Source organism: Arvicanthis niloticus, chromosome 18 (genome assembly GCF_011762505.2).
Source record: "Arvicanthis niloticus isolate mArvNil1 chromosome 18, mArvNil1.pat.X, whole genome shotgun sequence".
NCBI classification, from domain to species: domain Eukaryota; kingdom Metazoa; phylum Chordata; class Mammalia; order Rodentia; family Muridae; genus Arvicanthis; species Arvicanthis niloticus.
In genome coordinates, this window is record NC_047675.1 from 3,346,433 (window position 1) to 3,417,450 (window position 71,018).

The 71,018-nt window shown below is 47.0% G+C and overlaps 2 protein-coding genes across 2 annotated transcripts in view; both read left to right on the top strand.

Moving 5' to 3' along the window:
• Hmox1 (heme oxygenase 1) overlaps positions 1–358 on the top strand; it is a 6,601-nt gene extending 6,243 nt beyond the window's left edge. The window contains exon 5 of the mRNA XM_034522346.2: positions 52–358. Coding sequence (XP_034378237.1) covers positions 52–185 — 134 coding nt within the window. The 3' untranslated portion in view covers positions 186–358. The remainder of the gene's footprint in view (positions 1–51) is intronic.
• Positions 359–8,610: 8,252 nt separating this feature from the next.
• Positions 8,611–29,318, top strand: Mcm5 (minichromosome maintenance complex component 5). Its single transcript, XM_034522347.2, has 17 exons — positions 8,611–8,719; positions 8,824–8,998; positions 9,209–9,335; positions 9,416–9,544; positions 14,182–14,354; positions 15,800–15,955; positions 17,533–17,699; positions 19,143–19,314; positions 20,541–20,652; positions 22,060–22,203; positions 22,517–22,582; positions 22,846–23,022; positions 23,678–23,790; positions 24,825–24,953; positions 26,068–26,210; positions 27,459–27,586; positions 28,408–29,318. Exons 2-17 carry the CDS (start codon positions 8,832–8,834, stop codon positions 28,507–28,509), a joined length of 2,205 nt encoding a protein of 734 aa, XP_034378238.1. The 5' UTR covers positions 8,611–8,719; positions 8,824–8,831; the 3' UTR covers positions 28,510–29,318.
• Positions 29,319–71,018: the final 41,700 nt, after the last annotated feature.

Below are 71,018 nucleotides of genomic sequence, written 5' to 3' on the forward strand. Positions count from 1 at the left end.
AGTCATCCACCTCAGACTGTGAGTCTGACCTTGTCTTTCTTTCTCCTTCAGATACTGCCCCTGCAGAGACACCCCGAGGGAAACCCCAGATCAGCACTGGCTCATCTCAGACCCCGCTCCTCCGATGGATCCTCACTCTCAGCTTCCTGTTGGCAACAGTGGCAGTGGGCATCTATGCCATGTGAACACAATGCTGGCCCCCAAGAACTGTGAACGCTGTCCAGTGTGGCCTTCTCTCTGTAGGGGAGAATCTTGCCTGGCTTTCTTCTCTTGGGCCTCTAAGAAAGCTTTTGGGGTTCCTAGCCCCCTCCCTCTGTTTCCTTTCTCTCTCTGGAGTAGAGGGAGATGCCTGTTACGTTTTCCTCACCAAAAACACATCCAGCCAGTGGCCTGAACTTTGAAACCAGCAGCCCCAAATCCTGCAGCAGAGCCCCAAAACTAGCCTGTAGAGGCAGCTGTTCTGAGCCCAGTGCCCTTGTTTGTTGGCATCCATGTTGACTGACCACGACTGCTTTCCCCCAGTATCATGGCCACTTTGATATCAGTGTGCAGACATTGTCTGTCTTGTTTTTGTTATTTTTCCAGTTGTACCAGAGTTGTATTTTGTTGTACTGTTTTTGTTTTTTTTTTCTAACAAAGTGGGGCTGTCTTTTGAGGGGTGGGTGGGAAAGAGGTATTTAATAGTTGTAACCTTGGTCTCTAATTTCTGTGTGAAATAATAAATGGTATTATCTAATAGTTACTAGAAGTGCATCTATGTCTCCGCTTCCCATGAGCAGGGCCCTGCTCCTGCTGTCTCTTCAGCGTCTGGCAGGAAGAGGGCAGGTGATAGTGGCATTGGTAATGGTGGCATTGGTGGCTGCAATGGTTGGCTGGGCCTGAAATTTGGAAGTGAGCTTTAAGCAGTTGGGCAGATCTTACTGACTGTAAGGTGTGAGGTATGTGTTTGTGTGTACACAGATGCTTGTGTGTGTGTGTGTGTGTGTGTCTGTGTGTGTCTGTGTGTGTCTGTGTGTGTCTGTGTGTGTGTATGTGGAGGCCGGAGAGCAACCTCATGCTCAGGTTGACGTCAGCAACATCATTGTATTGTCTGTCACAGGTGGTGAAACTGAGTCCCTGAGGGGTTAAGTGACCAACTCCAAAGTGGAGTAGCAGATGGTTCAGCAGGTAAAGTGCTTACTGCCCAGGCCTAAGCTCAACCTCCGATAGTGGAACCTTATAAAAATGGAAGGAGAGAACTGTCTCCCCACACTGAGCCCTGTAGCTGTGCATACCAATATATTACACTCACAGTAAGTGAGAAGCAAGTTAAATCCCAAGGCCTTCCATCATCCTAGCTAGCTTATGCACAGAAGGCCAGTGTCTTCTGATCTTTGTACTGGAGGAGTCACCTGTAATGCTTGTGTAAATCCTCACGGCCAGTCTGCCCAGTGTCAGCAAGGGTTTCAGCCAGGTCTGCTGAGCTCTGACCGAGGTAATGAAAGCCACCCAAACAGACATATAGCTCCCACTCTGGGAAGGTAAAAACTTCACTGGAGGCAGAACAGGTATGAAATACCTACTATGTCCCACCAGTACCAGAGGGCTGGGAGTCAGGAGATCTTTGTCCTCCATACTGGTGCTATTACCAGGTCTTGGGCACAATGCTTCAAATCTCATTTTGCTCACTGGAAAAATGAGGAATACATCTGTCTCTCACAGTGATGACAAAAATACAGTGATGTCAAATACTAGTCTGTGCACAGAAACTCCAGAACTGTATGGAGGCACATAGCTAAGAGCTCAGGGTGGTGACCCAGAGTCACCATACAAGACTCATATACGTATAGCCAAGTCCAGAAGTCATTCTTTTTGGTTGTTTTGCTTTTTTCAACACAGGGTTTCTCTGAAGTCCTGGCTGTAGAACTTGTTTTATAGACCAGGCTGGCCTCAAATTCACAGAGATATGCTTACCTTTACATGGTGTGCCATTATCACCTGCCAGAAGCCATTCTTTATGAAATTAAGGATAAGGAAAAATGAAATCAAGAATAGGGTATAGATACATGCAAAGCATAGATGTCAGATAGCAAGGATAGCTCTCCTACTCTGAACTCAGTTTCCTCATCTGTGAAACTATGTATTGTGATAGAGTAAGAAAAGTTGGGGGAGGGGTGCTAAAGAGATGGCTCAGTGCTTAAAAGCACTGCCTGCTCTCCCAGAAGATGCTGGTTTGATTCCCAGCACCAACATGGTGGCTTATTACAGTTTATAACCTCTCATTTCAGGGGGTCTAATGACTTTTTCTGTCCTCTTTGGCACCAGGCACACATGCAATGCACTCACATATGTGCAGGCAAAACATCTATACATATGAAATTAAATAAACAAGAAGGCTATGGATATAGCTCAGTGGTCGAATGCTTGCCTAGCATCTGAGATGCCCTGGGTTCACACACCAGTACCTAAAGGGTGGGCAAGCAAAGGGAAGAAAAGGGAGAAAAGAGAAATGAAAGAATAGACCTTCTTGTCCCTTGTGAAGAGATGGGCAAGGCCAGAGACTAGTTAAAACTAGACAGACTTACAAACAGGAATAGCTATATCAATAGGAAAAAAAAATCCAATATGAACTGACTTTCTGTCCCTTCTTTCTTTTCAGTGCTAGGAATCAAATCCAGGGCTTTGTTCGAATTAGGCAAGGCTCTCCCACTGAACTACACCCTCACCATCTACTTGTACAATGGTGAATGAGAATTTTACTTTTCAACACATGTGGTGCTGTGGATTAAATCCAGGACCCTTACACATGCCAATTCTATGCTCTTCTACTAAGCCACAACTGTAGCCTGCCCTGGGGCCTTTTAGACAATCTTACAGACTAGGCAACAGGTTCTGTCCTCAGGGCTGGCTGGAGCAAACAGGGACCGAGATTTTGTAACCTTTAGTTTTCTCTGGCTAGAGATAGGGCCTTGAGCCTTTCCAAATATTAGTGTTTATTCAAGTGTTTATAGATAGAGGCAAAGCTGGGATAGGCAGGAAAAGAGCCCAGCCACCCTCACCTGTCTACATCTGGCTCATGTCGCTAGTTAATTGGCCAAGAGTTTCAACAAAGAGGGATGAAGAGATTATGGCTCAGTTCTTGAGTTTAGTTCTGAGTACTCACATGATGACTTACAAGTATCCATTCCAAGGGCTCTCACACCTTCTGATGTTCGAACAATCATGCAGGTAAAACACTATCATGCACATAAAATTAAATTAAATTTAAAAAGTTTCAACACATGTGACTGGAGACTGACACCATCCACAGAAACTATGTCTACCTAAAAATATCACAATCAAGTTTATTAAGAACACTAGTGAGCCATGCCTAAGGTCATCACATGTCACAACTCTTGCGTGTGCACACATGCATAGGTGCACGTGTGTGCAATGGTGTGCACAAATCTGTGCAGGCCACCGGTCAATGTTGAGGGTCTTCCCCAGTCACTCTCCACTTTGTTTTTTAATTATTTTATTTTTGGTAATGAGAAGTGAACTCAGGGCCTCCCACATGCTGGGAAGGCACTCTACCACAGAGCTATGTTTCCCACCCTGTGCTAATTTTTGGAACAAGCTCTCTCACTGAATTTAGAACTTATCAACTGATTAGACTGGCTGGTCAGCAAGCCTTGGAAATTAACCCTGTCTCCACTTTTCCAGACTGGGATTATAGGTAAATGATGTATCCATCTTTTCTAAGTGGGCACGGAGAAACCAAAATCAGGTTTTCATGTTTGCACAGCAAGCATTTTATTGAATGAGTCATCTCCCTGATCTCTTCGCTGTGTGATCTATGTATGGCAAAATTATTTTGATTTAAAAAAAAAATGGACCTGCACGGTGACAATGCATGCCTTTACTCCCAGCACTTGGGAGGCAGAGGCAGATGGATCTCTGAGTTCAAGGGCAGCTTGGTCTACAGAGTGAGTTCCAGGACAACCAGGGCTACACAGAAAAAAGCCTGCAAATAGATACATGTATATACTTTTTAAATTTTTTTATTGATTCTTTGTGAGTTTCACATTGTGTACCCCAATCCCACTCATCTCCCCATACCTTCCTATCCGACCTATGCTCTTGAAGAAAAAGTAAAAAATGAAAAACCCAAAAAGCATCTTACCATGGAAACTGCAGTGTGTCACTGAGTGTTCCACAGTGTGCCTTTTTGTCCACATTTCTTTACTTGCAAATGTTCATTGCAATGAGTCTGGTTTGAGGGCTCTGGCTTCTGCTGCACCATCAATACTGGGTCTTCACTGGGACTACTTTCAGATATCCTGTTGCTTTCCTGTGTCACAGAGATCCTGCAGCTTTGGTTTTGCAGGATAGACCCCTTCAAGAGCTCCAGCAGTTCATAGATGTTGGTACAGGCCAACTCAAAGGCCCTGGATTTGGACTTGGGTTGCACCTGAGCCAGCAGAGCCAGCTCATCTCCTTTGCCCAGGCAAAGGGTAGGACCAGCTTTCCTCTGCTCAAGCCATTTGGGCCTCCAACATGCTCATAACCACACCACTGGGACCAGCACTGCTCTGGTTAGCTCACTCAAGTGCTACAGCCTGTAGGCATACATCATTCATTTGCAACCTACTTTTTTTTAATGTATATGAGTACACTGTCACTGTCCTCAGACACACCAGAAGAGGGCATTAGATCCCATTACAGATGGTTAGATCACGTGGTTGCTGGGAATTGAACTCAGGACCTCTGGAAGAGCAATCAGTGCTCTTAACCCCTGAGCCATCTCTCCAGTCCCTACAACCTACTTTTTTTGTTGTTGTTGTTGTTTTGAGACAGGGTTTCTCTGTGTAGCCCTGGCTGTCCTGGAGCTCACTCTGTTGACCAGGCTGGCCTCGAACTCAGAAATCCGCCTGCCTCTGCCTCCCAAGTGTTGGGATTAAAGGCGTGCAACATCACCGCCCGGCTCCTACAACCTACTTTTAATAAGGGTTCAACCTCTCCTCCAGTCTACCATTCAGCAGAGGTAGTAGAAGAGAAAAGTTATTAGCATATGGACCTGTTCAGAAATAGTTCTTTTGGGCAAGCTTGATCTTATTGGATAGCAGTTCAGTCCTGTAGCAAACACCAAATATGATTCAGCAGCTGCAGACCAGTCCTCTAGGCAGGCAGACACCAGGTACACATCAGGAATGAACCAGCAGCTACCGTCCAGTCCTTTCAGCAAGCAGACATCAGGTAGGAACCAGCAACTGTAGCTCAATCCTGAAGAAACTGCTGGGCTCACAACTAGCCTGAGGCAAGGCCTCAGAAGGGGCAAACTGTTGCAGGAACCTCACAAGAAGCAGTTCTCGGATGAGTTTCTCTCAATGGCAGCATTACCACAAGTTGAGCTCAGCTTGTGTAAGGTGAAAGACATATGTGTGTCTTTAGCAAGAATAGCAAGGCGGAGCTAGTGAAACCAAGGCTCAGTGCTTGTTCCCACTGTCTGTGGGCTCACGTTTATACTCCTTCATCAACTGTCCTTTCACATGTCTGCTATAGCCAAACATCCTTTCACCAGCGTCGGCTTCAGGAAAACAGTCTTTCACTTGTTTGCTTAGGCAAGACATCCTTTCACCTGTATGTCCCAGCAAAACATCATTTGATAAAACTAACTTTCCAAAGAACTAGAAGTTTCCACTTCAACAGCTGGCAAGGGGTTGGGCCAGCTCTCACATCCTTGGGGCCAACTCTATTCTTTCTTCTCAGGTGAGGGCCAGGGCCAGGTATGCCCCTGACATTAACATGGTCCCAGGAGGCAGTCCAGACCAGGAATATCTGCACGGCCTTCGGTGTTAACATGGGCCATGGACACTAACACAGACCCCTGTTGCTGCATGGCTATGGATGCAGGCATGGCCCTTAGCAGCAGGACAGGCTGGGACTTCACCATGGCCTCAGATGGCAGTGCAGGCTACTCACATCTGCCTGTTCCTCGTCGCTCTGGCACCTGCAGTTCTCTCTCCTCACAGCAGTTCTCTCTTCTTTCTGCTTCTCTTTCGCTCCCATCTCTCTACCACATACTTGCACATTGTACTGGTGCCCATGGTATGCCATGTGGCAGGCAGGCCTCTGAGTATCTTATTTAAAAAAAAAAAAAAAAATCGTTCCAGCCAGGCTTGATATCAAACGCCTTTGATCCTAGAGGCAGAGACAGATGGACCTCTATGGGTTCAAGACTATCCTGATCTGCAGAGAAAGCTCCAGATCAGCCAAAGCCACGGTGAAACCCTGCATGCCTTTAATCCCAGCACTTGGGAGGCAGAGGCAGGCGGATTTCTGAGTTTGAGGCCAGCCTGGTCTACAGAGTGAGTTCCAGGACAGCCAGGACTACACAGAGAAACCCTGTCTTGAAAAACAAAACAAAACAAAACAAAACAAAACAAAAAACAAACAAACAAAAAACATCAAACAAACAAACTCTTTCTGAATCTGTACCTTCTTCCCATCCCCTTTCTCTGTGTGTGTGGCAGCCAAGTGTCTGTGTTCTCTGAGCTACCTCACCTGCCTCCTTGAACCAAATGTTTGTCTTCCTCACAAATCACCTTATGAGCTCATTTATAAAATCTCTTTCCGCAGTCTAACAAGGCCCCCTCTGCAATGTTAAGAAACAAGTAGACCAACACATTCCTCTCCCCTCCCACCAGGTCAGCGTAGGTTCATTCAACTCCGAAGACCCCAAGTTGCCGGGGTCTGAAGCACTTATGCCTTCATTTGTCTCTCCTTAAGTGTATCTGTTAAGATTTATTATTTTTTATTTTTTTCTTTTTCTTTTTCCAGATAGGGTTTCTTTGTGTTTCTAGCTTTCCTGGAACTCCTCAAACTCAGAGAGACCCGCCAGCCTCTGCCTCCTGAGTGCTGGGATCAAAGGCATGTGCCACTACATCTGGCGACTTATTTATTTTTAAAGATATATTTATGTGTTTTGCCTGCATCTATCCATGTTGACTACATGCATACCTGTGCCTGTAGAAGCCAGAAGAGGGCATCAGATTTCCTGGAACTGGAGTTACAGATGGTTGTGAGCCACCATATGTATCCTGAGAACTGATTTTCTACAGCACTCTTAATTGTTGAGCCATGTCTCCAGGACTCTGTCTTTTGACCAGGGAATTTGCTGACTCTGCTTCACTCTGACTCTTCCTGAAATTCTGTTCAGTGCAGTAAGTCCAGTATTCCATCTGCACCTGAGGGGAGGCCCCAGCCAACAGTGTGGAATGACATCCCTGCTGTTGGTGACAATTGTCGAGAACAGCCTAGATTCTGGTCAAGAAGAGAATAAAGCAATCTAAAATAGAATGTGTTAAACCTGTCTTGGCACACGGGGATAACCATGAAATGTTGAGAAAACCAAGTCTTAGATTCACTTGATATTTTTTATAAATTGCAAAAATGCTCATACTTTATTCTCTGTAAATACATGTTTGAATGGCTGTGGCAGGCAATAGGTTTCCACTTGTTTGTGTGGATGGTAGGAACTCAACGAAGGGAAATTTACACTACTGTTGCTGTGTCAAATCTGTCTCTCTCTTTTTTTTTTTTCCTTCAAGATTTCATTTGAATTCCAAATTCAAATTCATTTGGAATTTGGTCATGAATTTTCCATGCTTTAAGCATTGCCAAGGAATTAAAGTTCTACGGTCATCATAATTATTTGTCTGAATCTGAATGAAAGGGAACATTCCTGGCTTCCTGGGCTTTGGTACTATCTGTCGGAGGTGAGCTGTATGAACCCACCGGCCCAAACGCTGCAGTACTCTGGCCCCTCCTGCTGGGCTGGAGCAACAGGACACTTCTCAGGCATACTATTTTCTCACAGCAGCTCTGAAAGGGGTAATTTTCTCATATACTATTAATATTATTTTAAAGGCAGGGTTTCTTCAGCCTCTCTAGTGCTAGAACAAGTCACCATACCCAGAGGGCATGAAGGAGGGATGATAAGTCTACCTTTTATTTATGTGTCTGTATCCAATTGCTCTTTACACCGCTCAGCCATTGCTCCAGTCCGTTTCTTTTTACTTAAAAAGTATATGTATGTATGTATAGATACATATTTACATCTTTCTTTCTCTACATGTATAATGTATGTGTGCCCACAGAGGCCAGAAGAGGACGTTGGGTCCCCTGAGGCAGGAGTTACGGGCAGTTCTGACCCCGACTAGGGTACTGAGAACAGAGACTGGGTCTTCTAAAAGTACAGCAAGCGCTATTGACCACCGATCCATCTCTCAAGTTCCCTAAGTCACCAAGGCTGGTCTCGAACTTGCGACCCTCCCTCCTAGACTTTACAAGTAGCGGGGCTGACAGCTCTCCACCACCGGGCTAGGTGGTGGAGAAAACCTAAGACTTAAGAAATGCGGACAAAACTCCCGAGCTTCCCCGCCATCTTTGCTCTGCTGGCGCCAGGGGTCACAGCTTTCTTATAGCTCAGAAGTTTCGCGCCAAAACGTCCCGCTTCACAAAATGGAGACCGGAAAAAGTTGGTCCATGACGTCACCAAAGACGCTACAGCCAATCATCTTGGGAATCCGGCCTTGGAGGCGGGACTCGACTGGAGCAGAGCGGTCCAATAGCTGCCCGCGGTGTTGGACGAACCAATAGGAGCGCAGAGGCCGCGGCAGACAAACGCCGAGGCTGGTTTTTCCCGCGAAAGTCGGCTTCCTCTAGCAGGGCGGAGGTTCGTGCGGCGCGCCACTGCGAGGTGAGGGGATTGCGGGACTGTGTAGGGGAGCCTGGGCTGAGACCCGTGTGACGGAGCATCCCCGCCGCCCCAGGCTGCTCAGCTCTCTGTCTCACTTGGCCCAGATACAGTCATGTCCGGCTTCGACGATCCCGGCATTTTCTACAGCGACAGCTTCGGTGGCGACCCCGGTGCTGAAGAGGGCCAGGCCCGCAAGTCGCAACTGCAGAGGCGCTTCAAGGAGTTCCTTCGACAGTACCGAGTGGGCACCGATCGCACGGGCTTCACCTTCAAGTACAGGTGGGACGGTGTCCGAGAATCAGCCTTAAGGGGGACGCCTTTTCTAGACAGGCAGGCCTAAAGTATAGCACGGTCTGCAATTAGGTGTGTTTTGAGAGAGGTGGGGGCATTAATGCCTGTGGGGACCGATGCCGGGGTGCATGTGAACTGCTGCAGACGGTTCCTCAATGCACCCTCCCTGCCTCCCTGCCCCCCTGTCGACCACTAAAGGGATGAACTCAAACGGCATTACAACCTGGGTGAATACTGGATTGAGGTGGAGATGGAGGACCTGGCCAGCTTTGACGAGGAACTGGCAGATTACTTGTATAAACAGCCAGCCGAGCACCTGCAGCTGGTGAGTAGCACCCAGATCAGAGCCTCCTCAAGCCTGGCCCTGTCCCATCACCAGCAGCTTATGCCTTTCCTCTTCTTCAGCTTGAGGAAGCTGCCAAGGAGGTGGCTGATGAGGTGACCCGGCCCCGGCCTGCTGGAGATGAGCTGCTCCAGGACATCCAGGTCATGCTCAAGTCAGATGCCAGCCCATCCAGCATTCGGATTCTGAAGGTAGGAGTTTATTGATTGGGTAGTCAGGGTGGCATGGCTGCTGTATGATGCAGAAGACTTCTGAGACAGGTAGCCTGGAGCACCAGATGTGTGACCCTCACCAAGACATTTGACTTAACTTAGCCTGTATCTTGTGTAAAATTACCTCAGTGGGTTGATGTCCAAAAGGGAAGGCAGAGTTCAGTCTTGCAGAACAACAGTAAGTTCTAATCCATTGGGGAGACTGAAAAAATAGTAAATGCCATCTGTAACTGGGAGGCAGAGGTAAAGGCCTGGTATACATGAGACCCTGTCTCAAAACAAAACAAAACAAAAAAAACCCCAGAAGACCAAAAGAAAGTAGGAACAACATGGCTATCGCTGAGAGGGGTGGAGAGCTGACAAAGAACACTTTCTCGAGGAAGCGTTATTGGAGCTGAAATTGAATGATGTGTCAAAACCTGGAAGAGTTAGTTCAAAACCTGGAAGAGCATTCCACCAGACTCAAGGAACAGGAAGTGCAGAGGCACTGGGGTGACAGTGGTGGCCTGTTTGGAGGAATGGAAAGAAATCAGTGTCTGGAACCCCCCTGAGCAGAGGATGGTGTGGGAGTCACTTGTCTTCTTCCACTGTGTGGAGTTCCTGGGATTGAACTCACATATTCAAGGTTGAGGCAAGCAGGTGTCTTTACTTGTTGAGCTATTCCACTGGTCCTGGTTCCATTCTCCTTTTATGAGTGAGGATGGGGGTCAAGTTTAGGGCCTTCTGTGTCAGGTCCTTTTATGAGGATGGGGGTCAAGTTTAGGGCCTTCTGTGTCAGGCAAAGCACTCTAACTCCTGCCGTAGACTCAGATGCATGAATTTGGAAGTCATTCTTGTGGCTGGTATGTAGAAGACTAGTTATAAAGTGAGAAGACATGGAAGCAGGACCGAGGACATGAAGATGATTGTTGTTTTATCTTAGGATTGTTGAGAAAAGAACAGTACATGTGGCCATGCTTTGTGAGTAGTGTGACATCCAGTTGTTACCCATTCACTCGGTGTCACCACCCAGTGTGTATTGTACACAGTGAAGGCTGTGTTTTAATTTTGTTTGGAGCCCCTGTCAAGTTACTCTTGGTTAGCAGGATAGCAGATCTTCCAGAAACAGCTCTGAGTCCTCCATGCAGGTTCTTCTGTTGCTTGTGTGAGTCCTACCCACATCCTAGAACTGAGCTGCACTTTAGGTTCTGCCAGTGTGATGGTGGCATTGGATTTGAGTTGGGGCTGCTGTTTCTTTGGAAAGACAAGCTTGTCCCTCTTTTAGGGACAAAGCACTCTGGGGGATGTACTGCAAAATTTACAACCCCATTGTGGGGTTTAAATTATGATTCCCAGCAGAAACAAATTACAGTTATAAAGTAGCAACGAAAATAATTTTATGGTTGGGGGTCAATACAACCTGGACAACTGTATTAAAAGTATGTTATAAGCTGGGCAGTGGTGGCACACGCCTTTAATCCCAGCACTTGGGAGGCAGAGGCAGGCGGATTTCTGAGATTCTGGTCTACAGAGTGAGTTCCAGGGCTACACAGAGAAACCCTGTCTCGGAAAACAAAAGTGTGTCAGAGCATTAGGAAGGTGGAGAACCACTGTTCTAGAGGGATTCCCCTGTTAGGGTGGCTGAGACCTCAGGCTTCTTTTCCTTTGTGGTATCGGAGGTCTGGGATACCTGGGCCCTTATAGGTAATTTTTCAAAGAATTTTGTTTTGTGGATTGTTCAAAGATTGTAATGTCTGGGCAGGTCCTTGTGCCTCCCTTATTTCACAGGGATGGTCATCCCTCCTTGTTTCTCCTCCAGATTCAAGGTTTTATAGGTCCTAGTGTGAATGCTTAGTTCCTTTGTCCAAGAAAAGCTTAGAATAGGAAGATGGGGAGGAGAAACTTTGCTTGTTAATTGTTTTAGATTTATTTTTTATATATGGGTGTTTTATATATGTATGCTTGTGTGTATCTACTTGTACAATACATGTGTGCACGCGCCTGATACCTGTGCTGTCAGAAAGACAAAATTGGATCCCCTGGAACTTGAATTATGGATGGATGTTGTGGGTTACCATGTGAGTGCTGGAAACCAAACTTGGGACTTCTAGAAGGGTAGCCAGTGCTCTTAACTGCTGAGCCATCTCTCTAGCCAGCTCCCTCATTATGAAAAACTTACCACACATGGAAGTATATAGAGAAAACTGTAATGAGCCCCTATATTGTTACTGTATTGAGCATTAGTATTTTGTCTACTTTCCTGCTTTTTTTCGGTTCTATTTCTGAAGAATTTTAAGCTGATTGTTGTACATGCTTTTAACAGGCCTAAGGTGGAATTACAAATACTATGCCTCCCTAGGCTGTATAGTAAGACCTTGACTTATGAAACAACCCCAAATAAACTTAGAAAACCCAAAGTGGATTTTACTACACATGGCATTTTATCTTTAAATACTTAAATACGTAATTTTTACTACATTTACTTCTGTGTAGGGCAATTTGGTGGTAAAAGGACAGCATGAGGGAATTTGTTCTCATCTCCCATGAGGGTTCTGGGGACTGATCACCCTGTGGGGTGGTCAGGCTTGGTGGCAAATAACCTGTTGATTTATCTTACTAGCCTCCCAGTATGCAATTGGGGGTTGGGGGGGGGGAGACAGGGTCTCTCTGTGTAATAGCCCTAGCTGTCCTGAAACTCAGTTTGTAGACAAGGCTGGCCTCAAACTCAGAGAGTTGCTTGCCTCTGCCTCCTGAGTACTGGGATTAAAGGCATGTGTTTTAGGAAGAATCAAATGTTGTATTAGGTCTTAAGTTTCTTATTCCAAGCTGGGCGGTGGTGGCGCACGCCTTTAATCCCAGCACTTGGGAGGCAGAGGCAGGCGGATTTCTGAGTTCGAGGCTAGCCTGGTCTACAGAGTGAGTTCCAGGACAGCCAGGGCTACACAGAGAAACCCTGTCTCGAAAAACCAAAAAAAAAAAAAAAAAAAGTTTCTTATTCCAGAAGAACTTTCCTTAGTCTCTGAATGTAATTCCTTTCTCAGTTACTAGCTTGTAGTAGAGGAAGGGCTGGTTTGTCCTGTAGGAGTGTGTGGCCTGCTTGGATGAACTGAAGCACACCTGTATTATTTGGAACCTGGAGGTTAGTTCAAAGTTCCAGTCTGACATACTGAGCAGGAATGTTCATGGGTGATGTTAGTGCTTTATGCTCTGTTCTTATCACTGGCATTTCTGTAGCCCTTTCATAGTTTAATAGACCCAGTCTTATGCATGTATTTGTTCTCCAATCTAGCCCAAGAGTCCCTGAGTTGGAGAAATGACAGGGAGATTGTTCTAGTCCTGTAGACTGGTGAGGCTGGCACAAGAAGCAATGGAATGTGTGAGCATGCCTCAACTGTCTATAGTGAAGATAGTAGACTCTAAAATGAGGACTTGTCATCCAACTTAATGATTAGTAACAGGCAGTCATTCTGTCTGTGGAAGGCCCTGGAGCTCTTGAAACAAGTCTGATTATCTATCCTCTCATTTCATCTGACTCCTAGCAGTGTATACTCCTGAAAGGTGAGGATTTTATTTTATTTTGAAACAGGGTTTCATTATATAGCAGCTCTGGCTTTCCTAGAACTTACTATTTAGACTGGTCTGGCTTTGAACTCAGATCCACCTGCCTCTTCTCTAAAGTGATGGTATCAAAGGTGTGCACCACCATGCCTGGCTCAAGGAATCATTTTTACAGCATGACTATTAATGGCCTAGCAGAAATGAATACATTCTAAAGAGACCCTTTAGCTATCAGACTACTAAAACAATGGATCCCCAAGATATTGGAATTTCCTAAGAAATCTCATACTGGGAAAAGAAAAGCCTGAACCATTAGTGGAAACTCTTTTCTCTAGAAATGGGGTTTATATTATAGAGACAGTGATGGGTTGGTGATGGATGGGACCACATATCTTGATCAAGCTGCCCCTGGCTCTGTTTAAACTTCGATCTCACTTCAGGATGCCTGAGGATGGGCCCAGGGGATGGGGGTGAGGGGTCCACTCTATCTCTTTGCTCTTCTTCCCAGGGTGGTCCTATTGAACATGTCTCCCCTTTCTGCTTTTTACTGTGAATATGGCTATTTTAATTGGCTACTTGAGGATGAGTAACTACTCTGGCTTCTTGGTATATAGGTGTGACCCTAAGTTTAGTAACATCACAATTAACAATTAGTGTTACTATCCAGTGAGACTTAAGATGGGGAACCTGAGGCTGACAGAATGTTCATAGCAGTTAGTGACAGAATTGAGCTAGAACCAGGGCCTCTGTCTCATGTCAGTTCTCTGGAACAGCACAGGAAGTGACTGTTAGAGCTGGAGTTTGGGTTTTCTGGTTTTGTCATAAAATATGTTTCATGTTTCCTTTGTCTCCCAGTCCCTTGGCATGTTTTGCAAGGCCCTTGAATGGGAGGGCTTGTTTATGAGGCTCCTGAACTTGGCCAGGTAGCCTCACATTAGGTGGGTGCTCTGGAAAGTCTGAGCTAAACTGTGAGCCATGGCTTTGTCACCTCCTCCAGATCTTGCTCATGTTACTCCTCAGCCCTTCCTATATCTCCCCATTCTCCTTAATCATCAAGCCTCCCTGTGGCTTTGTTACAGTCAGACATGATGTCACACCTGGTGAAGATCCCTGGTATCATCATCTCAGCCTCTGCAGTCCGTGCCAAGGCTACCCGTATCTCCATTCAGTGCCGCAGCTGCCACAACACCCTCACCAATATTGCCATGCGCCCAGGCCTAGAGGGCTATGCCCTTCCCAGGAAGTGCAATATGTGAGTATATAGCCAGAAGGACTCTGGGGAAAATGACCTGAAGTATCAAAAAAGCTGGCAACCCTGCCAAGTGCTGCCTGTACTACTTGTTCGAGACCTTAAGGCAAAGACTGGGTAGCACTATATCCTTGAGTTAGGCAGGAACATTAAACCCAGCCCAGGGTCCTTTCATGTGGTTGTACTTTTGCCCCACCTGGATAATCCACATGGCCTATGTGTGGAATCCAAGGTTGGGGAGGAAACAGTCCAGGGGAGACATGGCTATCTTGGAGCTCACTCTTGTAGACCAGGCTGGCCTTGAACTCAGAAATCTGCCTGCCTCTGCCTCCCGAGTGTTGGGTGGCATGTGCCATCGCCACCTGGCTTATAGAATCTTCTAAAGCAAACTAGATTGCTGGGCTAGACTCAGTGTGCCCACTGTACTGCCTAAGAACACGGCTATACTACCTGGTATTGAGCATATTGTTAAACTACAGTGGCAGAATGCATGGACTTCCAGTTAGTAGGACTTAAAAAAATTTACTGTATGGTTCTTAACAAACAGAAAACATTTGCAGACTTTGACCTAAGAAACTACTTGCATCTTGGCTGCTTTTGGCTTTCTCTTTTAGTTTCTTCTCAGCTTCCACAGTGCCTGAGGCAGACTGGCATTGTCCTAGGCTGTTGCCTACCCTCACCTGCTGCCACAGAATAACTCATTCCTATCCCCTTGTCCACCTTCACTGGTCCTTAGTCATTCCCTGTACAGGAGCAGGGTGGCTTGGCTCTTCCACAGGCTTTCTTGGTCTGGTGCCCTTGCCTTCTCTTCTCCCTAAGTAGTCTTCCCTCAGGTTGCCACAGTGTCCCTACCACTTCAGTCTCCTTACATGTCCTCGTCACCAAAGGTGCCTTCCCTATCCTATGTTTGCATTTGGTACACACACGTCTGCACACTCTCATCTGCCTATTTTTACTGTGTGCCTTTACACTATGCAGATGGCTTTCAATCCTGATGGGAACTTAGCTTCATAGATCAGGGACTTTAGGTTTACTGCTATGTGTCCTTACCTATATTTGCTGAATAGACTTGCTCTATAGGCCTCAGAGTCTGCACCCTCAGAATGGTCTAGGGGTGGTAAAAATCTCACTGGAAAAGATACTAGGCTAAGAATAGGGTTTAGTAAGGGATTTGATGATATAGCTCCTCTTTCACATATGAGGACAAGAGGCCTCATGAGGGAACTATGAGTGACTACCACCTAAGTGTGACATGGAGAAACCAAGATACCTGAAGATCTGACTTTAGATCTAGCACCCTACCATCATGGAAACTGTCAGTCCTTTCCTAGACATGTCCCAGCTCTACCTTAGAATGCTGCTGTCTCTTAGGGCTGACTTGTTGAATGGGTGAGTTCTGCCTTTGGGTTCTCAGGGTAGCTCTAGTGACCACTTCTTCCCCTATCCAGGGATCAGGCTGGGCGCCCAAAGTGCCCACTGGACCCATACTTCATCATGCCTGACAAGTGCAAGTGTGTGGACTTCCAGACTCTAAAACTGCAGGAGCTGCCTGATGCAGTCCCTCATGGTGAGATGCCCAGGCACATGCAGCTTTATTGTGACAGGTAAGTGTGCAGGGGCTGAGGGTTGGTGTCTATGCCACTCCGGTAGAGCATAGAGATCATCTGGTGCACAGTGTGTAGGCTGGAGCTCTTGCCGTGTCTGGTGCTTCTCATTGACTTTGTCATTTTTTGTCTCCCGTAGTCTGCAAAGCATGTCCACATCCTATTTTACATGGGTACTGTAAACTGGGGGAAGTCAGATGACTTTGAGTGGTCCTAAGGCCTGTGCATCTTCTAGGAGACTTTCCAGCCCTCTCAGCACAGAGCTGGATAACCTGCAGCAGTGCCAGCTCCTACATAGCCTGCTGCCATACCAGGCTTCCTGCTAAGACTGGGTTTTGTTTAATAGTTAAAAATGACCTAGATGAAGGCTTACAGATGCCTGAGTTCTTACCCTGGGCTCATATACCTGATGATGAGCACTGATGTAAAGCCTTCTGGGGGAGTGGATCCACAGTTGTCAGCTTTATCATTGGCAAGAATATGCAGACTCAGGGTTTTGGGAAAGCTATATTCTAAGTCCCAATTTTTTAATTTAATTTATTTTTTTTATCAGTAAAATGGCCTGGACTATTTCAGAGTGCCTGAAAAGGCATATCAAGAGTTTAACACAATTCCTTAGCACAGTTGAGTGTATTGTACTAGAGTATTCTCTAAGTATCCAAAGAGCTTGAGAATTACATCATGGAATGAGTAGAAAGTTAACAGGACAGTGTAGGTGGCAGAAAGAGTTCTCAGTGAAACTGATTATATAGTATATAGAGCACCTTTGAGTGTGTTAACTTGCTTGGTTCCCAACATCTGAGACAAGTCAAAGTCATCAATCCAAGCTCAGAGAGGCACAGTGACTTCTCTGAATTCACACAGCTACTTGATGGTCCTTTAAGCAACACTGATTCCAGGGAAACATGGAGACTTTGATCGCTTAATTTTGTTTGTTTGTTTGTTTTTGTTTTGTTTTTTTAAAGATTTATTTATTTCATGTATGTGAGTACACTGTAGCGGTCTTCAGTGTACACCCTAAGAGGGGATCAGATTCCATTATAGATGGTTGTGGGCTACCATGTGGGTGCTGGGAATTGAACTCAGGACCTCTGGAAGAGCAGTCAGTGCTCTTAACCATCGAGCCATCTCTCCAGCCCTGCTTAACATCTTTTAACATTTGTTAAAAGAGATGACTAAAAACCTAGAGGTAAATTGACTTGGCTGAGCTCAGGCAGTGTGGCAGAGGCAGAAATTGAGAGTGGCACTAGCAAGTAGTCCTGAAGAGGTTGAGGAGAAAGTTTTTCCTAAGGAGCTTGGTCATAGCTAAAGAAGGCTGGGCAATAGCACTGTGCCTCACCTCTGCCAGTACAGCACCTGACCGCTTGAGTTCAGTGAGAGTCAGGCCAGTATCACGACACTGCACTATCCAGACTGACATGTGTGGGTAGCAAGAGTGGGGAAAGGTTCCCTTACTCTAGACCATGCAAGGGTTGAGCTGACTTGATGGCGATACTGAGAGTAGAAATACTGAGCTGACCACACTGTCACCTTGGACCTCACCTGCTTTTCCTTATCTTCCCTGCACTTTACTTTAGGTACCTGTGTGATAAAGTTGTTCCTGGGAACAGAGTCACCATTATGGGCATTTATTCCATCAAGAAGTTTGGCTTGAACCCCAGCAAGGGCCGGGACAGAGTGGGTGTGGGCATCCGGAGCTCCTACATCCGGGTGCTGGGCATTCAGGTGGACACAGATGGCTCTGGTGAGTTGCTTTGAATTTCTACATTTCTCTTAACAAGCTGCTCATGTGATAACCTAGGCATTCTTGAATTGTTCAAACCATTAGGATGTGCTTTACTTGTGTGTGTTTGTGTCTGTGTGTATGTGTATGGTGGGCATACTCGGCAAATATTCTACCACTTAGCTATACCTGTATTCCCTATCCTAGGGTGTTTGTTTTTACAGCAAGCAAAAATTTGTTGCCCTAAAATAAAATGTCTATTGGTATAGTTGTAGCTTCTGCCCTGAGGTTGTTGCCTAAATGCATAATTGAGTCGCATGACTCAGTGCTATAGATGGGATGTAGTGTGTCCTTAAGTACATCCTAGTAAGTGGAGAGGAAAAAGTGCATGAGGGTTGAGCAGACAGGATCTAGTTGGAAACAAGAGCCCCTAAGGAACAAGTATCTGACACTGAACTGCTTCCATTGAAGTGTTGAAAAGGAGCTAGAGCATTGTGGGAAAACTTCATCTATCAGGAGTGTCAGCAGTGGCTTTGAAGGGTGGAGATTTGAAGATGGGTCTTTTCGAGTATAAAGGAGAGCTGGTGGGAACTAAAGGCTTGTGGGGTTGGGGGTGTGACAGGATCTCTAGTAGGGGTGGATTGAGTGGTGGGGCCACAGTTCTCAGATGGAATTGAGAGCTCATGCTTACATCCAGGGGCAGTGGGAGCCACCTTGAGGATTGGTCCCAAGAATGATAGAGTTCTGAATACTGTGTCCATATTCCATGTTGTTAGAAACTCCCTTGGCTAAAACAAAAAGCCACATGTTCATCTGGCCATATTCCAGACTTTAACTGTCCTTGACTTGCCATATCAATGTATTTCCATCTTCTGAAACCGGCTCTTCCTTAGCCTTCCTTTCCCTTCCCTTGCAAACCCTTCAGATCTTCCCCCCCCCCCCCCACCTTAGTAAGCATGCTGTTTGGCTGCTCTACTTCATGTCCAGGGCTGGCCACTCCTTACCTCCCTGCTCTGAGTCCCACTCTTCCTCCTGGGTTGTTTTTCAAGACCCTCTGCCACTGAGCCATTTTGTTTTGATCAAGCAGTTGCATTGACTCTCTACTTTATCTGCATTATGAGAGACTCTACAGTAGTTCCCAGGGGCTCTGTGATCTGGGGTGATTGGAACCCTTTTTTCCTCTCTGGACCCCTGAGATTTGAAAGACTGGTATAGCCCTGTGCCCTAACTTTCCTGAGTGAGATTGTGTCTTCTTGGTGCTGAGAGCTATTGGTGTATATATTTTGACAGGGGTGTGTGTGTGTGTGTGTGTGTGTGTGTGTGTGTGTGTGTGTGTGAGAGAGAGAGAGAGAGAGAGAGAGAGAGAGAGAGAGAGAGAGAGAGAGAGATCCTGACCTAGGGCTAGGCCCAGCAATAGGCTGGAGGAGATGCCTCTTGCTCACTTATGCTCCTGTTCTGTCATAGGCCGCAGCTTTGCTGGGTCTGTCAGCCCACAGGAAGAGGAGGAATTTCGTCGCCTGGCTGCCCTCCCAAACATATATGAGCTTGTCTCCAAGAGCATTTCCCCCTCCATCTTTGGGGGCATGGATATGAAGAAGGCCATTGCCTGCCTGCTTTTTGGGGGTTCCCGGAAGAGGTGAGAGGTCTGGGAGATGGGTGCTGATGACAAGGCTGCTGCAGGAGGACATCTGTATGATGAGGACCAGGTGTTCTTCCATGTCTCCTAGGTGCCTCAGCCTGCTGGCACTGGGGAGCACAGAGAGAAACCATTGGCCTAGGCTCTGTAGTCTAGTGTGAAAGACACCACCTTGAAAGTTTCTATGAATGAGACATGTGAAATACCTGACACTTAGAAAGTGTCATGTGTCCCCTCTCTCTCTCTCTCTCTCTCTCTCTCTCTCTCTCTCTCTCTCTCTCTCTCTCTCTCTTTTCTTCCCTCCCTCCCTCCCTCCCTCCCTCCCTCCCTCCCTCCCTCCCCTCCCTCCTTCCCTCCTTTCCTTTCTTTCTTTTCTTTATTTTTAAGATTTATTTTATGTACATAAGTTCACTGTTGCTCTCTTCAGACACACCAGAAGAGGACATCAGATAACATTATGATTGGTTGTGAGCCACCATGTGGTTGATGGGAATTGAGCGAGGGACCTCTGGAAGAGCAGTCTTAACCACTAAGCCATCTTCAGCCCTCTTTCTTTCCTTCTTTTTTTATTTTGGCTTTTCTTTTTAAACAGGTCTTATTATGTAATCAAGCTGTCCTTCAAACTCCTGATCCTTCTGCTTCAGTCTTCCAGATTTTAAGATTACAGGTGTTGGTCACCATTCCTGACTTCCTTTGTCTTTTTGAAACTTTAAAATAATTGAGCTCAGACATTAGCAGCAATGACAGTATGTACTAGTGGCTACTGTTAAATATGCTTTTTGTATGTTCAGAGCATTCTGGTAAGTGCTTAATCTGTCCTGAACCCAGCTGGTCCTCTCAGCAGTCTGTATGGACATTACTGTTGTATTCATTTCATAGTTGAGGAAACTGAGGCACAGAGAACGAAAGGACATGCTTCAGGAAAGAGGTTGGGCTGGATTCTGCCCTGTGGCTACTCTGCAGTGTGCACAGCCCTTGGTGCCATTTCTGTTACTTCCCTACCTGAGAAATACCTTACCCTCCATTGTTAGGCTAGGAACCAGAGAACTGGGTGTGAGCTTACTTCTGGCCCAGACGCTGTCATTTCCACCTGTTCTGAGACTCTTAGGGGAGGGTGACCAACCCACATAAAGCCAAGAGACTGAGATGGGACGGTCGTGAGTTAGTTTAGAGGATAGCCCTCAAGTAGACTCTTACTTTGTCTTCTAACTACCTGTCATCTCTAGGCTCCCAGATGGACTCACTCGCCGAGGTGATATCAACTTGCTGATGTTGGGGGATCCTGGTACAGCCAAGTCTCAGCTTCTGAAGTTTGTGGAGAAGTGCTCTCCTATTGGGGTACGTGGCTGGGGACAACTTTCGTGGCTTAGGTGTTCCAGCAGGAAGGAAGGCTACAGAGTAGATTTACCTAGTTCCTGGGCATGCATGGGGTCTGGCTTAACCAGATCCTCTTCCTCATTCATCTTGGCTGTGGTGAGGATGGCAGAGGGGGTTTGAGAAGGAAGATGTATGTGTGTAGGGGTGGATGATAAGAACATTGGACTAAGTCAGGCCTGGTTTGCTTCTCAGCCTGGCAGTAGCTGCCTGAGGACCTGGAAGAGGTAGCCTAGATTCCCTGAGCATCAGCTCACCCATTTGCTAAGTAATGACACTGCTTATGATAATAGCTGGAATAAAGAAGGGCCAGATGCCTTTAATCCCAGCACCTGGGAGGCAGAAGCAGACAGATTTATGAGTTTGAGGCCAGCCTGGTCCACAGAGTGAGTTCCAGGATGGCCAGGTCTATACAGAGAAACCCTGTCTCAAAAAAAGAAAAAAACAAAAAAAGAGCCAGATGCTTGCTAAAGTACCTGCCAGGTTTTTACTCATTTAACTGTCTTGTCCTCATGTGCTACTCCTCATGTTAGGCACTGGATGTAGGGGCGGAGCAGTAAGGTGTCTTGCTCAAGATCCCACTGCTGGGGAACTTTAGAACAAGGTTCAAGCCAGTGTGTCTAGTGACCTAGGTGCCCCAGGTCTGAGAGGATCAGGGAAAGGGTGGATGTGACAACTGACTGGTCTGTGCAGTGGGGGAAGTGGTGGTTTTGGATGAAGGGGAGGTGTGCTAAGTTAACACATTGGCAGTGTCCCAAAGAAATACCAAGGCCTGAAAATATAAGTTGTGTCATGTTAAATCTTATAGTAGCCACATTTAGAAAGTAAGAATAGGTGGAATTTGTATAATCTGTTTATACTGTAGTTCAATATAAGCTTTTTTTTTTAAAGTGTAGATAAACCCCAAATCTTATGCATGTTAGGCAAATATTTTACCACTGAAGTACATCCCAGTCCTATTACATGCAAGTATTGAATGGTTGGCATTCATGTTAGCACAGTGTGATCTGAGTATCTCTCACTTACATGTACCTCAGGTAGGACTTACTATATTTCAAGGGGTCTGGCAGTATGTAGCATGCAGGTCTTCACAGATGATGGACTCAGGGTAGAGGTATCCTAAAAGACAAGAGTCCCCAGCCCTGAGTCCAGCTTTAAATATGTCCTTTTCTGGGATCAATACTTAAGTCACAGGGATGTGCTGTAGCTCAGGTGAGCCTTACAAAGAGGAAGGAAAGGCTGAGGCCCAGTTAGGTTTTGAGTTCTGTACTATTCAACCAGCTTTACAGTGTGATATGGGTAAGTCACAGCCCTCTGAGCTCTTGCCCTTTGGGGCTAGCACTAAGTACTGATACCTCTTGTCTCTTCCAGGTATACACATCTGGGAAAGGCAGCAGTGCTGCTGGCTTGACTGCCTCAGTGATGCGGGACCCCTCATCTCGAAACTTCATCATGGAAGGTGGAGCCATGGTTCTGGCCGATGGTGGGGTTGTCTGTATTGATGAGTTTGACAAAGTGAGTCTAAGTCTTCTAGACACAGGACTGGGGTTTGTGGCCTAAGGTGTGGTAGCAGATACCACTTCTGAGAGACTTATCTGTAGTTCTTGTGCCCATCACTCTGGGCGTACTTGGGATAGGTTGCTTTGCCTCCCCTATCCTGAGGGAGATGCTGTGTGATTTTTTTTTTTTTTCTGGGAGAGTGAAAGCCAAGCCAATCTGCTATTGGCTGGCCTAAAGCCTACTACACAGTGGTAGCAGTTCCTAGTTATTTTTCTGCCACTCTCCCCTTCTTGGGTGAGGATTCTGATAGACAAACTCTTCAATGCAGATGCGGGAAGATGACCGTGTAGCAATCCATGAGGCTATGGAGCAGCAGACCATCTCCATTGCCAAGGTGAGTAGCAACCACCCTTCAGCAATCCTAAATCCTCCTAAGGTTGCTCTGATGGGTGTAACCAAGTTCTTTTTGCCCAATACTGTGCTAGTAGCAGCAGGCCTGGAACTGGGGGTAGGGGAGCAAGAGCACACACATGTAAGCATATACCCACTTATATGTGTGCATGTAATGTATGAGTTCATATGTTCACATATGGTGGAGAGGCGTGTCCCAGGATATTTGGTGATTTTTTTTTCTGTTTACTTCCCTTTCTAATTCAGGCTGGGATCACTACCACCTTGAACTCTCGCTGCTCTGTTCTGGCTGCAGCTAACTCAGTGTTTGGCCGATGGGATGAGACAAAAGGGGAGGACAATATTGACTTCATGCCTACCATCTTGTCCCGATTCGACATGATCTTCATTGTCAAAGATGAGCACAATGAGGAGAGGGACATGGTGTGTCTCGGGCGAGGCTGGTGACAACAGATAGGTTCATGGTCTTGGGTGAATAAGAGATGTAACCACAGAAATGCTAGTGGTCAGATAGTCTGGGAGGAAGCATATCAATGACTTGTTAGTGGCTTGTGGAGTGTTGGAAGGAGGAACCTAGAGTCCTGAGACCTAGTCCTATGTATGCCCCGAGGGAGAAGCTGTGTGATTATTATTATTATTATTATTATTATTATTATTATTATTATTATTATTATTAAAGCAAGAAGTCTAAAATCTGAGCTCTGCCCCTCACCCTTGTTAGTAAATTCCTGAAAGAAAATAGCTTATGGAATTTGGTAAGGCCATAGGTATAGTGCCCATGAGGATCTAGGTTGTTGGACCAGCTGTCTGTTTCTGCTTCCCTTTTGGAGGCTTTATTCTTAGACAGTCCTGAAACTGTCCTTAAACTGTCCTTAAACTGTCCTGAAAGGAAGAGGAAGAAGAAACCTTTTCTAGTAGTTTTGATAGAAGTGCCAGAATGGCTTGGATATTGTCCACTGTCCATGCTTAAGTAGACACTTGCCACAGGCCAAAGGGGCTGGAACACAAGCGCTTGCCATTTTATTTCATCTTCCCTGTTAAACCTATGAGCTGACCCAGTGTTCCCTGTGCTCCTTAGATGCTGGCCAAGCACGTCATCACTCTGCATGTGAGTGCACTGACACAGACACAGGCTGTGGAGGGTGAGATCGACCTGGCTAAGATGAAGAAGTTCATTGCTTACTGCCGAGCGTGAGTGCTGGGGGATAACATGGGCTTTTTGCATGGAGGGGGAGCCCAGTCCTGTTCTGCTCCTTACCCAGGATTACCTGGTAACCCTGTTTTGAACTTTGTTCTGTTTTTACCTGTCACTGTGACTCTCTCCATGAGTTTACATTTATGGCTTTGAACAGATTGCTCAAGCATTCTGAGCCTCAGTTTCTCGAAGGTTATGTTTAAATTCTTGGTATATCACTGCACCAGGCCTATACTTAGTAGAGTTCAGCTGTAACTGTTATTGGGACACATGGTGTTTCTTCTGTTCTAGACATGATTCTATTTTTTGTATATAAATGACCTATAAGTCTGTTCTAGAAAGCTAAGGTGCAAGGTTAGATTACTTATCCAAGGCCGTATACGGAAAGTAGTGTGGACAGTTCCCAGAGGCTGTGCTCTTAACCTTCTTATTCAGATTCTCAGGGTTTATCTTTGAAAGGGCGAAGCACCAAAGATTGGGTACTCATCAGTTGTAGCAGTTGAGTGGTCCCCTAATGCATGTACCACTTCTGCCACAGTGAGTAGGCGTTAACAGTTCCTGTGAACTTTGTTGTGGTTTTGAACTTTGGGAAGCCTTCAGGGAGATCTTATCTTTGGGCCTCAGTTTTCTCATCCTCTTAAGTCGGGGAAATGGAGTGGAGGAGCTGGAGACTGCTGGGAAGCCTGTTCCCTGGTGGGCCTCCTGCTCCTGCGTGGCCCTCAGTGACTGGTGGAGCAGTGTACACCTGGTGGCCAGACAGCATACTGCAGCCAGCAACAAGAATAGTTTTCTGCACATAAGTTCAAGCTTCCCGCCTTCTCAGAGAGGTGCCATGTAGATCTCTGACACCTGCTGATAGCCAGGTCCAGTTTTTCTTAAATCTCTTTCAAATGACTTGACAGCTATATTATGAGCAGGAAGCTGTGTTTGGGAACATTCATCTTTGCGCACCAATAGAGGCCTGGGAACAGGGTGGGGACAACCTTGGATTTCATTCTGGACTTACTCTAGTTCACTCTGCAATCTGCAGGAGGTGTGGACCTCGGCTATCAGCAGAGGCAGCAGAGAAGCTGAAGAACCGCTACATCATCATGCGGAGTGGGGCTCGTCAGCATGAGAGGGACAGCGACCGTCGGTCTAGCATCCCCATCACTGTGCGGTGAGCAAGTGGGCTTACCTCAGAGAGCAGGGCCAGTTGGCACTGCCATTCTCATAATGCAGGCCCAGGGTGGGCTGGGCAAGAGGGTCGTCTGAGACTATGTGCTGTGGCTTCCTAATTATCTATTTTATTGTGTGTATTTGAGGCTGGGGATGCCTGGGTAGTTCTTACTTCTGTATTTTGCCTGGCTTCCCTCTTTGAGAGGCGGCCTGAGGAAAGGGGAGGACTCTGTCCTAGCCCCTGACTGGTTATGTAACTACGGGAAAATTCTACAGATCTTCACTGGGTCTCAATTCTTCTTATTTCCACCACTAGGGTTGTCATTTATAGATAACATAGTTAGTAACAGCTGAGTTAAACCTCTAGTAGCAGAGAAGCACTTGCCATATTTTTCAATATTAATCAATATTGGTTACAAGTAAATCTGATTGTGTATAAAGAAACCCAAAGAGAGTAGCTTAAGTGGAAGTTTAGTTTCATTATTAAACTTTGGGAAGTAGGCAGTAGTTTCTGTTTTTTTTTTTTTTTTTTGAGCTGTCAGCCTGGGCTCCATTACATTCACCTTGGCCAGCCTTTTAGCCCCGTATGGTTTTAGAAGTTACAGCCATCATTTCCACATTGTGAGCACCAAGAGAGACAGTGGGGGGAAGACATGGTTTTTATGGACACTTCTGACATTTTCATATGATGCATGGATTTAGAACTTAGGGGCCACACCTGGACCAAAAAGGCAGGAAATAATTCTTTAGCAGGCAGCATGTGCTGGAATAAAAATTGGGTTCTAGGGTGGGAGAGATAGCTCAGTGGTTAAGAGCACTGACTGCTCTTCCAGAGGTCTTGAGTTCATTTCCCAGCATCTACATGGTGGCTCACAGCTGTTTGTGATGGGGGATCCGATGTCCTCTTCTGGTGTGTCTGAAGACAGCAACAGCACAGCTACATACATGAAATAAATAAACCTTTTAAAAAGATTGGGTTCCAGTAGTAAGAATAAAGGGTAATAGATAGCCAGCAAACTTCCCTGTAGTCCTAACTACCTTGGCCATGGTCCTTGCTGAAGGATCAGAAGAAGGAACGTGGGCTGAGCCCTTTGGGTACTTTGTTGTCCCAGCAGGCAGCTGGAGGCTATTGTGCGCATTGCTGAGGCCCTCAGTAAGATGAAACTGCAGCCCTTTGCTACTGAGGCTGATGTAGAGGAGGCGTTGAGGCTGTTCCAGGTGTCCACACTGGATGCTGCTTTGTCTGGCAACCTGTCTGGTGAGTAAGTGCTGGACTGTGGTCTTGGACTCTAGGATAAAGATTTAGTTAGCTGGTGGCCTGTAGGGTGCTGCCTGGATGTGCTTTTGATAATAGCCTTTCCCCTGCTTCTCTCCTGGATGTCTTAACTATTGTAGGAGGAAGGCACTTCCTTCTCCATAGATCTCTTGAGTCAGTTCATTAAAAGTAATTGTAGGCCTATCACTGGTAAAGAGTGGCTGTCAGCCCTCCCTCCTGTTAAACTCAGAACTAGAGCTTCCCAATTTGTGGCCCCTTTTTTTTGACAGCCATGTCTGGTACACTAGGCACATCGCCCTGTCATGGAGATGAGACTGACAGCTTCTGTGGTGTCATGGTCACCAGTCTTGGTGGAATACAGGCCTGTTGGCCCCTGAGCCTTAATGTTTGCTGCCTGCTTTCAGCCAGTCTTCTGAGATTGGTGATATGCCAGCCTCTTTAGAGTTATATCCACCCTAATCTGGCAGTAAATCTGACTTAGCATTTGCCAATCTCTACCTGACCTATCCATTCCACAGGCTTTCTAACCTTTCTTGGTGGGATAGGTGAGGGAGGAGGTTGTTATAGGTAGTGAGTGAAAGGAAGTAAGAGGGGTGGTGGCAGCTGGGCCAGGTGTGTTGGAGAAGGATTGGTTCTTATCTGGTAAGATTATACACCACCTGCTTACCCAGGGCTTCTCATGGATGGTACCTCTCAAAGATTTGTGCTCTAGAGGGCTCTGCCTTCCCTCCCTTCTTGCTCTCTTTAACTCAGAACATATACTTTCACTGGGCATGATGGTTCAGAAGCAGGAGAATCTCTTGGGTTTGAGGTTTGAAGCCAGCCAGGGCTACACAATGACACTGTTCCTCAAATGTAATGAAGTAATAACCCCAACGAAATAAAAACTGCTTCCTTCATAGTCTATACTGCGGCTGTTCCTGTTGTTTTGGTATGTGTAGCCCACAGAGTCTTGTGGCACCTGACACTCAGTTACCATGGTGTCTCTGCTACCTAGCTCTGTGCCTGTTGCATGGCCTCTGTTACCTTTCCCTCTGCCTAGAGCACTCTTCCCCATATTACTTGATTCTCACTTCCCTGGTGAGGCCTCCACTGTCACATGGTGTTCTGTCTTAAGTTTTCTCTGGAGCTGGGTTCAGGCCACTCTAGTTAGAAGCTGTTATCTCTGGCCCTCCCAGTATGAATGAAATGGGGTTTCTAGCACCCAGTTTCCCTATTGCACTCTCACAGGAGTGGAGGGCTTCACTACCCAGGAGGACCAGGAGATGCTGAGCCGCATTGAGAAGCAACTCAAGCGACGTTTTGCCATAGGCTCCCAGGTGTCTGAACACAGCATTGTCCAGGACTTCACCAAACAGGTGAGCCTTCCTAACCCTGGGTCTGCAAGCCAGGCCCAGGATACAGAGGGTATCCTCTTAGTCTGGTTCCCACTCAGCCATCACATACAGTGTTCTGTTTTCAGCAGAGGGGTGCTGGGATGGGGGTGTTTGAGCCAACTGCTGCAGTCTACAGTTGGGGTTGGTTATTTATAGGAAAGGAGGAAGCAGGTCTGGAGAAACTAACACCTAATTTCCCCATCTCTTAGATTTTCCCATGTTTGGATCCTTACAGGGCAGGGAAGACTTGAACCAGATGAGTGAACCTTGCAGCTTATTGAGGAGAGGGCTACTGATTTCCAGCACAGGAGATACTGTTTTGGGGTGCCAGGAGGAGCCTATGCCCTTTAAAATCATGAGGATGTCCCTGTTTTCTGTTTTTCATTCCCTTTCCCGTGTATCTTCTCAGTTTGCTCCTGGAAGTAAATTATATAGTGTTGGGTACTGGCCCTCTTTAAGTGAAGAGACTAGTGTTGACTGAGGCTGGGGCTGGAGAAAGCTTGATTTCTAGAGCCACAGCGACTTAAGTCCTATCTTATTTAATTGCTATAGGACCCAAACAAATGACTGTCTGTTTCTTTCTCTGTAAAATGAGATTATTTCTAATACTAAGTCCATAAAGTCGATATAGGACTCTACTTGCCTAGTACACAGGAGGCATCATGTATGAGGCTTTCTGAAGTCAAGGGAGAATGGAGGTGGATATTTTTGTCTGTTTAAAATTGTCTATGATCTGGGGTGTGCATCAGCTCCCTTGGGTCATAATGATATACCTCTGCACCTGTCTTGTGCTTTTCCTACAGAAATATCCAGAGCATGCCATCCGAAAGGTGCTGCAGCTCATGCTACGCAGGGGTGAGATCCAACACCGCATGCAGCGCAAGGTGCTCTATCGCCTCAAATGAGCCCGCTGCCCGTCAACCCTCAAACCTGCAATGTGCAAATCACCCCACCTCCCACTCAGTGCTCTTGCACTGCTCCAAACCTTTTTCCCTGCCTCTCCGCCACAGACTGCTGTCTGCAACACATCTACAGCCCCTGGAAATGTGCTTTGGTCTATTGGCCTCATGTACTGTGTTTGGGTGTCTGAGGGGGCTCTCTGCTCTGGGTGCCTAGCCCCTGTCATGCCTCCTCAACAAGATGAATCTGAAGCAGGAACAGGCCCTGGTTGTAGACGGGTCTGTATATTGGCTCCCAGGCCACTGACTGCTAAGGTTCTTCGTGTGTACAGAAGAAATGTCCCTGGCTGCTAAGGACAGTGGAGCCAGTGTGACAGTAGTACTGTGTGGGGTACAAGGTTGACTCAGATCATTTCAGCAGCACCTGATGTGAGAACTGGATTATTCAGTGAGCTGTCTATACTTCAATTTCCTAATCTGTAAACAAATTTGACGAAGCTGAGCTCAGTGAGTGAATGGCTGTCAGTGAAATCCCAAGCAGGCTGTAATGTAGAAAGTCTCCAGGGCTTTATTTACAGCAAGTGGGCCTCAGTGGTATGTGTATCACTGGGGGAGGAACCTGACTTCAGGGTTTTATCAGTAAAGGAGCTGTGAGGACCTGGCCCACCTTCAGCGTGGTAGGTGGTATTAGTGACATTGTTAAAGGAAGACACCCCAACACCTTTTATTACCAAAATGCTGAAAACTGCTTTTAGAAATCTAGAATTTACAAAATTAAGGAAAAGTCAGTGAAATAAAGTTTGTTATTTAAAGTACATTTATAAATGGGAAGCATTGAATTAACTGAGCGTACTATTGCTAAAAACAACCTTGGTCACCAACAGTAAAGCAACTGTAAGAGGACGGCTTCAGAGAACAGGAAATACATACACAGGCCTTCTTTCTCATAGTTGACTTCCTGTGCTGAAATCACTTGCTTGAGGTGTGTGCTTCTCACTCCTTCCTGGAAATGTACTTGCTCCCGATGAATGACCATAGCCATTTCTTTATGACTGCTCTGCACACTTGGAACGGAGTGCCTTACCTGGAAGGCAGGCTTGGTAAGAACATTTCATCCTACTTGAGGCCTTGAGGATGTGTGGATATTGCCAGCCTGCAGGAGTGGTTAGTTGAGTGGAAGATGCCGGTAGGATACCTGTTTCCTGGTAGACCATGGCTGCCAGGCACGGTGCTGAGGGAGATGACAAGCTTGGCTTGCAGGAGGAAGAGTGCCCAGGAAAATACTAGGAATGGAGCATTGGTTGGTTTCAGAGTCTGAACTGGATCCTAACCTTTAATTCTACAAGACACTGAGCTGCTGTGGCTATGTTACTGTAGCCCTGCCAGTATGGCCAAGGTAGGCTGGCACACACATACTTCCCTCCTCTTCCCTCCCTTCCTCACGTTCATGAATGTCTGACACAAGTAGGATTTGAGGCAGTGCTCTGAGGACTCAGTCAAGGAGATCATCTGTCCTGTGCCTTGCTGTGCTAAAAGGAGCTGGCTTTCATTGCTTCCCTTGACAGCAGCTTGATTTTCATTGTTTTTGCCTTGGCATGCTTGGGCCTCCTGGTGACTTCTGGTCCCTAACCCAAGGTGTAGACATTTCACGTCCCCTGGTTGGTCTTTCAGCTTAAATATTTGTCCTTAGTCATACACTCGTGTCATGCAGTGACAAGATTGATATACGTACAGATGGGCTGCCATGGCCTGTTAACAGCTCCCGAGCTCCGCTGCATCTGCTGTCACGTGTTGTCTGACCCAGACTGCATGTGGGAGAGAGCTACTGTAATGTATACCTTGTGGAGGATTTCTGGCAGAATTCTAAGCAGCTGTTAATGACTTGCTGTTGGGAATCACAGACTCTGGTCACTGTAGCCACCATAGAAGTTACACGTACAGTGAAGATTACAGGCCAGATATGGAAGTTAGCATTCTTGTAATTCTAGTATTTAGGAGGTGGAAGCAGGAACATCAGGAGTTCAAGATTGTCCTCAGTTTCAAAGTGTGCAAGGCTACAAATTGGGATACAGGAGGTTGGTCCTGTTTCAAAAACTATCTACATAAGAATGTTAGTGAAAATACTGTTTTAGAGGAACATTTACAAGTATCAGAATAAGACCAATTTTTTTATTTTTAAATTATTTTTTGTTTTATGTCATTGGTGTTTTGTGTGTATGTATGAAGGTGTTAGATCTTTGATTTGCAGATAGTTGTTAACTGCTGTGTAGGTGCTGAGAATTGAGCCTGGGTCCTCAGGAAGAAAAGCCAGTGCTTTTCAATGCTAAGCCATCTCCACCCTGACACTAAAAGACTCAACAAAAACAAAGAATTTCAGAAATGCAAGATTAGTTTTCTCAGCATCAGACTGGGTGGAAGTGGCAGAAGATGCATATGTCACAGGGTAATTTTGTGGTTTTAGATTTTTCATTTATATTAAGTATGTTATGGTTTTAGATGTAAATCTTTCATTTATATTGTGTATACAGGGGTGTCTATGTGTTGGTCCTGAATAGCATGTCACATGGGTAGAGCTCAGGGGGCAACTGCATGGAGCCTGTTCTCTCCTTGCATGTTTACAAGGGCCCTTGGGAAAACTCAGGTCATCAGATGTGTGTGACAAGCACGTTTACCTGCTGAGCCATACAGAGCCTTGTGTTTAAACATGAACGGTGGTAGGTTGGTATTTATGAGCCAAGGATTGAAGGTCAGTGGTTGACAGCTTGCCTGGCATGTATGAGGCCAGGTTTTCTTTCAATCCTAGCACCACAAAAACATGGTTCAAAAGGATATTAATGTTGTTTTCAGTTAAATCAGCGTGGGTCTTTTACTTGAAATATGAGGCAGTAAGGTACAGTTCTGGTCTAAGTACATGGACTCAGACCCAGTTGACCTGGGTTCAGATGTTGGTGCACACCTTAAACACCAGCACTAGGGAGGCAGGCAGGTGGATCTCTTGAATTTGAGGCTATAGTGCAAGTTCCAGGACAAGGGCTCACAGAAACCTTATCTTGAATAAAAAGAAAAAGGAAAAAAAAAGAGATGTGAGCATCATTTTAAGGATGAGGCAGGCAGGCTCTGCTGGGAACTGAGCTGCCCTGACAGCAGCAAATTTTGGAGTTATTAGGATACTAAGTTCCAGGCAATAGACAGGCAGTTTAGGGTCCTTTTGATTGTTTCCCCATTCTCAGAGTTCAGGCTGAGGTTAAGAGAACAGCCCTGAGGATATAAGTTGGTACTAGCACCTCCACAGTCCAGCAAAGGGTGGAATAGATTAAGGTGGACAGTTGCATCCATGGTTTGCCAGGTCAAATGTGCACTCATAGTAGCTGTAAGTCCAAGGTATGGTTGGCAGGGTTGGAATCTGAAATCTGGCCTGCAGTATGTCTTATATCCTCAGTTCTGGTTGTGTGTGTTCACACACGTGCGCATGTGTACACGTGCAGGTTATAATAATGGAAGGGTACCAATCAGGCTAGATTAGGGCCCACTTTAACAAACCACAGGGCTCTACCTCTAATGGAATTAAAGACTAAAGTGCTACCACACCTGTTCCATAACTACCTTACAGCTTTGTACTCAGGTCTGAGGTGCTGGTGTCTAGGGCTTTTTGGACATGATTTGGGGTGTGTGTGTTTGTGGAACAGGGCTTCTTGCTAGGACAAGAGGAATGGGATGGGGCTGGGGTGCAAGCCCCTCTTGCCAACAGGAGAAATTGTCAGACACCATAAAAAGAAAAAGGCATTATATGGAGAGCAAAGTAGTTCAGGAGTCAAGAACCTCTGGCCATATTGAACCAAGTTTATACTGTGGTGTTGGGACAGGATTTGGAGAAGGATTCTGGGAAATCATTTCATGGAGGGTCTAGGGCTTTTTGGAGCCTTCTGCCAAGATGTTTTGGAATCCATGTACAGGTGGTGGGCTTTCTCAATACCTGCTTATGAGTGGTGAGTTCTGCACTAACTGTGTGCCAAGCACTACAGTAGACACCCACATTCTACAGTGGCTCCTACCCCACAATCCTGAGTAGCAGGCGCCTCTCACCCTTTGTATATCAGGGCAGTGAATTGATAGCAAGACTGTGGCCTCTGTGAAGACAGAGTCTCAGGCTTCTGAAGCTTGTGCAGAGGTCCATACAGACCTGCCATGGCACTCAGCCATATTCTGGGAACATGGATGGGTGGAGGCCTCTAGGCCTGGGAAGATCAGCAGCTTACTGGAAGCTTCACTTCTTCCCTGGAAGTGCCAGAGCCTCTGTGAGGCTGTCACTGAAAGGAGGGAGTGTGTGACACAGACCTGGGGGTAGCAACGGTTGGGAACAGACAGGTCCTGTTGATAGAGCCCAGTATTCCCTGTGTGGAGAATGGACAGGGAGACTCTTGATTTCCCTGAGCCTCCATTCCTAGAGAGACATCCAGAGATCCCCAATATCCTGGGTTAGAAGCTCCAGAGTAGCTTCTTGTCCCTAACATCTAGCCTTGCACCTCCCACCCCTGACTTTAGTTTTCTTTTTTAGTTTAATTTTTTTTCAGCAGCTTCTAACCTAGACCTTCCTGTCCTGGTACTCTTGGTAGACCTAAATCTAGAGACCTATCTGTCTCTTTCTGAGTGCTAGGATTACTAACATGTACCCTAGTCCCTTTTCAAACAAGACATTTTGTTGAAAGTGGGTTCACTTGACTGTCAGGTGTTAGGAGGATGGTGTCCATGAGGGGGCGATAGAGCATCAGGTACAGCCCATTTTGTCCTTTTCCAAGGCTCTTGTGTAAGCCTCCTCAGGGGGCCTCAGCAACCCAGTGGGCCCAGGAACTCACCACCGGTATGTGATCACAGGCTTTACCACACACTGGGGTTTACCTGAAATTGCTATTTTTTCCCCACTGTATACCTAAGAAAATAAGTATCTCCATCATAGAACAGGAAACTGAGGCACAGTGAGGTTAGAGTTTATAGCACTGAGTGAAGCTGGCATTCAAAGGGCACCTGATCTCCAAGTCTGCTGACTACTTAGAGACATCTTAGCAATTTTTGTTAAAAATCCAACAACATAGATGAACAGAACACTTGATTTATATGCATGCACATGTGAATGGGGGCGTGGGGTAAAGGCATGCCACACTTCTTTCCAGACATACCCAGATCCCTAGTTTCCCTCTTGAGGTGATGCAGTTTCTTGGATCTCTTGACATGGACTTATGGAATCTTAGAACTGGGCACAGCTTCTAAAGCATGGGCACCTGGCTCCAAATGGATATAGAGCCTAGCCCTTGGGTTCCAGCAGCACTATGAACAAGACCTGTGTGATCATTAGCTCTCTTGGCCCTTTAATTATCTACTCAGGGCATGGAAGGGTGACATCCTCTCTAGCAGCTGGAGACTGAGCTATGTGTGGTTCCCTTTTATTCCTCCTTCCTCTGGGGAGCCCTCATCTTAGGCACAGCTGATCCCGGAAGATCCACTTTTTTGCCTTAGAAGAGGAGAATTAAGTATTCAAAGAGCTATGGGTTGCTGTAGGCAGACTCTTCTCCATGAGGTTGCCCTGGAAGGGAGGGTTTTTAATTGATGAGAAGATTGTACCTCTGGGTGTGGTTTCTGTCTTGGTAGCTCCTCTCTGAGGCCATCATAATGTAAGCCGGTTGCCCTCTGTCAGGACCCAGCTGTAGTTTGCTCCTGTTCTTTCTGCATCTGAATGGAGCATTGGTTATCGGGAAGGTTTTGCTAAGTATCCTGTGTCTCTGAGCTCAGCACAGGACAAGCCCTGAATCTCACCTTTCCCCCAAATTCACAGTCCCTTCATCTGGACCTACTGAAGATTATATGTTTAGTGATCCAGTGACTAGCTCTGGCCAATAGCTAGTTCACAGCCTGTAATAATTAATGTACCATTTCTCTAGCTTTTCCTCAGCAAGCGGAATCATTCCAGGTAAGTTCCTAGGAAGGACGACATGAATGGAAATCTGTCTTCACCCCTACAAATAAGCCTTAGTTTTATGTCACTGAGATAGTGGGTTGTTACTTATTTAATCTTATTTATCCTAACTGATCTGGATTAGAAATTGTGATTTTGACAATATTTTTGGACTTCCTCCCTAGCCTGTTAGAATAGTTAAAAGGCATGTTTTTGATGCAACAGTTTATTCCTTGTTGCCTGCCCTTAAACATCTTGGTATCCTACCCAAGGGTGGGTTTTTATTTCACCTGGTACAGTCCCTTTCCAGGGAGAGAATATGGTATCTGTCCACCTGATTGTTTATTCATGCTTGCCTGCACCCAACTACTCATCAGTCTACATCATGGGGCTAATACTACCTATACTGTGAAAGTTTAGGATTAAATGTGTCAGTGCTGGGCCCAGGGCATTTTCTCTAAGGTCTCAGTATTACTGATGCTTTTAGTTCATTCATCTGTATTTGCCTGGCTGCCATGTGTGTCCTGGATACTGAAGACAGAGAACAAAGCAAGAGGAAAAGATCCAGAGAGAATGTCAGCATTGCCACCAAGAGCCTTGTGAGTCCAAGGCAATGAAACTCCATGAATGCTCTGGGTGTGGGTTCCTAGTGGCCCTGTGCTTTGAGATGCCGCCAAAGGGCTGGCAGGGAGTGGGGGAAGCAGGCTGCATTATATAAGCCTGCAGCCTGGGAGCCAGGGTACTGTTTTGACAGTTCTGTTCACAGCCCCCACATGGACATGCTCCTTAGCTGCAGAGCTAGGCGGGGAAGGGAGCATCATGGGAGTCTGGAAGCATCTTATCCTAGGCTCCAGTACTAAACCTGGCAGTTCTCTAACCTGGAACTGCTCAGTCCCTTGCTCAAGCCCAGCCTGTCTGGCCTCTTTTTATCTGACTCAGGGAGGGTCTAAAGAGTAGAGGAAGGGCTGGCAGGGCTTCCTGAAGAGAGGATAGCAAGGTGGGGTTAGGCATAGGGAATCAAACAGGGAGGGAGAAGGAAGGACTGCTGGGGGCTGTGCCTCTGGTGATGGTCAATGCTCTTACTTATGAGAAAGGGCCCTCTGAAGGTGCCATTTTATGGATACTGGAGACATGCTCTTGGCATTGTAAAGATAACCTTGGTCCTGTAGCATCAGATTGTTTTCCTGGGTTGCAAATAGACTAGTAGCTTGAAGCAGCAGATACTCATTGCCCTTGGTTCCTGGGAGTTGGCTCAGCACTGCCTAGCTGGGACTTTTATCTCTGCTGTTATCAGGCTGCAGTCTCTAGGAAAGCTGGATTGAAAGAGAACTATTTCCCATCTCCCTCATGTGACTGCCTAGAGAGGGTGTGCCTTTTAATCAGACATAGAATCCCCAGGACCAGAAAATGAATGAAAGCCTTTAGGCATTTTGAGTGATACCACATTGCCTTTTGGGACCCTCATTTTAGGGTGAGACCCCTGCATCATTTACTCTGCCTCTGTCTTACCTTTCCATGGGGTGAACTTGCAGGGAATGGAATAGTAGCCAAAGGAGGCTTCCTGTGAGCTTTCCCACCAGCATTGGCAGGCCGGGGCACATTTGGTGCAAAGGAACTGAGGGTATTGTTTTCTTTGGCCCACTCCATCCCTTTTGTCTGTCCCTTTCTCTGAAACACTTGGCCTACAACTATAGACTGCGATGCCTTTTCTTGACTCTGGTCTAGATAGTTGCTAAACTGGCCATAGAAGTCCTTCCTCCTGGTCACTATACTTTGTTGTAAGTAAGCCACTGTTTAGTGACTAGAATTTGGCAGTGGGAGGGGACAGAGGGATGGGAAAGAGATAAGATATCTTGAGAGCTGGCACCAAGGCCCTGCTACCTCTCTGCATCTCAAACTTGCCTCTTCTGTATAGCAGTGAGATTCGAGGCTCAGCAGCTGTGTGAGGGAGATGAGAAATAGTCCTCATTCAATCCAGCTTAACTAGGAGACTGCAGCTTAATAAAAGAGAAAAAGATCCCAGCTAGGCTGAGCTAACCCCAGGAACCAAGGCCTCTGTGTGCAGGCAGCATAGCCACACCCCTTACTTCAAGTGTCTGCCTGGAAAACTTTTTACTACTTTTCTGAGATTCCTCTGCATCCTGGATAGCATCTAAGTCATGCAATCAGATGCTCGCACACAGGCTAAACTCTAAATCTGCTGAGATTAGCAGGGAGAGAAATTCAGGGAACAGAGCATTGTGTGGTCAGTGGTGGGGGACAGGAATGATCCTGGAGGTAACTTCCCAGTGCTACAACTTTGCCGTGGCAGCTGGAGCCACTCAGCTTTGGCAGTCCAGGTCTGCTGTGGGCTAGGGGCCATTGATACCAGAAGCATAGGACTTAGCATCTTGCTCGGCTAGCCAGCATGGATTTAGTTGATTCATGAATGCTGACTGAAGTGTGCTCTCCATAAAGTAGAGAACAAAATCACTGCAAATCTCAAGTGCATGAACCCCAGCGGAGAAAAAGAGGTGCTTTATTCAGTATCATCTGTCAATATCTGACTCTGATTGGGTCATTCATTTCTCTTAGACATAGTCACAGCTTCTAGAGAGACGATCCACAACAATGGACTGGTTAAGCCTACATCACTTAAAATTATTGTGTCCAGACAGGGCAGGGCTCATCTCCAGAAGTGTAATGAGAAATCCTGGGGCACATGTAAGGCATTATTAACTAACAGTCTCTGACATCATCATCCCACAGGAATGACTAATAGACACCACGGGCTTCATTGCTGTAACTGAACCTGAGGACAGGAGCTGGTGTCCCTGCCTACTTGCTAGCATCCCTGATTGCCAAGATGCACTCAGGCAGGAAGAGCTGCTTATCTCCACCTCAACCATGTTTTGGGTGGAGAAAGGAAACAGGCTTAGAAGGAATGAGGAACTTGAGATGGATGGAGAAAAGACAGGAGCTTGATCTAGGCCTCCAAACAATTGTTGGGACCTGAATTCCAGCAGCACTGGGCTGTGTGACCCAGCCAGGGCTTCTGTCTCAGAACCTCAGTGTTTGGACCTGTAGGCTGTGGATGATGAGGGTGACCTCAGAAGACCCCAGTGGTCTTCAGTACAGTGGATGTGAACTTCCTATGCTTGTGCCTAACCTGGGCAGGCTCCTGGAGACAGAAGGGTGATTCCTAGGGAAGGGAAGAAGGCTGCCAGTGGTGAGTTTTTCAGATTATGCAGAACTTTACTGTTGCCATGGTGACCAAACACTTTGTGAGTAGGGCTTATTTTGGAACTTGGTCTACACAGCCATGGCTTTGTCCCTGGTCTTGTCTCTGGCACCCCTGCTGTAGCTTTTATCCTGTGAGCCTGTCCCCTGATGGCCAGGCACAGCAGTATGGGCCACATGTAGACCTGGCTGACAGCAGGCCTCTTGACTCCTACTGTCCTCCCAAACTTGGCCCCTCTCCTGGGCCGGTGTGATGGTATGCCTGCAGTCTTTTCCCATTCCCATCAGGCCTGCTGGGCCACCTTTTTAGCTTTTCTTCTTGAGAGTAGGCAAAGGGTTGGGCTGCTCCCTTCTCTCTATGTGTCCATCAGAAAGCAGTGTTTGAATCAGATGAAAGGGAGGAATGGGCTGGCCAGTTTTATGCCATTTTGATACAAGCTAGAGTTATAGGGTGTAGAGGGAGCCTCAATTGAGAAAATAAGTCCATAACATCTGGCTGTAGAACATTTTCTTAATTAGTGATTGATGGTGGAGGGCCTAGCCCATTGTCGGGGTGCCATGCGTGTAAGAAAGCAGGCTGAGCAGTCAGGATAAGCAAGCCTCTGCATCAGCTCCTGCCTCCAGGTTCCTGCCCTGACTGCTTTCGTTGAAGTGTTTATATAGAATTGTGATAGAAATAAATCCTTTCCCAGGTTGCTTTTGGTCATGATGTTTCGTTACAGCAATAGTAACCCTGACTAAGACAAAAGGAGAAAAGTGTCTGGTTACCTTCCCATGCTGTGACAAAATACCAGGCAAAAAGCCACTTAATGAAGGAAGGCTTTGTTTTGACTCACTGTTCCGTGGCACCATTTCTCATGCTGGGGCAGCCATGACAGCAGAAACTTGAGGCAGCTGCTCATACTACACCTGTAGTCAGGAAGTAGAGAGAGTTGAACATGGTATGGGATCTCCATTTTTGTGGGGGTGGAGGGGGAAAGGGTTTATTTGGCTTACACTTTCACAATGTTGTCCATAATTGAAGGAAGCCAGAGAAAGAACTCAAATGGTAGGATCCTGGAGGAAGGAGCTCATGCAGAACCCATGGAGGGGTGCTGTTTACTGGCTTGCTCCCCATGGCTTGCTCAGCCTGCCTGCCTGCCTGCCTGCTTTCCTTCCTTCCTTTCTTCCTTCCTTCCTTCCTTCCTTCCTTCCTTCCTTCCTTCCTTCCTTCCTTCCTTCCTTCCTTTTTAAATAGATGTTTTTATTTTTTCTCCAATAAATTTTTAAAATTCACTTTGCATCTCAATCACAGCCCTCCTCCCACCTCTCTTCCTAGCCCCACCCTTACAAATCCCCCCCCCCCATTGCCCCTTCCCCATCTCCTCAGAGAATGGGGAGCCTCCCTTGGGTATAAACCCTAACCTGGGACATCTAGTCTCACCAGGACTAGGCACATTCTCTTCCACTGGGGCCCAACCAGGCAGTCCAGGTAAGGGTAAGGGGTCCCAATGGCAGGGAACAGAGACCAAGACAGCCCCCACTCCATTTATTAGGGGACACACATGAAGACTAAGCTGCACATTTGTTGCAAATGTCCAGCTCCTGCATGCTCTCTGGTTGGTGGCCCAGGCTCTGTGAAGCCCCATGGTCCCAGGTTATTTGACTCTGTCTTTTTGTGGTGTCTTTGACCCCTCTGACTTGCTCACTTCTATCCCCTACTCTTCCTCAGACTCTCCAGGCTCCACCTGATGTTTGGTTGTGGGTCTCTGTATCTGTTTCCGGGTAAAGCCTCTCAGGATATGCGAGTTATGCAAGGCTCCTGTCTGCAAGCATAGCACAGTATCATTAATAGTATCAGGGGTTGGTGCTTTCACATAGGATGGGTCTCAAGTTGGGCCAGTCATTGGCCATTTCCTCAGTCTCTGCTCCATCTTTATCCCTGCACATCTTGTAGGCAGGACAAATTTTGGGTTGAGGGTTTTGTGGGTGGATTGATAGACCTCCTCATCTGGAATTCTTGCCTGGATACAGAGGTGGCCACTTCAGTCTCTATATCCCCCTCTGGTAAGAATCTCAGCTAGAGTCACTCCAATAGACTCCCCATATTCTCCCCCATCCCAGACCTCCAACTAGTCCCAGAGATACTTCCAGTGATTTCCATTCTTACTGCCATCCCTTTCCCACCTCCCCTCTCCCCACACCTGATTCCCATTGCCATTCCCCTTCTCACCCCCTTTCCCACCTAGTTCCCTCTCTTTATCCACCTCTGATGACTATTTAGTTTCCCTTCAGAATGAGATTAGAGATTCCTCCCTTGGGACCTCTTTATTACCCAGTTTCTTTGGATCCATGGACTGTAGCATGGTTATCCTGCACTTTATGGCTAATGTCCATTTCTTTTGTTTTGTTTTTAGAGACAGGGTTTTTCTGTGTAGCCCTGCCTGTCCTGGAACTCACTCTGTAGACCAGGCTGGCCTCGAACTCAGAAATCCGCCTGCCTCTGCCTCCCAAGTGCTGGGATTAAAGGCGTGCGCCACCACCGCCTGGCCTAATGTCCATTTCTAAGTGAGCACATACCCTATATGTATTTCTGGCTCTGGGTTACCTAACTCAGGATGATGTTCTCAAGTCCCATCCATTTGCCTGCAAAATTCATGGTGTCTTTGTTTTTAATAGCTAAATAGTATTCCTTTTGTAGTTGTACAATATTTTCTTTTCTTTTTTCTTTTCTTTTTTTTTTTTGGGGGGGGTTTTTCGAGACAGGGTTTTTCTGTGTAGTCCTGGCTATCCTGGAACTCACTCTGTAGACCAGGCTGGCCTTAAACTCAGAAATCCGCCTGCCTCTGCTTCCCAAGTGCTGGGATTAAAGGCGTGCGCCACCACCGCCTGGCCAATATTTTCTTTTTTTTTTTTTTTTTTTTTTTTTTTGGTTTTTTGAGACAGCAATATTTTCTTTATACATTTTTCAGTTGAGAGGCATCTAGGTTGTTTCCAGTTTCTGGTTATTACTAATAAAACTGCAATAAACATAGTTAAACAAGTGTCCCTATGGTATGGTGGAGCATCTTTTGGGTATATGCCCAAGAGTGGGTCTTGAGGCACAACTATTCCCAGTTTCCTTTCCTTTCCTTTCCTTTCCTTTCCTTCTTTCCTTCCTTTTTTTTTTTCTTTGAGATTTATTTTATATATGTGAGTACACTGGTGCTGTCCTCAGACACACCAAAAGAGGGCATTGGATCCCATTACAGATGATTGTGAGTCACCATGTGGTTGCTGGAAATTGAATTCATTATCTCTGAAAGAGCAACCAGTGCTCTTAACTGCTGAGCCATCTCTCCAGCCTCTCCCTCACTCCCAGTTTTCTAAGAAACTGCCCAATTGATTTCCAAAGTGGTTATAGAAGTTTGCACTACCACCAGCAATGGAGGTATGATCCTCTTAGTCCATATCTTTGCCAGCATGTGCTGTCACTTGAGTTTTTTGAACTTAGTCATTCTAATTGGTATGAGGTGAAATCTCAGGGTCATTGCCATTTGCATTTCCCTGATGACTAAGGACATTGAACATTTCTTTAAGTGATTCTCAGACATTCAGGATTCCTCTGTTGAGAATTCTGTTTAGCTCTGTACCCCATTTTTAAACTTCGGTTATTTGGTTTTTTTGTTATCTAACTTCTTGAATTCTTTATATATTTTGGATATTAACCCTCTGTCAGATGTAGAGTTGGTGAAGATCCTTTTCCAATCTGTAGGCTGCCATTTTGTTCTGTTGACGGTGTCCTTTGCCTTTAGAAGCTTTTCAGTTTCATGAGGTCCCATTTGTCAATTGTTGCTCGAACAGCCCGAGCCATTGGTGTTCTGTTCAGGAAGTTGTCTCCTGTACAGGCTCTTTCTACATTTTATTAAACTCTGGTCTCTGGTCAATGCAGTGATGCAACCTACACTAGGGTGCATATTTCCACCTCCACTATCCCAGACTAGAAACTCCCTCACAGACACACCTAGAGACTTGTCTCTTAGTTGAAATTTTAGTTATGCCGGATCCTGTCATGTGGACAATATCAACCATCACGAAAGGGAGGCTCACCTGGAACTGCCTGTTGTTAGGTGCCACTGGCAGGTTTTCACAGTTGTTCCCAGTCTTAATACCCACAGATAGCATTTCTGAAATGTTGATAATACAGTGTGGAATGGGGCCTGGCATGTCCCTGAGCTTCACTCATGTCATGTCAGAGCCCTTAAATTGGTGGTAATGGTACCTGCAGAAACTCTCAGGAGCAGTAGGGCCTTAGCTTGGAGACAGAGGCTTGAGACAGTGCAGGGGCCTCAGGGCTGGGTAGTTGACCGAGGCCTTTTGGGGAAACATGCAGAAGGGGGCTGCATGCCAGCAAGATGCTCTTCCAGATCCTAGCTTCTACCTGATTCTCAGTGAGCTTCAGTGGCTGTAGCCTGGGACTGACTGATTATTTCATACATGCTGTAGTCACAGGGGCTGAGGGAAGATGGAACTGTTTTCCCATGGCACTGGACATGGCCAGACATGCTGTATGATTCTTTACAGTTTACTCAGGGTCATGTGGGTGGCCTACTTCAAGCACAGAATACTCTTAGAGTCTAGAAGCTCATGCCTCAGTGGAGACAGCCATACTGTCTTGTTTGTGGGTATCCCTTCGTTGTCTAGTTATCCCCAGAACCTGGCATTGAGCAAGAGAGAGAGGCAGTGGCACAGGAGCCTGTGTCCAAAGGGCCCTGCACAGGAGAGCAAAGAGACAGGGCTTGTGTAGAGGATGGCAGTGCCTGCAAAGAGGCGAGAAGAGGAATCACACTGCTCAGCTTGCAGGTAGGATAGCTCAGAGGACAAAGTCACCACTTTGAAATATCCACAGGGCAGCAGGTGGAAGTTCTGTGGCCTAGAGGCAGGCTGGAGCCAGTGAGAGGAGCAGCCAGAGTTGGCTCAGCTGAAGAAGGCTAGCCCCCAACAATAGACCATGATGCCTTACTGGCTGTCCACAGTGTCTGTGGCACTGGGTTGGGGCTGCTCATGTGGCAGGAGGGAGCCAGGCCACATGCTTGAACCCTACTCTAACAGCACAGAAGCAGCAATCTTGGCAAGTTACTAAGCCTCTTAGTATCTCAAGTGCCACATCTGTGAAATGGGGACAGAGATGTGCCTGGCAAGCAGTAGGGGTACTGTCCCATTTGTGCTGGCATTAGTGCTGTGGGATAAAACTGGTTAGAGCTAGGGGTCAGACGGGATAGGAAGTAAGAGAGGTGGAGAGAAAGGAGAGGAGGCTGGCAAATGGAAAGGTGATAGAGAAGGGGTGTGAGGCCGGGACCCAGGGCTTCTAGGCATGTGACTGGAAGGCTTAGAGACAGAAGTCATGTTTTGTTTTATGTAGCAGGACTCAGCTGATGGAGACGTAAGCCTGGAGCTCCAAAGGGCAAAGCACCTGCTGTGATCCAGAGCCTGCTATTAGGGCGACATAATTCTGTGTCCAGTGCATTTGACCATGCTTGAAAAATGTTTAGGATTAGGCATGGTAGACCTCACTGAAGAACTCCAAGCCCTGAACCAGAGGTGGGCTTGGGAAGTTCCTCCTGAGGGCCTGAGTGCATGTAGGTGGGCAGGCATGGGGGGTTGCCAGGCTGGCATGGGGCAGGCAGTGTGCTAGACAGGCAGGTATGGGCCTTCAAAGTAACAGCAACTATCACCAATACCAAGTGTAAGGAGAAACAGCTGTTATCAGCCATCGGGACCTTTCCTGCTTCCTTTAGCTTGGGCATGTCTGGGACAATCCAGGGAACAGTCTTCCTCCCTGTCTCCTTTGCCCATATGACCACCTTTGCTAATGAGAAGGAAGTAGGGGCTCAGTAGGTAGACTACCTTAATACTAGGGAGTGGATTGTCTGGGTAAGAGCCTTGACCCAGGGGTCACGCTGTCCTGGCCCTGGCCCCCAGGACTGCCACTTTTTGGTACTGTGACCTTCCTGAGTCTCAGCTGGCCTTTCAGTGAGGCAGGAATAAATGTGACCTTGTAAGGGGGCACATCTAGTATCAGCTGCTTCTACTATGGCCCCTGGTGTGTTCCACAGCCCTTTTGGACTTTTGGAGGCACTAGAAAGGGTCATAACACTATGAGAGACATGTTTGGAAACCTGTAGTGAGCACTCAGAATGCCACTCAGCTACACTACATTTCAACAGCCAAAAAGGACGCAGCCCCGATCTGATCTGCAGTTCTTTATCAATAAGGCTGTCTTTGTTTTTTTTTTTCTGTGTATCTCTATTTTTTCTGCATGCTTCCACTTTCAGGCTGACCCAGCCAACAAAATTGAAGGGTCCACTCAGCAAATACTTGGTCATGCCTGGCTCTTCAAGCTATAATCAAAAACCAATCAAGAGGCTGAAGAATGGCTCAAAAGCTAAGAATACTAGTTTCTCTTGCAGAGGACCCAGTTCGGATCCCCAGAGGACCAAGGTTAGGTTCCTAGCACTCCCATGGTGGCTCACAACCATCCATAATTCCAGTTTCAGAAGAAAGATGCCTTTTGATTTTGTCGACACCAGGCACTTGGTGCATATACACACATGCAGCCAAAACACTCAAACACATAAAATAAAATAAATACACCTAAAAGATTAAAAGGTAGCCAGGCAGTGGTGGTGCACGCCTTTAATCACTCCACTTAGGAGGCAGAGGCAGGTGGATCTCTGAGTTCAAAGCCAGCGTGGTCTACAAAGGGAGTTCCAGGACAGCCAGGATTATTCAGAAAAACCCTGTGACCCACAGAAAAATCCTGGGGACCCACATGGTGAATGTAGAGAACTGACTTGGAGGGGCTGGAGAGATGGCTCAGCAGTTAAGAGCACTGACTGCCCTTCCAGAGGTCCTGAGTTCAATTATCAGCAATCACATTGTGGCTCACAACCATCTGCAGTGGTTGTGAGATCTGATGCCCTCTTCTGGTGTGTCTGAAGAGAGCAATAGTGTACTCATATACATAAAATAAATAAATCTTTGAAATAGGAAGCTGAAAGCAAGAGTGGGTTAGAGAGTTATCATGAGAACACCAGGGTTGCCCCAGTCTGAGCTGCAGTCTGCCCCTCGTAGGCTGTCTGACCTGTGTTAAACTCCAGTTCTCTGCAAGAGTCATACGATTTCTCAACCACAGAACCATCTTTCTAGACCCTTAAGTGTGTTTTTGGAGACAGGGATTCCCTTTGAGCCTAGGTTGGCCGTGAATTCACTATGCAGTTCAGATTAGCTTAGAAATGTGGCAATCCTCCTTCCTGAATGTCCCTTGTGTTTACAGGGATTACAGGGATGTGCCATTAAGCCTGATGTTAAAAATACTTCTTGTGGAAGACTTCAAACATAAGGAAAAGTAGAAAGACAGGATGGAACTCTGTGTGTCATCATCAGTTTGGCCATCCCTCTGTGTTCGTCCTCTGTTCCCATATATCTAGGCATTTCAGGTACAATGGGCCTTGAGTGCTCTCTGAGCAGGCTCTGAGTGTAGGAAGAGATCTGGATGAAGAATGAGGCTCGGGGTGCTGTGTAGATGGAAGGACCAGCAGCAGGGCGATGTAAGAGACAGAGGAGTGGAAATACAGTCATCAGTGTGGACTCTGCAGCCTGGGCTGTTCTGACTGCTGGGAACAAAGCTTGGGTTTGGGTCTCAGGCTGCAAGACCTTTGGTGACTTTGTGCTTTGGGTGAGTCTGTGTGCTTTCTATTGCTGCATGCTTCCAGGAGCTGAGTGCTCCCAGCTGAGGTATGTGCCCCCCATAGCTGTGTGCTCCTTGTAGCTGCATGCTCCTAAAACTTGTGTGTTCCTTGTTGCTGTGGGCTCACCATAGCTGCATGCTTTTAGGTGAGGAGCATGCTCTCTGTAGCTGCATGCTCTCAGGAGCTGAGTGCTCCTAGGTGAGCTGTGTGCTTCCCATAGCCGAGTGTTCTCTTTAGCTGCTGTGTGCTCCCAGGTGAGCTGCACGCTCCCAGTAGCTTTATGCTCCCAGTAGCTATCAAGAATCAGGTTTGTTTCCCTCATCAGCAGAATAAAGATAATGCAGTCCGCCTCCTGGGATGCTGGCAGAATTAAATGAGGAAATTTAAGGAGAACCAGCCCACGGGTGGATTCCCAGCAGCAGTGTACTTTTGGGTGACCTTACTCAACCTCCCTGAACCTCTAATCTGCAAAATAGGGGTAGGAAGTTCTGGTGAAGTTCAGAGAGCTGAGAGGTTAGCCCCTGGATCCTGGATTTTTTTGTACCTTATAAATCTGGGGAAGACAGGACTTTTCTTCCAAGCTTGCTGCTTGTCCATCCTCTGCTCAGTTACCCTTGGTGCCTTCCCACGTCTCACCCTGAGGATCAGCCTTTTCACCTCATGGGAGAATTAATTAGGCCTGGAATGGAAGACCCTGTCTCAGTGTTAGAAACTTAGACCATTGGCCTAGCCATCTCCTTGGAACTTCAAATATCTTCAGATACAACTGTGTTCCTAGATTCTGTTTTCAAATGAGTTCAGATGAGAACCTGGCCTGTCTGAGTCCAAAGCCAGCATCCCTCTTCCTCTAGGTAGAGGTGCTGCATATGTGGCAGGGGGGTCATAGTCTCCCCATCCATTTGACCCTCAGGTAAAAAGAAAGGGTGCTTGGCTAGCTGAGTTTTGACAAGTGAATAAATGAATGAGGGAGAGAATAAATGAAGATATTTGGCAAGTCATTATCTTTTCTTCTCTGAAATGCCCCTCTTACCCTCACCCTATGTCCTAGAAGTTCATCTGGTCCCATTATTGCCCATTTTGGGCCAACAATAGACAGATCTACCCTATCCCTCACCTGAAGCCCACCTGCACCCCCAGAGTACTATAAGGGGGCCTTGACAACCAAAAGCTTTCAACTGAAGCAAAAGTACCCATCATTGTTTGAGATGGAGAATGATGGCAAGAACCAGTTGAGAAGGTTGCAAGAGCAACAGAAATATTTAAGTCAAACTTTGTGGTCTCAGTGTGGGGACAGGATCTGGGATGGTTTGAATGAAAATGGTCCCCGTAGGCTTATAGTGAATGGCAGAGTTAGGAGGTGTGGCCTTGTTGGAGGAAGTGAGACACTGCACATGAGCTTTGAGGTTTGGAATGCTCAAGCCACGCTCAGTGCTGCTTTCTCTTCTGGCTGCCTGCTGATTAAAGTGTAGAACTCTCAGCTACTTCTCCAGCATCATTTGTGCCTGCATGTCACCATGCTTCCCGCCATGATGACAATGGACTAAAACTCTGAACCTGTAAGCTAGCCCCAATTAAAATATCTTCCTTTAAAAGAGTCAAAGTTGGGGCTAGAGAGATGGCTCAGCAGTTAAGAGCACTGACTGTTCTTCCAGAAGTCTTGAGTTCAAGTCCCAGTAACCACACGGTGGTGGCCCACAACCATCTGTAATGAGATCCAATGCCCTCTTCTGGTATATCTGAAGAGAGCAACAGTACACACACACACACAAACACACACACACACACACACACACACACACACACACACACACAGAGAGAGAGAGAGAGAGAGAGAGAGAGAGAGAGAGAGAGAGAGAGAGAGAGAGAGTCAAAGTGGTCATGGTATCTCTTCACAGCAATAGAAATTCTAAGACAATATCCTTGGCAAGGATATGTACCAGGTACCAGGGCTGCTTGCTGGACAATTGTACCATAGTGTTTTAGAGCTGGGAGTAGCCCCACCTACCTCTGAAGGCCAAGACTGTAGACAGTCTGTAGACAGTGGCTCTCAGCCTAGGATGCAAGTGGTTTCCTGAGGCTTAGACTTATTGACAATGGCCGCTAGGTGAGCATAGAGATGCCCACCAGCCAGGTGAAGGAGGTGAGTGAGAGTGTGGAGGAGAAACCAAGGCCATCCAGTGTAAGCAGAATGGGGCAAACCAATCCTGCAAATAAGATCATGCAGGGAACCAGGGGAATATCAGAGAGATCTGCACGCCTCCCCCCTCCCCCGTGTTAGGGCAGTACTCCCTTTCTGTGGGTCTGGTTCTACACCACTGCCACTGAAGCCTGGGCTTTGACCCTTTCTCCTTTTATTTTGGCCTCCTCCACCCTGCCCTGTTGTGACAACCTTATGTGATAACTAGATCCTAAGCAGTGGGACTGAGATTTACGATGACACCTACTGTCTACTGTCACCTTTGGGCAAACTTGTGCTGTGTATCTTGGCCCTGCTTCATTGTGGTCCTCTGACTTCAGCAGGCCAGTTAAGTATCTTTTTGGTTTGCCAGATGCTTTCAGCTCAAGCTGACTTCTGGGCCTTTGTACCTGCTAAACTGCAGACTGCCTTGCTGCTGGCCTTGGCCAACCACCTGTGTTCACCAGATTCATCGCTGGTGTCCACTCTGAAATGGTGTTGCTGGTGTGCTGTGATTGTCTGCTTGAAGTAGTTACCAAGAGGTAACATTGAGTAACTGCTTCCGGCTTGGCTGTGATCCAGAGGCACTTAGGGTCATATTTGCTCCGGGTTAAATAAAATGTCTCATGGTCTCTAGTGTGTGTATCCACATGGCATGTAGGACTGAGAGGAAGCATCAGGATAGAACCTCTGTCTCTGGAGCTCTGTGTATATATTAGGAACAGGCCTCCTTCTTACCCAACCTGTCCCAGGATGGCGAGTTCTTGTGCAAACAGACAGAAGTTGAAATAACTCTTGATTTGTGCAGGACTTGTTCCCTCTTAGCAAATATTTATGTGCTGAGAGGGAGGGGAGGACTCACGTGGCCAGGCTGCTTAGCTCACGTGTTCTCACAGCTGGCTTCCCTCATGTCACCACCTCAGAACCTTCCCCATCGCTGACAGGGACTCATCACTATCCTGCTTTTTCAGATGAGGAAACTGAAGTGGTTAGGTGGAGGGCTGAGTTTAAGAAGCTGGTGGGACAAATGATAGAAGCCCCCATGGCAGCTTCTTGCTCTTGGCAAGGCTCTTTCTGTACCACTTCTGCCTCATAGCCTCCTGCCTGGCTCTGTCCTCCCTGGACCCTATGCTACTGTCTAGCAGTCCTGGGCACATCACAGCTGGCCAACCTTCCTGCAGACCACACAGTCTAGATGTGGGGCACAGGTTTCCAGTGCCAGCTATCAGAGCTCTGTTCCCTTGCTATGACTCAGTGCTATCCCTTCAGACAATGAAGACACAGAGGGTTAGACAAAGAGCAGCCCCCGGGACAGAAAGAGACAGGCAGAGCTGAACACACACACACACACACACACACACACACACACACACACACACACACACAGAGAGCGGGGGGAGGATGAAAAGGATGAGATTTAAAGATTGAATGAGAAAGAGGCATAGGGAAGAGAGAGATGGTGATGGAGGGGCAGAGTCAGACGAAGGAAGGGATGGAGACACTCAGAAGGCCAGGCTGGGCCCCTCATCGTGTTGTCATCTTCCCCACCTCTTTCTATTGTCTTACTGCCACCCATTTTATCCCAGACCCAGAAACACTTGTCTGAGGTTGGGAGACTGCATGGGGCTTGAAAAGGGAGGGCCCTGAGCTCCTGACCATGAGAGACAGCCCTGTAGGTCACAGTGCCTTCTGTCACGTGAGACTCTGTGGGCTTGTATATCAGGCTGAGGGGGACAGACTCCAGAGAAGGCTCCTATGCTCTCAGTCTGCCTCCCTACCTGTTATACCCTCCACCTTGGGACAGTCTCAGGGTTCATCCCAGGCCCTGCTGCTGTTGATGAGTAAATATTTACCCCACCAGGGTGTCCTGGGAAATGTTGCCTTCTCCATTAAGTAAGCAGATGTCATGGAGGAGAACAGTTCCTGAGTGTATCCCGTACTGTCTCTTCACTACCCTCCCAGGAGCAAAACACACGGCACAGGAGTGTGTGAGGACCTTTCTGGTGACTTCTCTTGCAGTGAGTAAAATGAGGCACCAAAAACTTGATCAGCAAGGAGCCCCCTTGGATGCTGGGCCTGGCCAGAACACATCATAATCTGTGCATGAGTATGTGTGAACCTTCTGGAGGACCATCTTGGTTCTGCGGGCACACAGTGGGGTCTCAGAGAACCATCTCTGAAGAACTATGTGAATTTGGACAAGTTCCTTGGCCTAAGTTATTTTTTGCACTGTGAATCCTGTTAAGTTGTTGAATAGTTTTGTTAATCCTGAGATTTGCTGAAAAAAAAAAAAAAACCCACAATCTACCTTTTTGGGCCAAATTTAAAACAAGCTTTATTAAATATTTTTGTTTAAAGAATATTTATTTTATATATTTGAATATACTGTAGTTGTCTTCAGACACACCAGAAGAGGGCATCAGATCCCATTACAGATGGTTGTGAGCCACCATGTGGTTGCTAGGAATTGAACTCAGGACCTCTGGAAGAGCAGTCAGTGCTCTTAACCACTGACCCGTCTCACCAGTCCCGCTTTATTAAATATTAAGTACTGACCAAGAGATGGACTTTGGTTAGGATCATACCCTGGAATTTCCCAGCTGAAATGACTGTGATTGAGTGTTGCAGGACAAACCTAGAGGCCACTGTACTTTCCCATGAGGCTTTGCTATTCTTCAAGAACTACAACTCTCAACATTCCAGGAAGTTACCTAGTCCTTGGGCAGGTGGGGCTTACAGTGTACAGGTCATGGATATGGTATTTAAGACTGGCTTCCAGTAACTACTGCGTTTTCAGACTGTGGACCACTGACACCCAGAAATGTTACCCTGCTGGAAAGGGCTGCCTACCCACTTCGGGGTGCTTGTCTACCCATTAGATGCCAGCAGCATCCTTCAGTTGTAACAACCAAAAGTATCACTAGACATTGCAAATTGATACTGGCTATAAGGTATATCACTGTAAGGATCATCAATAATTAGATTTTTTTTTAAATTTAGGGTGTATGGCATGTTTATGTATGTGCACATTTGTGTGGGGTCAGAGGTTAATGGCAGGTCTCCATCTTAGTTTTTGAGACAGCTCTCTCACTGAACTTGTAGCTCACTAATTTGACAAAGTTAGATACTCTTGGGTTGTTCTGTCTCCCCCTCTCAGAGCTGGGATTACAGGCCTGGGTCATAGTACCCAGCTGTTTAAGTAGGTGCTGAGCATCCAAACTCAGGTCCTATGCAAGGTAAGCCCTTTAATGACAGAGCTGTCTCCCAGGTCTAGAACGATTTTTTTTTTTTTTTTAAGGCCACTGAGAAGACAGCCATAGTGTTGGGATGCCAACGAGCTATGTACAAAGCGAATGCCTTTCCCACAAAATAGCTGGCAACACAGGCTAACATTAGGGACTTAGGGTGAGGAGACCTGGGAGAAACTGTGGTGTTTGGATGAGTGAGCAGGCATTCTCAGCCTGGGCTTGACCCTACCCCCTCTAACTCTCTACCCACCAGTGTCTCAGGTGACACACATTAGTATCTCACAGTGTTCCCAGGCAGACTTCAGTTCTGGGTTTCTGTAGTTGTGTCCTGGCCCATCTGACTGGCACCCTTGGTCTAATGGCCTCTTCTACCTTAAGTCACTACTGGCTGGCAGGAGCCGGCACCATCTTCCTCTGACCTCTTCTGCCACCTCTTATGCTGCAGAGCCTTGTGATGACACTGGGCCCCATGGATATTCCAGGAAGTTCTTTTAGTCACTTGACTGATTTATTCTGTGATAGGGATGGAGCCAATGTTTCCTTTGTTTCAGTCTACCTGTTGCCCAGGCTGGCTTGGAACTTGCGATGACCTTGTGCTCCTTATTTTTTTCTCCACTCCTGTACTGGGATTACAGGTCTATCTCCATGCAGGTTTATTCAGTCACACGACAATGAATTGCAGAGTAGCATACCTGTGTCCCCAACCTGGACACACTGATCTTGTTTTTCTGAGCCTCACTTTCCCTCTAGAAATTGAAGAGGAAGTGCAAGGATCTTTCAGGACAGAGGCTGCTGTACCTGTCCCCTCTGGCAGGGCAGTAGCTCCAGCTTGCTCTTCAGTCCCCCAGATGAGTGGCATCCCAAGGCTCACATGGCATTTGGCATGTCAGTCACATTGACATCTCTTCTCTGCCCCCTCCGCCCAGCATGTCACCGTATGTGAGTGGGATGCTGAGTGGGTGCTGGGTGCCAGCGGGGGTAGCTCCTAGGAGACATGCATTGATGAGCACAGTTCCCCAAAATCATTGTCCTTCTGGACCTAGAAGAGAGCAGGCAGATCCCCTTTGGGGCAAAGCTGCCTGGCCCCGGCTTTCAGGAGTTTTTAATAAGTGCAGGATGGAGGCTGGGCTCTTTGTATGCAGCGAAAGCTGCAGCTTCCAAGGCCTCAAGTTCATTATCTCTGTGCTTAGCTTCTTTCAGCTGTCAGCCTCCCAGGGTGCAGAGAATAGGATTCAATTAGCAGCTTCCAGGGAGCTTCAGGAATGTCCCTACGGAGTTCCCCTGGAGTTCCGGCCTGGCTTATACAGCCACATACTCTACCCCCATGCTCAGCAGCAACCCAGGGAGAAGCACAGGACACTGGTGAGGTGGGCAACTGGTTTAGAGTGGTGAGGAGGGACTAGGTCAGAGTGCTCCCCAAGCTTGGTAAATCTCATGTTGCACTGCAGGAACTCAGCTCCAGTGAGACCAGAGTCCCTGAGGGCCAAATGTACAGAGGGGAGGGACTGTGGACCCAAAGGAGGTTCCAGGCCCCTGGCCACAGCAGGCAGGACAACTCCTTTCCTAGGCAGCACTGAGTCTCATAGGATCAGTGACCACCCTGCACTGCAAGCCTTCTGGGAATTTGCCCTCTGAACCTCTGTGGGGGAAACTCCCTGCAAAGAGAAAGACCTCACTAATGTCCTGTTCCCACTTTCCCAATCCCCAGATCACAGGAATAGCAAGGTTTAGAAGGAGGAATGAATGACATGAGAATCTACATGAGAATCTATATGGTCCCACATTCCTTTCCAGTAGCTCCCATGGCATTCCACAGGATAAGAATAGACTCCTCATATACATGAGTAAATGGGCTCACAGTGATTAAGAAAGAGATCTTAGGTTTGCACAGGTAAATGGCAAAGTACTAGACAGGGTTATGTCTTTCACTGACCCTGTATTAGGTGAGTACAGCTACCTAGCTTGCCCCAGGACTCTCTGCCTCTCCTTCCTGAGTCTGAGACTATGGGTGGGCTATTATTGTCTGCTTGGCATTTAGGTGGTCCCCTGGCTTGTGTCACATGAACTTACCCACTGAACCATCTCACCAGCACCTCATGGCAGAATTTCACAGTGGGTTGTTATTGGTGAGCAGAAACTTGACTTCAGGCTGTGGGTCTCAGGGAACTCAATGCCCTCTTGGAACTTTTGCTCTCTGGCTCCCATAAGATGAGAAGAGCTGGCCTTTGCCCTAGCATGATACTAGATTGGTTTTGTCCTATTTCTATTCACAGAAGACTGTAAGGTAAAGCCCTGGCCCTTGGGAACCTGGGGATGGGACCTGGGGCCTTAGAATGCTCTGTGTGCTCTCCAGCCTGAGATGTACCCATCAGAGAAGATGAGGAGGGTGGGAGGGAATAAGTTACTTGCCTCACATGCTTAAAGCTGAAGGTGAGGCTTCTGCAGTTCCATGGGCTGAAACTGTTAGCCCACGGTGCAACTCCTGCAGTACTCAGCCTCTGCTAGCACGTGACAGACAAGTCAGGAGGAAATTTGGATTTAGGATGTCAGGCTGTGTGTCGTCAGGCTGAGGCTCAGTGGGGCAGAGTAGGAAGCCTAGCAGCACCTCTAGCAAGAAGCCCAGGAGGGTCAGCCTCCTAGACACATGCCCTAAGGTGCTTGTGAGGCTTTGGGGCCAGGCCATTGGTGAAACCCCCTCCATGGTCCCTTCCATGTGAGTGAGGCACATTGCATCCCTCATGGAGACACTAGCACCATCATTGTTCCTCAGGGATTGGGGAGGAGTGACAAGAGACAGTTTGGTTGAAATCAGGGATGATGCTGGGACCTGTTGTGTGGGCATGTTCTGTGCATCAAGTGGCTGAATCCAGTTTAGACCCTGTTTCTCCCATTGTCTCTCATGACAGTGAGTGAAGGCAAGGCCAGGAGAGGGGTAGGAGATGGACTGGCAGAAGAGCCTGCAGGCAGGAGTTCCCTCTCTCTGGCTGAGATGCACTCTAGTCTGAGATATACCCATCAGAGACGACAATGTTCTCATGGAGACGAGAGAGATCTCCACTGTGTTCCTGTTCAGGTGGCATGAGACAGGTCCCCAATCTGCATTACATCCATGCATCCTTGGATTGATTTTATTGGTTTCATTTTTTTGAGACAGAGTCTCAGTATGTTCCCAAGGCTGGTCCTAAATTCCGGATCCTCCTGACTGAGACATCTGTGTGCTGCAAGCATAACAGGATTGTTGCTGCTGGGCAGGCTGCGAGAAGATTTGAGGAAGTAAAATAGCAGCAAATAGTGAGACTATTCCCAGCCCTGTGCTGTGAAATACTGTCATGCATAGGAATTTTACCAGTGAGGACAATGTCACCGGTGTCAGGAGGCTAAATGACATAAGCCATAGGAGGGGCCTTCAGACCTTCAGTGCTGATCTCTCCAGTGTTCTTAGACTGACAGTTTAACCTCAAACAGGGCTTGGGCATCCATCCACTCTGACATGACATCTGTTGTAGTGTTGGCAAGTGCCGACTGAACTCCTTCTAGCATCCCCTCCCCCTCCCCCAACTACCCGCCTCTGGCCTCTGCAGACACTACATGCACACTTATATAGACATACATGCAGGCAAAACATTCATATACATAAAATAAAAATAGATCTTAAATTTTTTCCATTTTATTTTTATGTGTACGATGGGTGTTTTCCCTGCATGCATGCCTATGCACCATGTGTATACAGTGCCTGTAGCAACCAGAGAGGGTGTCAAGTGTCCTGGGACTGCCGTTATAGATCAATGTGAGCTACCATGTGGGTGCTGGGAATTGAATCCAGGTCCTCTGCAAGAGCAGCTAATGCTCTACCACTTTTTAATTAGCATGCTATGATTATTTGTGGAGCCAGTAAGATTATTTCATTGTTCTTTTTGTTTATTTTACTTTCTTGAGTCAGAGTCTTGCTGTGTCTGGCTTCAGCCTCCTGAGTGGTAAAGGGCACACTCCAGGCTGTTTCATGATTTTTCATTGAGGAGTTCAGTTGACCAGTCTGTTCAGCAGTTTTCCCTAGGCTTTGTCCTGTCCCTCATTTGAGAGGCCTCCGGGGCTCTGGGCTTGGGATGCCCTGTCTGATGATTGAACCCTATTGACCTGCTGGTTCTCCCACTGACCCTGCCAGGACCTGGAACCTGTGTCAGAGACTCTGAAGCAAGAGGCTGAGAAGGACAGAGCTCACTGGCTCACCTGCTGCAGATGTATCCTTGGCCCTTGGCCTTGAACTTTCTCGTTCTTCCTCATACTTAGGGTCATGAGCCTGGAGAGCCTCCAGTCCCCAGAGCTCTGAGGCACAGAATGAGCCACTTTCCAGGGCTAAGAATCCTGGCTTAGCTGAGCATCCTTGGGAAGGGGCTTGACCCTTCTGGGCCTCAGTTTCCTTGTATATACAGTGGATCCATGAATGTTACCTCATAGGGTCATTTCCATGACTGAAGTTACACTATTTGCCCAGAGCCCAGCATGTGGCATGTTTACCTCAAATGAGTACTTACTCTACTCTGAATGGGGACACACATGAGGTTTTATCAGATCTTCCTTTGCTGGGCTGCAGCATAGGAATAGAGGCAAGGTGGGGATCCAGGGAGCCTGGACTACCAAGTGACATCAGAGAAGCCTGGGTTTGGCATTCTAGGCAGCAACTCCCAGAGGGACAAGGAGACAGAACAGCTACCCCAGACCACAAACATGGTTTTTCAGAATGGATCTGAAAGGGTTAAAATTTTTCAGAAACTCCTAGCTGGCTGAGCAGGACCAAAAGTGCAGGTCATGAGCTCTGTGTTTCAGGAACTTGGCTGACCACAAGATAGATGGTTGAACATGAATAGGCTCTTGAGAATAGCCTATAGAAAATATTCCCCATGACTGTTCCTAGGGCCCTGTCACAAACTGAATAATGGGCTGGTACTTTCCACAGGTGCTTTCCAATAACCCCCCTTTACTCCCCCTGGGTTGTGGTTTTTTTCCTTGTGGTTTTTGCCTTTAAATTCCCTGTCTCCAAAGCCCAGGGGTCAGACCCTCACTGCCCCTGTGTGGGTTACAGGTCTTGACCTCAGCATGCTGATCGAAATATACCTCTTGATGATTGCATCGAGTTCGGTGTCTTGTGAGTTACTGGGTGGCTGTGAATTCCTGAGGCTTGGGGGAGGTCTTCCCTTCGTGGGGGTCTTACAGATCCATTTCTTGTTCAGAATCATCTGGACATTAGTGATGGGGATGGAGGTCAGCCACACTGGCCCAAAGAACACCTTCTCACAGTACTTGGGTCCCATACCCTGAGTATCCACAAGGGGTGCTAGAAGAAGATGAGTTGCTAGTGGCAGCGTGTGTCCTCAGCTTGGGAGGTGCACAAAGGCCTGGTGAAGATGGGACCCTGGGCAAGGACACTGGGAGATTACAACTCTCTCACAGGTCAGGACTAACATTCTCCCTTATAATTCCATGTCAGACCCTAGTCTGGGTTCTAACAAAATCAGAGGAAGGATAAGAAGAAGGAGGACGAGATCAGAAAGAGGGGGAGGGCAGAGACCTCCTTCTACCCTGAATCCCTCCCCCAAGCTCTGGGCTGGATCTCCTTTCTGAGGTTGAGGAGTTGGTGAGTTTTGTTTGAGAGGACCCGACAAAGGTCCTGAGCAAAGCTAGAGAATGTCCCTTGGGCTTGATGGTATGAGCCTGCAATCTTAGAACTTGGGAGGTAGAGCCAGGAAGATCAGGATTTCAAGGTCAACCTCAGCTACATGAATCAAGACCATCTTGGTCTTAGAAGAAGGAAAAGAGAGGGAAATTTGGAAGCAATTCCACAGATGGTGTCCATTGGAGGGAGGAGAGGCATCATCTGCACAGTGCTGAGGCAAGAAATTCCTGGGGCTGTGCCTTACACATACCTTAAAGAAATTTCCATCCCCAGACAGCACCAGAGTTCCTGAGACTGTCACCAAAGCATCACCTATCAGTGAGGCATAGAATCGTGTCAGGGCTCTGTAGCCCCTCAGGCTCTATTGCTGGCACTCAGTCAGCCACAGGGCTTCTAGATTTAGCTTGCTTAGCATGTTGCAATAAAAAAGAATGAGGGTATGACTGCTCCAAGGAACACGTGGTGGTTTGAATAGGAATGGCCTCCAGAGATTCCTATGTTTGTGTTAGGAGCCGCGGTGAGTGTGACAACATTCGACATTACAAGATGGCTCGGGCATCCTGTGCTCCCACAAGTAAACAACTAACTGCGCAGGTGCAAAAGGCAAAAGCGCACCAAAGTCACTGCCCATCCCGGGGCGTAATAGGGAGTGATGAGTGAACAGCCAATCAGAAGTGAACACACCACTCTAGGGTGTATATAAGCAGTGCCTTTTCTGGGCTTGGGGTCTTCTGCTTCTGCTGATACAAGAATAAAGCCTCGCTGTAGTAACCACCTGAACACTGCCTCACGTGTCTCTTTCGCGGGCGAAGGGGACTCGGAGGGACGCGGAACAATCTGGTGCCGAAACCCGGGAATTTCAAGGCGCAGCGGAGACCCCCCCCCACCCCCCGAGATTCGGGGCGGGTTAAAAGACTACAGGATCGAGGTACGTCTCTGAGAGATATGTTTGGGGTGGAAGCCTTTGTTGTGAGCGGATTGTCACCCATTTTCTCCGCTGCACTAGTTGGCCTCTTGCTTGTGTTGCTTTTGCCTTTAGCTTATTTGTGTTGTGGGGATCCAGCTCGCAGCACAGCTAGTAGTGCAGGTCAAGAGGTTTCAGGAGAGGTCCACTCCAGGCTATCAGAAACAGAGTGTGTTAGCCGGCATCAGGCCAAGGAGCCTGGGGAAAAAGATCAGGCCCAGGAGCCTGGAAAGGAGAAGCAGGCAAAAAAGCCTGGGCAGCAGAGACAAGCCAAGGAGCCTGGTCAAAGAAAAGAGTACTCAAAAGGAACAGTGGCCACTGCAGGGCCTGTTAAGGTTAAGGACCCTTCACCAGCTGGTGAAGAGAGAGTGGAGGTCAAAAGGACCCCCCTGTACCCCATTGAGGAGCTTGCCACCATAGACCTTAGCATCTCCGAAGAAGGAAGCCTAGAGGAAGAAGCAGCCGCCTATGCAAAAAATAACCATTCTGAGATAAGACTAAGAAAGACTTTGAGTCCCTCGGCCCCGCCCTTGCCTCTGGTCTATGCCCCGGGCAGTGCCTCTAATTCATTTCTCAGCCCAGGAGATTGGAGACAGCTACAGCTTGCATTTCCAGTCTTTGAAGTGGCAAAAGGAGCACGTGTTCATGCCCCAGTAGAGTATAGGCAGGTCAAAGAATTAGCTGACGCAGTACGTGCATATGGAATTGGGGCTAATTTTACAGTATCCCAAGTGGAGAGGTTAAGTGCAGCTGCTATGACGCCAGGAGACTGGCAGGACACAGTGAAGGCGGTACTTAACAATATGGGCCAATACCTAGAGTGGAAGGCCTTGTGGCATGAGGCACTACAAGCACAAGCCAGGATTAATGCAAACACTGAGGGACAACAATTATGGACTTTTGACATGCTGGCTGGAGTTGGCGTACACGTGAACAACCAGACCACTCATCCCGGGCAGGTCTACCCACAGATAGCATCAGCTGCAATAAAGGCATGGAAGTCTCTCCCTAGGAAGGAAGGCAGTGATCTTTATTTGTCCAAAATAACTCAGGGGACCAGTGAATCCTTCTCTGACTTTGTGGCCCGCAAGACTGAGGCAGCTGGCAGAATCTTTGGGGAACCAGAACAGGCAATGCCATTGATAGAACAAATGGTCTTTGAAAATGCCACAGCTGAATGCTGTGCAGCCATTGCTCCTCAGAAAGCCAAGGGATTACAAGACTGGTTAAGAACCTGTTGTGGCTTGGGAGGTTCCCTCACTAATGCAGGACTTGCGGCAGCAAATTTAGAGATGGCTGCTGTCCTTCTCCAAGGTCAGGGACGCGATAGACCCCCGCCATGGCCGGGGAGGGGAGCTGTCTGTGTTTTTCCATAGGAAGAAGACAATCCAGTTTGGGTCCCCACGCGGCTGATGTAGATCGTGAAGAATGAAGCTAGATTGCAAGATAACGGCTCTGATTCTCCTGATGCTGATGTTCGATTTGGGGATAAGTATACCACTATGGGCCATAGTTAGATCTTGGCCTGTTCCCATGCCAGTACATTCAAATTCTGCAGTGCTGCCGTTGTTTACAGCTACTGAGTGTTACATGGATGCCCCGTGCTCACGGCGCACCCACCAGCAGCCTGAGTTATATAATGCTACAAGTTTTCCATTAAATTTTACACTTTGTTTTGTGGCAGCAAGCAAGGATAATAGGACAAGTAAACTACATACACCTTATATGGTTCTTAAAAAAGCTACTCTTGCTAATTGGGTGGATCCTGTGACTTACAGTAAGGTGGAGACAGGAGTGCTAGGGGCTGTCTTGAATCAGATTAGTTCAGGACAGATGGAAGGATTGGGAAATATCGGTCTGAATTCATCAGCACCTATAAACATTACCACCACCATGATTGGAAGTAATGTTACTATAATTAAGAGCTCCAATTGGCATACCAATACTGCCACTTTGCAACAGATGATACCATGGTACTATCCAGATTTGTCCTTTCCAGTGGTGTTTTCACCTTGCCAGTCTAAGATTAAACCCAAAAAACAAATTGCCAGAGGATTTAATTTATCCCCTCCTCTCGATTTGGCTATAATGAATAATACAGGTAAGAGCACTGGCATAGAAAATATTTGGCCCTTTTATCATTGGGTGTTAAGTAATGAGGCTGGAGCTAGTGCCAGTGTATCTGCCTTTGCCTTGTTGAATGGTATATTTCATGAAGTACAAAATGTTTCAGCTACACGATCTAATATCTCTAGCCATTTGGATAACATTAAAATTAATAAGGTGTTTAGGAATGCATCTGCACAACTGGTGTTGGTGTGTGTGGACCCCCCATTTTTCTTTATGTTATCCAACTTTCAAAATAATTCTGATATCTTGGATTGTAAGAATGTTACATGCTTTTTAACACAATGCTGGAATGGATCACTAGACCTAGCCTTGGTTGTGCACGTGCCTACCTTTGTGCCCATTCCAGTAGAAGCTGATCCTGAAACTTTCCTATTACATCATTAATAATACATAAAAGAGACTTTGGCATTACTGCAGCCATTATCACTGCTATTACCATCTCTGCAGCTGCAGCTGTGACAGCCAGCATAGCCTTGGCTAATCAAGTTACAGCAGCTACTGTTGTTAATTAAATTTCAGAAAAGACTTCTGAGGCTTTAACCACTCTACAGAAAGTGGATGCACATTTGGCATCAGACATTCTGTTGGTCAATCAGAGAGTTGATTTGCTCCAAGCCCATGTAGAACAACTCATAGATGTGGTTCAAATGAGCTGTGTGTCAGCAACCTCACATCTATGTATTACACCTCTGAGATTTATGAATGATACATTTATTCAAAGCCATAACCTTTCTGCTTATTTACAAGGGAATTAGACTAGGGAGCTGGACCAGATGCAGCAGCAACTGCAGATCCGGATCTTGAGACTTGATGGAACACGAGTGGACCCTGTTACCCCTGGCAATTTTACTTCTTGGCTTACCTCTGCCTTTTCTTTCTTTCTTAAAGGGTGGGGATAGGCCTGTTTGGTGCAGCCCTATGTTGTGGATTAGTGTTCATGTTATGGTTGGTCTGCAAGCTCAGAGTCCAACAAAAACGTGACAGGGTCGCTATCGCCCAAGCACTCGTAGCCTTGAGCAAGGATCTTCCCCTGAAATTTGGCTATCTATGCTAAGAAAGTATCTGATGACTGAGACCCTCAGTCAATGCACCCCAACGGTTCAGCCCATTGCACTGGGTTGATGAGAGGTCTAAGTCTAGCCTGAATAACTGTGGTACCTGAATATTTAGAGGTGTTTGCGAGTGGGTACTCGACAGGGAATGTTCCACAAGTGTGGATAGATTTCCCAAAAGTATGCCTGATTGCACAAAGGTTTGATGCCAAGAAACCTCCTCCCCTGGTGGCGCCCCAGGGTGGAGGCTCCCTTTCCCCATCAAAAGGCATTGAAATGGGTATGGGAAGTATTATTCATTGCACGACGACAAGAGAAGAAACCCATTACAATATCTCATTTTGCACAGGGGATTAGGCCTCTGCTTTCCCTCACTGAGTTGGTGCTGCGCTTGATAGGCAAAAGGCTGTTCCATCTTAATAAAATTGATAGGGGGAGATGTTAGGAGCCGCAGTGAGCGTGACAACATTCGCCATTACAAGATGGCTCGGGCATCCTGTCCTCCCACTAGTAAACAACTAACTGCGCAGGTGCAAAAGGCAAAAGCGCACCAAAGTCACTGCCCATCCCGGGGCGTAATAGGGAGTGATGAGTGAACAGCCAATCAGAAGTGAACACACCACTCTAAGGTGTATATAAGCAGTGCCTTTTCCGGGCTTGGGGTCTTCTGCTTCTGCTGATACAAGAATAAAGCCTCGCTGTAGTAACCACCTGAACACTGCCTCACGTGTCTCTTTCGCAGGCAAAGGGGACTCTGAGGGGCGCGGAACATGTTTGAGTGCTTGGCCATAGGGAGTATGGCACATAAGGAGCAGTAGCCTTATTAGAGGAGGAGTGTCACTGTGGGGGTGGGGCTCTGAGGTCATAAATGCTCCAGTCTGGCCAGTGTCACACAGTTCCCTTCTGCTGCCTGCATATCAAGATATAGAACTCTCAGTTCCTCTTCCACCACTATGTTTGCCTGCACATTGCCATGCTTCCCATTGTGATGATAATGGACTGAATCTCTGAAACCATAAGCCAGCTCCAATTAAATGTTTTTCTTATAAGTGTTGCCATGGTCATGTTGTCTCTTCCCAACTTGAAGTTTAATTGAAGATTTTTTTTATCATCAAAATAAAACTTTAATCCACCAATGCAGTGACCTTTAAACCACAAGCACAGTCTATAGGGAGACTAGGAACTCTTGATCCTTTTTTATAGTGAACCATTACAGAACATCAAGTTTCTTGTTGAGACTTAGTTTGTCTAAATAACTAAAGCTTCATAAAGTTAGCAAAGACAAAGAGGCCACACATATAATTTTAAGTCATTACTCTTATTTAACCTTGAATAGACTTTAGATATTTATAAACCTTATTTATCAAATATATCTAGAAGGCTAATGTTGAACAGTTAGCAAAGAGATAAGTAGTTAGACATAAGTCAGTTTCTGTTAACCTGAGTATATATACTTTTATAACCCTAGGAATTTATCATCACATAAAAATCCATTCTAACCCAAAACACCTTAGAGACCTGACGTTGTCTCCTTAGTTTAAAAGGGAGATACAGAAATAAGCAGAGGGCTCACTCAGTAGGACTAAGTAGTTTTATAAGTGCTGCCTTAGTTGGTTTATACCATCTTAATCAGATGATGGTGAAGTCCCATGGCATGTACCTACCCTTTGATGGTTGCCAGCCATGCATTTGCTCACATCTTAATGAGGTCATCAGCTAAGATGGAGGCAAGCCATGTGGTTGCTACTTAAATATCTATTTTTCTAGTACATTTATTTTTTTTAAATAAGAGTTGAATTCAAGTTATGCATACAGTATATTCTAAATAAGAGTTGATTCACACACATTATGTTGTTGCAAATTAAAATTACCCATGTATATATTTTTAACTATGTCTTGTTACAAGTTTAAAGTTAGAATTTGTTATAAAGTTTTTTTTTAAACCATACCCAGTGAACTTACAATGCTGAGATAGTTTTACAGCATAGTCTTAAGAGTTATTTTTTTTTAATTTGTGTTTTGTTTTTTGTTTTTAGAGCAGAGAGCAAGGAAAAGTAGAAAAGTCACAGAGATAAGAGACTTTTGGAAGTGGAGGCAGAGAAAGTTTGGATGTAAGAGATTTTGGGATCATTTGTTGTATGGTGGCAGAAGTTGTTATGATCTGTGAGAATCTGGAACTTGAGTATGCCATTTTTGGCCACTGAGCTGTACTGAGGCCAGGATGTTTGCAGTAAGACAGTGAGCTTTAGGAAAATCTCTGAGTCCAGGAAGGACATTGAGTCTGATGAGAAAAGGAGAAAAGATTGCAAAACAAACTCCACTGGAGAGAGTTCCTATATGCTCCAATAGGCAGTGGAGGAATAGAAGGGACAGGGTCTCAGAAGCCCAGGAAGGCTTAAGGAAGAGACAGACTAGGCAGCTCCATAGGGGTGGAGAGGAAGCTAGGAGGGAGCTGAGAACAAGGGAACAGAGGAGGGGTAAGTGTCCTGGTGATGTGGAGTTTTAAAAATCACTTTACATCCGGATCATCATGATCATCATTGGCAGTGCCCTTCCTTATAAATCCCTTCCGCCATCATTTCCTCCTCTTCTCCTCAGAGAAGGGGAAGTTCCCCCTTGGATACCACACCACCCTGAGACATCCAGGCACAGCAGGACTAAGTGCATCCTCTCCCACTGAGGCCCAACCAGTCAGTGGAGTTAGGGGAAGGGGATCTAGTGGCAGTCAATAGAGTCAGAGATAGGCTCTGCTCCAGTTGTTAGGGGACCCACATGAAGACCAAGCTGTACAACTGTTACATTGGGGGTTCTAGATCCAGGCCATGCATACTCTTTTGGTTGGTGGTTCAGTTTCTGTGGGTCTTCATGGGCCCAGGTTAGTTGACCCTGTAGGTCTTGTGTCCCATTTGCTCACTTCTGTCCCCATTCTTCCACAGACTCCCTGAGCTCCTTTTGATGTTTGGTTGTGAGTCTCTGTTTCTTTCTTTCTTTCTTTCTTTCTTTCTTTCTTTCTTTCTTTTTTTTTTTTTTTTTTTTTTTTTCGAGACAGGGTTTCTCTGTGTAGCCCTGGCTGTCCTGGAACTAACTCTGTAGACCAGGCTGGCCTCGAACTCAGAAATCCGCCTGCCTCTGCCTCCCAAGTGCTGGGATTAAAGGCGTGCGCCACCACCGCCCGGCTCTGTTTCTGTTTCTATCCACTGCTGGATAAAGCCTCCCAGAAGATCGTTATGCTAGGTTCCTGTGTACAAGCATTAGCAGACAGTATCATTAATAGCATCAGCCGTTGGCTTTCTCACATGAAATATGTCTCAAGTTGGGGCAGTCATTAGTTGGCTGTTCCCTCGATCTCTGCTCCATCTTTATCCCTGTGTATCTTGTAGGCAGGACAAATTTTGGGTTGAAGGTTTTGTGGGTGGGTTCATGTCCACCTCTCTCCAGTAGAAGTTCCACCTGGCTACAGGAGGTGGGCATTTTAGTCTCCATATTCCCCTCTGGACCTGTAGTCTTAGCTAGGGTCACCCCTATATACTCCCCAGAACCTCCCATCCTAGGTCTCTGGCTAGTTCCGGAGACGATCCAAAGCAAAGACATCATGAAATTTGCAGGTAAATGTATGGAACTAGAAAATATCGTCCTGAATGAGGTAACCCAAACCCAGAAAGACACGTATGGTATGTATCCTTTATAAGTGGACACTAGCTGTAAAGGGCAGGATAACCACGCTACAATGCACAGAGCCAAAGAGACTTAAGTAATAAGGAGGGCCCAAGGGAGAATGCATGAATCTCATTCACAAGGGGAAACAAAACAGTCATCGGAGGTGGAGGGAGGGAGAGAACTCGGTGGGAGAGAGGGTGAGGAGGGGAACAGGGAGGGAACAGGGATGAGGATCACATGTTGGCGAGTGAGGGTTTGTGGGACAAGTCTGGGAGTGAGAACAGCAGTTGATGGGGCTATCGTTGGGTAACATGAATTTTAACTGGGACTGAGAGACTCGTCAAAGAGAAATGTACCAAATCATAGAGGAGGGGTGCCCTTTTCTAAGTGGCAGGGAGATTGGTACAGAGAGAGGGGCTTTCTGGCACAACAGTGTGGCTTTTGTAGCAATAGTAGAGAAAGTAGGCAGCTCTGAGGTGACACTTGTGCAGAAGAGAGGAGAGGACGGCTGAAGATGTGGACTGAAGGGAGAGGGTAAGTGTCTCCAATAGAGAGTTGCCTATGTGAATGTAGCAGGCCCTCTGGTATAGGGACACCTGATCTGAGTCTATATCTCCAGGAAGCTTCCAGAAGGAACTGCTCTATCTCAAACAAGAAGGCTGGGGTCAAGGCTGCCATACTGAGATGACATTTCTCTGGCACCCTTAGGCACCACCAACCAATATGTCATCTCACTAGACTGAGGACATTGAGACCCAGGGAGAGGAACAGTTTTGCTATAGCACATGCATTGAGTCACAGGGTCAAGGAACCCAGGGACTTGGCTGTCCTCTGCCTGATATGCAAAGCATTTACTGAGTACCTACTGCATACACATACTGTGGTGCCTGGCTCCCAGTTTTGCCAGACTCTGAAAGACAGGAAATTTTTGGTATAGCTGCTTGAGGGTGGCCACCTCCATGACCTAGGCACTTTAGTCCCAAAGCTTGGCAGACGGCCTCCAGAGTCTGGGTAGGCACCACTGAGTGTCCAGCCCATTCTGACTTCTCTTTCTCACACTGAGCCCCCAGTCTGTGTGGCTTTTCTAACCTCTCCCCTTCTTTCTTCAGTCTCTGTTCCCCCTTTTCTTCCCTTTCTGCCTTGTCTCATAAATTCTTCCCCCTGTAGTTCTTGCCAAGTAATTGGGTAAACAGGAAAGGACAAAGGGATAAATTAGGAAGCTCTGGAAGGTTCCTGAGTCTGGAGACCATCACTGATGAGTGGCAGCCCTGCCATGGGAGTCAGAGCTACTCCTGCCAGCAAGGGAGGGCTGTGGGACAGGGTCAGCTGTGTGCTCAGGAAGCCCCTCCTTCCCTTGTAGAGTTGAGGTGAGGAGGCTGGGTTCTGCTCTGTAACCCCACCACTGTCTCCTTTTGTCTCTGAGCCTTTGTCTCTCATTCTATGGTGGAGAAACCAGGACTGGGTGACTGGGATGTCCAGGGACCCTTTACCCAAAGCCTCTGGGAGGTGTTTTGATGGTGGCACCATGCTGACGTCTAGCTTTTTGGTCCCTCAGGTCTTAGCTTCAGCCTCATAATACTTAAGGTGGAAGACCTCTGGGCTGGGGAGTGAGAAGGTGCCTGCATCTTGAGAGCCTCAGTTCTAGCTGCTCTGGCTGTGCAGATGAGCTGGGCTCTAGCAGAGACCCTCAGTCACATGATAGGCTGGGGAGTTTCGGAAAATAGCGGCACAAAGTGTGTGGTGAAAGGAGAGGAGGGAGCACAGAGGACTGAGGGGTTGCAGGTAGAGGACCTGGCTGCATGCAGAACCTGTAAGCGTGTGTACATGTGTGTATGTGCATATGTACATGTGTGTGTGTGCGCGTGCAAATGGGCATGCAAGTATGTGTCTGTGAGCTAGTGTGCCTGTGCTTGTCCTTGTGACTGTCATCTTCCTCAGTATCATGCATGCTTACAGACCATCCTGTAAACTATATGTCTCTTGAGGAAGTGCTGCAAGTGCCTGGGTTTGGCCACGAGTACCAGCTCAGGAGTGGGGAATTAACCCAAGCCTTAATGTGTGTGCTGCAGGGCCCTGCTTTGAAGGCTTGAAGACCTGCCTAGACTTACTGGTTAGTCACTGGGAAAACTGTAGCCCTCCTCAGGCTCATGAACCTGCAGAAAAACAGCAACAGCAGTGGCCTTACCAGGTCTTTCTATGTGGCATGACCTCTGTCTGTGTTCTCTGAAGGCCCTTGAATTTTGAGATGTGGATACAGAGATGGCATACTTGTTGAGTCTGCTCTGAAAGCCTTGCTCGGATCTGGATCTACAGGCTTCCCAATGGCCCCTGGGGTGAGAAATCTCTAACCACAATGGGACAGACAGCTCTCAGGTCTGAGCAAGCTGCCTGCTTCCTGGAGGCTGGAAGCCTGAGTTGCTTTCTGAGGTTCTCACTGTTCTAGGATCTGGAATTCCAAGTTTGAAACATGTGGTCCAGGGCAGCAAAGGGGAGGAATGTTTCCAGCTATAGAGGGAGGAACCAAATCTCCCATCTCAGGGCCTTAGGAGCCTGTTTACCCCAAGAGCCCCAGAGCTGTCAGCCATCTTGCCCTTGATAGTAGAGGCTGCCAGCTTCTTAGGACATGGGCTTTGGCCCACCTGGCCCTGTAGCCCCTGTTCCCTACAGTGGTGTCTTCTGAAAAAATGAACTCATTTTCTCTTTGTCATTAACCCTGTCCCTGGACAACCTGACTCCATCTTAAAGAAAGAGGCGGAGGAGTTAGGGCAGTGAGCAGGAAGGAAAAGTCTGGTTTTGGTAACACCAATGGGCCCAGGCACAGTTGTAAAGCTCTGAGAAAACCCAGATATAACGCAGGCCCTAAAGGTTCGGCCTGCTCACCCACTGCTGTGTGAAGTGCAGGATGCAATGGAGGGGCAGAGGGTCTATTCAGGCTTGGAGCCAGCTGGCAGCACTGCCCTAGAAGTGGTGATTAGGCTAGGCCCCGTTCTCCAAGTTGCAAAAAGCAGCTGCTTACAGGACAGGCTTTGCCTCGTGCGATTCTGTCTCCCAGGCAGTCCTTCAAACTCCATTCTGAGTGCACAGCCTGAGGTAAGCATGACTGCATCTTGTCTGCACAATTGTACAGTTGCCATCTATCTCAGGAAACTCTGAGCTACACAGCAACAGTTCATATTTGCAAATGACCTCTTAGCAATGACAAACGCGTTTGAGTGAGTCAGGTACATGCATATTACTTGATGAAACTTTACTGTGTGCCTTAGAATTAATATAAGTGATTAAGATCACAATAAAAGAACCTCTGATGGCCAGTGGCCCTGTCTGTTGAGTTGAATCTCTAGTGCTTGGTGTTGAAGGGATGGATGAGCTGTTAAGAGCGTGTACTTCTTTCACACAGGACCTGTTGTATCAGGTGGCTCACAACTGTTTGTACATGGCAGCTCTAGGAAGATACATCACCTCTGGCTACTGAGGACACCTGCATTTTGTGCACATTTCACACACACACACACACACACACACACACACACACACACACACACACGCACACTAAACTTTTCTTTTCTTTCCCCACCCCTTTTTAAAGATAGGGTTTCTCTATATAACCCTGGCTGTCTTGGAACCCACTCTGTAGACTGGGCTGGCCTCAAACTCAGAGATCTATCTACCTTTGCCTCTCGGGTGCTGGGATTAAAGGTGTGCGCCACTGTGCCCAACTGAAAAAAATCTTTTAAAAATAGTACTTGGTGAATTAAAGCCAATAAGGTGAAGATACTGTATGAATTTATTAGTCAGTACATTTTGACACTGTGGAAAAATGTAAAAGTGCTCAGGACACCAGTGTAGCGTTGAGATAGGAAAAATTAGGCTCAGTCCCATTCCCAGGTAGGTAGTCTAGGGTCTAGAATGGGCAAAGCATGCATGGCTTAGAGTGGAGGTGAGAGCAGCTGGGGAGGCCGCGGGACTTGGGATGTCCATCTCTGCAGCGATGCCCCCTTTTAAAGTGGAAATCAGATGTATTGCCTTCTAGACTCTCACTCTGCCCTTCAGGTGCCTCTGCCTTTTCGCTTCATCCTCTCCCTCATCCTTTTCTTCCTTCCTCCTCCTCCTGTTTTTCTGCCTCTTCCTCCTCTTCTTGCTCTTTCTTCCTCTCTCTCATTTTCCCTCCTCTCCACTTCCAGCTTCCTCTCCTTCCACTTCTCCCCCTCCCTGCCCCTCACTATCTCTCCCCCTCCTCTGGCCTCTCTGACTACTCCACTTTATTTTAGGTCCTCAAACACCAGATGTTTCCTCTTCAAGCTCTTTGCTCTGCCAGTGCCTACTTCCTTGAAGTCTCACAACATGCATTTTGTACTCTGGCAGGCTGCTGCTGAAATGTAACCTCCTCCGGGAGGCCATCAGGACTGCTATACCCCAAAGGACCCTGTTTTGATCTCGGTGCCCATTCTTCAGTGTACAAAGCTCTTCTCAATTTACCATTAGGGCTTCAATTCTCCAAGTAACTTTTGTTGCTGATTCCAGTAGCCTGATACCTAACACCTAGCAGGAGCCATATGGTGCTTGATAAATATTTGTTGGCCATCAGCAAACATTTATTGAGTGACTATATGATGCTGACTTGGCCCTGGAAGGTTGAGTAGGGCTTTTAAAAAGTGTTTGGCTACAGCAACAGAAAGTGCAGCCACCAGTAGCTTAAGAATCTGATGTTTACTTAGTGATTTTCTGGATCTATATCCAGACTCTGCAGCTCAACAATGTCCTGATTGTCCAAGGTTCTTATGCCCTCAGCATGTTGTCATTTGTCTTCAAGCTTGACACTGCATGGACACAGGATGTCTCCCACAGCTTTAGCTATCATAGTCACACAACGGTGTCTGAGATAGGAAGAGAAGTAAGAAAACAAAAGGAACCTTCTTTTTTGAAGACGTTTGAATTCATTGAATTCCAGGAAAGCCTTGAATTTGAAGCACACTTCCCAGTGAGACTCCTTTCACATTAACGTACATTGCCACTCAGCAATGAGATTTGATTTGTATTGGTAAAACTCTATATTAGAGATATACTCACTCAAGATCAAAGAATGGCAATGGACAGAGGCTGCCATGATCACCTTGAAACAGTTGACAGTCATCTTTTGGGCTGGATGTAATTCTATTCTAGAACACTTTGGTAGTCAAGAAGCGAACAGATGATGTGTCACAGGGCCTGCCTGCTGCCTCTTGGCAAGGTGGGGAGGGCAGGACTACCTGTCCCAGTCTCTAGGACTGTCTTCTTCCCAGTCACTCACACAGCAGGGAAGCCAAGTGATGCAAAAGGTCACATAGGAAACTCGTCCTTAGCCCAGAAAATGGGGCTCCCCCGGGGAACCCCCATGTGACCTCAGCCCCTTTCACTCTTCAATGTGTTAACTCTGTTGTTGGCATGCATCTCATTAGACATTCTACTATCCAAGTGCAAGAACCATGTGCCTACCCACCAGTCCTTCCTCAGCACCCAGGATGGAGCCTGGCACTATTCAGTGAATGAATGAATGAATGAATGAACAGATCCCAAGGTGTGTAACAGGCATAACTTTGCCTGGTCTATCCATCTGGCAGTTAGTGTAAAGCTGAAGCCTCTAGGGACCTCTGTCAGTTCAGGTTAACAGGATTGAGAATCAACTGTATGTAGTTATAGCCACAAACTGAAAGAACAGGCAGAAAGGTCGTATGGGCAGCCCTAGGGCAAAGAGACACTGGGAGGATACCCTAGCTTTCAGCCAGAGCAGTCTGAAAGTGAGCTGGGTGCTGCAGGAAGAGCAAGCTGCTCCCACTGCTGGGGCAGCCTCGGGGCTGGTTCAGATGAGAGAAATGCAAGCCACCAGTCCCTGGAATCGAAGACCCTGGCAGATTCTACTGTCTTGAGAGCACAGACTAACAGCACCTACAGGGTTTATGGTTCCCACAATGAGGAGAAATAGAGTCACAAAGAAGGGAAGGAGCTTGCCCATGGGTCACACAGTGAGTGGATGGCGAAGGCTGGCTTTCAACACAGACATTACGACCCGAGGCTCCTTCTTCTTTCTATCCTGAGATCACATTGGCTTTTATACCCCTTGGAGGTAGAAGACTCTGGGACCGAGGGCTTTGATTCTAGTTTTGCCTAAGTCTTTTCTTTCAAGTTCTAACTCAGACCTGGCTTGTAGATACCATGATGTTCATGGTGTGACTCCGAAAGCATTTGATGTTACCTTTATTGGTGATAAGCCAGTTTGGGCCTTGTGATCTGCAGTAGGCTGGGAGAATGAAAGATTTCCCAGTTGTTTTGACCTCATATTTTAGTTCAGGCCTGCTTCTCCACTGCAGGATGGCCACCTGTCTTGGTGATGTTGTCAGAGAATTACGTATGAGTAAACACCAGCCTCCTGAAGCTCTGCTCAGTTCTCTCCAGGCTGCCACTGGGGAGCTGGGAGCTCCCTGTGGCCTCTCCATACCTAGTGGCCAATGTGGCTAGCTGTCCTGCTGATGAGAGAGGAGTGGGAGGAGAAAATATGGAATAAACAGAGAGAGAAGAGTTGTGGGAGGTGCCAGCACATGGTGTTCTATCCCCTGTATCCTGTCCCCAGACCCAGCAGAGGCTTGGAGGAACTGTCACTATACAAGGCTTCAGGTGGGCAGCTGCTGTCTGGGCTCCCAGATAACAGATAGGAAAGCAGACCTGCAGGAGCCTTCTGTGGCTGTCATGGTGCTGGGTCATTTATGTA

Bases quoted from the DNA above. Each gene is read 5' to 3' on its own strand.
- Mcm5 (XM_034522347.2), top strand. From the start codon at position 8,832: ATGTCCGGCTTCGACGATCCCGGCATTTTCTACAGCGACAGCTTCGGT. The intron at 17,700-19,142 runs GTGAGTTGCTTT...GTTCTGTCATAG, and splicing joins GGTGGACACAGATGGCTCTG to GCCGCAGCTTTGCTGGGTCT. The intron at 22,204-22,516 runs GTGAGTCTAAGT...TCTTCAATGCAG, and splicing joins GTATTGATGAGTTTGACAAA to ATGCGGGAAGATGACCGTGT.